Source organism: Ammodytes marinus (assembly GCF_949987685.1).
Source record: "Ammodytes marinus genome assembly, chromosome: 14".
Classification (NCBI taxonomy): domain Eukaryota; kingdom Metazoa; phylum Chordata; class Actinopteri; order Uranoscopiformes; family Ammodytidae; genus Ammodytes; species Ammodytes marinus.
Genome location: NC_137218.1, coordinates 25,444,308 through 25,505,255, shown reverse-complemented (window position 1 = coordinate 25,505,255; position 60,948 = coordinate 25,444,308). Strand labels below are relative to the sequence as shown.

At 41.5% G+C, this 60,948-nt stretch overlaps 3 protein-coding genes across 3 annotated transcripts; all 3 read right to left on the bottom strand.

Moving 5' to 3' along the window:
- Nucleotides 1–22,160: 22,160 nt before the first annotated feature.
- Nucleotides 22,161–35,093, bottom strand: exoc3l2a (exocyst complex component 3-like 2a). Its single transcript, XM_080041172.1, has 13 exons — nucleotides 35,009–35,093; nucleotides 31,600–32,161; nucleotides 30,679–30,896; nucleotides 29,395–30,148; nucleotides 29,173–29,287; nucleotides 28,978–29,088; nucleotides 28,780–28,880; nucleotides 27,541–27,651; nucleotides 27,297–27,432; nucleotides 26,925–27,047; nucleotides 26,659–26,814; nucleotides 24,862–24,983; nucleotides 22,161–22,916 (listed from the first exon to the last, which is right to left on the bottom strand). The coding sequence occupies exons 2-13, from the start codon at nucleotides 32,136–32,138 to the stop codon at nucleotides 22,595–22,597; spliced, it is 2,808 nt and encodes a 935-aa protein (XP_079897298.1). The 5' UTR covers nucleotides 32,139–32,161; nucleotides 35,009–35,093; the 3' UTR covers nucleotides 22,161–22,594.
- A 5,264-nt stretch (nucleotides 35,094–40,357) lies between these two features.
- Nucleotides 40,358–47,295, bottom strand: ppp1r14aa (protein phosphatase 1, regulatory (inhibitor) subunit 14Aa; the record flags this gene model as incomplete). Its single annotated transcript, XM_080041495.1, has 4 exons — nucleotides 40,358–41,823; nucleotides 43,531–43,563; nucleotides 43,790–43,864; nucleotides 47,083–47,295. The coding sequence occupies 4 exons, from the start codon at nucleotides 47,293–47,295 to the stop codon at nucleotides 41,641–41,643; spliced, it is 504 nt and encodes a 167-aa protein (XP_079897621.1). The 3' UTR covers nucleotides 40,358–41,640.
- A 2,551-nt stretch (nucleotides 47,296–49,846) lies between these two features.
- On the bottom strand, nucleotides 49,847–54,510 carry dlb (deltaB; the record flags this gene model as incomplete). The annotated part of the gene is made up of 7 exons (XM_080040423.1): nucleotides 49,847–50,568; nucleotides 51,284–51,500; nucleotides 51,830–52,191; nucleotides 53,235–53,492; nucleotides 53,641–53,698; nucleotides 54,129–54,368; nucleotides 54,460–54,510. 7 exons carry the CDS (start codon nucleotides 54,508–54,510, stop codon nucleotides 49,847–49,849), a joined length of 1,908 nt encoding a protein of 635 aa, XP_079896549.1.
- Between the last annotated feature and the right edge of the window lie 6,438 nt (nucleotides 54,511–60,948).

Here is a 60,948-nt window from a genome sequence, read left to right as displayed (position 1 = left end):
TTCTGACCCCCAGACTGTGTTTTAATCTAACTGGTTCTATCTGTCATTTGAATGATAATTATTGAATATGAATTATATGTTGTATTTGATCAGAGTTACTTTCAAGTGTTTAAAAAAAAATCTTAATTGACCAAACCCCATGATTCTGTTACTCGTCCGACATTACTTTTGGAATATTTGGTTTTCAAACTAGCTGTCAGGATTGGAACTGTTACAACATTTGTTGTTATGGTAGTTTCAGAGTGGAAAAAGTAAGTGGATCAGTTTACCCCCTTGATTTCTCTGGTCTGTCTCAGTTTACCCCACAGCTGGGGTAAAGTGAGACACAAGACAACTTTTTTTAAAACAATAATATTTTCACTGCCCTTTGTCATGAATAAATTCTGCTTATGCCCTTTTCTAGGAAACATCCTGAATTAATGGGAAATGTGTAAATTTGACTGATGAATCATTTTAGCTCCCTTAGAGGGAAGCAAATGTAAAAAGTGTCTCACATTACCCCGGCCCGTTCTCCCCTATTTGGAATACATTACTACAGAAATAGGGATGCAATAACAGGAAACACACACACATACATACACACACACGCACACACACACACACACACACACACACACACACACACACACACACACACACACACACACACACACACACACTGTCCTGCAATGGGTTGCATTTTGCTCAACACAGTTGCCTATAGAGTGAGATTTGAACAGTTTGCAATCACACCCGAGGAGGTGGTCTGTACATCAACCCTGTAAGCCTTTAGCCCATGAGTAAACCAAAATGTGTGGATTGGTAGCCACAGGCTAGTTATGGGGCATTTGTTTGGACCTCATTGGACTTAATTTTAATAATTTGCATGGGAACCTATAGCTATTATATTACTACTTTGGGGAAGGTGTATTATCCAAATACCTTTTCTTTTGTGCAATTGGGTCCACTTTTATAGGCTCTATGTTAAAGGTAGAAAATATGAATTGGGTCGTTTATCGCTTTACATGCAATTCTATATCACTTACCTGATATAGGGTATATTGTGACCTACATCAAGACAATTTGAAAAACTTAAAATGAAATGGAAATGTCTGTTTTTGGCCGCTCCATTTGTTTCAATGTTACAGTAATATTCACCACTAAATGTAATGTCACACAGACACCACCAGATGGTGACGATGTGTAAGAGTTGTCACTAACCATTGTTGTCTCTTTGGTGAAGGTGGTAAAAAAGGGGCAATGCGCATGTGCACACACACACAGGCCTGCCCAGACAAATGACTGGGCCCCTGAAAAGGTCCAGTCATTGGGCCCCCTTTACTCATACTGAACTTGTATCAATGTGCATGATGCGCTTATTCCTAAATAAACACATACCTGTACACAGGGCCGGTTCTAGCCAGTTAGGTTAGGGTGGGCTACTGAAATAATAGTGGGCAGAGATACCGACGATGCGAGAGCGCGTGCAGCGCGCGAGCGGAATTTTTTTTGCCCTTGCAAGATCTCTGTACCTGCTTTTTGGCACATTTACCTTAACATTTACTGTAATGTAAGCTTTTAGACACACCAATGCTGTAGGGGGGTTTACCATGATAGCACTGCTACCAGAAGCTTTCCGCATCAGTATAACAACCATCTGCCACCTTCGTTTAAAGGCAAAATATGTAATTTTCTAATTTTCTTAGAAAATAATAGATGAAATATACAGAATAATTTGCAGAACACCCTCACAAAGACACCTCAAAACTTGATGAAATATCACAGTATCTCCGAATTGAAGATCCACTTCTGCTGGCAGAAATACTGATATATTAAGGAATTTTCCGGGGGTCTAAAGCCCTTGAAAGTTCCCTCTTTTTGTTCCTTTCTTTTCTGGTACCCTGATTTGTGTCCAGGTCCTGGCATCACTGAGCTTGCTAGGTTAGCTTGCTCATCATCAATACATAGCTAACGCTTGTTTGGTTGACCTGCTGCATGTAACAGTTTTGAGGGGGCAAAAACGACCCATGATATTTTTAGTTTTTCAATATAAAATTTTATATATTTTACCTAAGTAACAATGAATAAAATGTTTTCTTTTATTATAGAAAGTTCTCTTGCGAATATAGCGTTCATAATAAAGGTTGGCTAAGTTAGTTCATCTGCAAAACATTTTTTTATTTTATTTATTTTTTTCTCTCTGGGCCCCCCTGGTGGCTGGGCCCTAGAAAGCTTTCCCACTTTCTACCCCTTATGGGCGGCCCTGCACACACACACACACACACACACACACACACACACACACACACACACACACACACACACACACACACACACACACACACGCACAGACACACACACACACACACACACACACACACACACACACACACACACACACACACACACACACGCACACAAACCATTGTTCCTTATAAATAACAACATAAATAAACTTCATATATGTTGCATTCATCAAGATGGATACATAAGTGTATAGGTTCACTTGGTAAAAGAATATTTGAAAGCATGATATCTTAAAAGTTATTTTTAACTACTGTTATGTGCCATGTGCATACTGTGCATACACACATTGTTGGGGAAGCTACTTTGAAAGAATAGCTTTGCACACTACAAATTACTTCACAGTGAACTAGAAAAGCTTCATAGGGAGAAATCTAGTTTGGTTAACTAAAGCTACATAGAAGAAGCAGTTTAAACTGTTTTGTAAAAATTTATCAAATTGACAATGTACATGTGATAAGAAATTATAACAAATAAATATAATAGTCACCAGAAAAAATGCCACTGAGTTTATTACAGAAACTAAAAAGTGACAATTTATTCCTCACAGGTTATTATAATTAATTATACACCAAAAAATAACATTTAAATTACATTTGTTAACAAAAGAAAGTTGTAAAACATTAAAGACAACAACTAATTATTTTCACAGGTGAGCTGACAATTCAGCTTCCTGTGCCTGTAGTCAGGATGAAAGGAAGGGGTCAATGGGGGTTCAGTTTGAGACGCAATGGTACAATTTAAATTAAAATGTATTCCTTTTCTTTCATGGTCCAAATGCTTTTTGTAGTTCCAGTATTTAACAAAAACTGGCACACACAAAAAGTAGTTTAAGTTTTTGAAGCTATGCAAATATGAATATATTTGAAATACCAGTAAGCTACTGCAAAATGTAGTTGAGCTCCTAGTTTAATTACATGGAGTTCACTACTCCCCAACACTGTATACCACAATATATACAGTCAATATACAGTAGTTGTGTCGTGATCACAGCTGGCTGCTGTGCGCTCCTCCTCCTTCTGCCACTCCCACTCCCCCTGTCTGTCTCCACACCTGGTTCTCATCACTAATCAACTCACCTACTTAACCTCTGGCTTCCCTGCTGTCGTCGCCAGATCGTTACCATTCACCACAGTGGTAACTATTCACGCCTGGCTCCAGTTGTTATTATTACCTTGCTGTATTTTCTCACCCCTAGTAGCTTTTTGTGACTTTATCTTACGCTGTTTTTCCTCTGCCTGCAGTTACCCGGATCACCACCTCCAGTCTACCTACCTGCTGCACTACCCCTGGCTTCCCCATTCACCACCTGCTCCCCACCTCGTTAAATAAACCTTTTTATGTAAATCCTACTTCGCCTCTGTCTGCTCTTGGGTCCTGCATCGTCTAACCATAACAGAACGATCTGGCCAAGATGGACCCAGCGGACATGGACAGCATCCGCGGCGCTCTCGCCGCCCAAGGCACTCAGGTGGCTGAGCTCAGCCAAGCCCTCCGGGACACTAGGGAGGCCTTTATGAATCTCGCTACCCGAGTCTCACAGATGGATGTGCACTTGGACTTACTGGCCTCCCACATCACGGCACCTCCGCCTGCTCCCACTCTCCCGTCACACCTGCCACGAGCTCGTGAGCCTTTCATTCCTGCGCCGGAGCGCTACGCTGGGGACATGGGTACGTGCAGAGCTTTTTTGATCCAGTGTTCCCTAGTTTTCAGTCAGCAGCCTCTCACCTACCCCACTGAAAAGGCGAAGATCGCTTACATTATGGGGTCACTTAAGGGTAATGCACTAGCGTGGGCTTCAGCATTATGGGACAGTGATTCCCCAGTTAATGACAATTTTGACCTTTTTTTAGCTGAAATGAGGAAGGTTTTTGATCACCCAGTAGAGGGGGGGGACGCCGCCAAGCGGCTTATTTCATTACGTCAGGGCTCCCGCAGTGTAGCTGAGTTCTCCGTCGAGTTCAGGACCTATGCAGCCAGGTCGGGCTGGAACGACAAGTCACTACGTGGGCTTTTTCTTTCCGGTCTCAGGGAGACAATCAAGGATGAGCTGGCTACTAGGGAGGAAGCGGACACTCTCGATGAAATGATTTCCCTCTCTATCCGGCTGGATAATCGCCTACGCGAGCGGCGTAGGGAGAAGACAGTCAGCTCCGTGCCCCCGGCATCCGCTGCTTCCCACTCTCCACACTTCCCTGAAACTGCCCTCTCTGCTCCCGTGACGCATGCTGTCACTGAAGAGGAACCCATGCAGCTGGGACGCACACGTCTCACCCAGGCAGAGCGGCTTCATCGGATTAAGACCGGAGTGTGTCTGTACTGTGCGCTGCCCGGGCATCTCATCTCCACCTGTCCGTCACTGCCCGAGGGACAGGGCTCTGCCGTGAGACTCGGGGCCCTGCTGTGCCACGCCTCCTCCGTTCCCGTTCCTCACTGTTCTCGCTCACTGCTGGATGCCACTCTCCTGTCCCTCGGTCATCCCTTTCCTGTGTCGGCCCTGGTGGATTCTGGAGCGGAGGAGAACTTCATTGACGCCGGTTTCGCGTCTCAGGTTGGCATGAGTTTGGAACAATTACCCTCTCCCTTTACTGTTAACGCCTTAGATGGCCGCCACCTGGCCCTTATTACTCACCGTACCAAGCCCCTTGAGTTAATTGTTTCTGGTAATCACCACGAGACGCTTCAGTTTCTTGTCATCCTGTCTCCCCTCACTCCCCTGGTGCTGGGTCACCCCTGGCTCATGCGGCACAATCCCCAATTTGACTGGTCTTCTGGCAAGGTGGTGAGTTGGAGCACTTTTTGCCATTCCACCTGCTTACAATCTGCTCTGTCTCCAGCAGAGGGAGGTGTTCCGTTGCCACAGGAACCCCCCGATCTCTCCGTGGTTCCCTCACATTATCATGACCGGGGAGAGGTGTTTAGTAAGTGTTGTGCGCTCACCTTGCCTCCTCATCGCTCCTATGACTGTGCCACTGATCTCCTCCCCGGCGCCCCTTTGCCCAGTAGTCACCTGTTTAACTTGTCCCGTCCTGAGAGGGAGGACATGGAGAAGGTCAGGGCAGTGACAGACTGGCCCATCCCTGATTCCCGCAAGAAGCTGCAGCAGTTTCTGGGATTTGCCAATTTTTTCCGGAGGTTCATCTGTGACTACAGCTGGGTTGCTGCCCCTCTCACCCGTCTCACCTCTCCTGCCCTCCCATTTGCCTGGACGCCTGAGGCGGAGGCTGCCTTCTCTGGGCTTAAAAGGCTTTTCTCGTCTGCTCCCATCCTTATCCAACCGGACCCCTCCAGGCAGTTCATCGTGGAGGTTGATGCATCTGACTCTGGAGTGGGGGCGGTCCTGTCCCAGCGCTCAGCTTCTGATGGGAAGATTCACCCCTGCGCTTTTTTCTCTCGCCGGCTGGTTCCTGCTGAGCGTAACTACGAGGTGGGTGACAGAGAACTGCTGGCTGTTAAACTGGCGTTGGAGGAATGGCAGTACTGGCTTGTGGGGGCAGAACAGCCGTTCGTGGTTTGGACCGACCACAAGAATTTGTCTTACATCCAGTCAGCTAAGCGCTTACGTTCCCGCCAAGCCCGGTGGTCCCTGTTTTTTAGGCGGTTCAATTTCACCCTCATCTACCGGCCCGGGTCCCGCAACGTCAAGCCTGACGCCCTCTCTCGTCAATTCACCGCTGGGAACACACCGGTCCTCCCTGACACTATCCTCTCTCCTTCCTGCCTCAAGCTGGCCTGCACGGTTGATGCTCGGGCCTCTAATGGCCACACAGTTCGTCCCCACGTGCCTTTCAAGCACCCTGTACTTCATCCCCAGTATTCCTTCCAGGAGCCTTTACCTGATCTCCATGTGCCCGTCCAGCGCCCTGTGCCTTATCCGCAGTATCCCGTCCAGCGCCCTGTGCCTTATCCGCAGTATCCCGTCCAGAAGCCGACGCCTCATCCCCTCTTGGAGCATAAACCATATTCTCCGATTCCCCTCTGGGGCACAGAGCCTCATCCCCAGGTGTCCGACGATTCCCCTGTGCCCGTGGGGCCCCCTGTGTATTCCCAGTTTCCCCTCTATGAGCCAGAGCCTCATCCCCAGGTGGTCAAGGACTCGGAGCCTCGTCCCCAAGTGGTCAAGGATCCCGAACCTCATCCCCAAGTGGTCAAGGACCAAGAGCCTCGTCTCCAGTTTCCTGTCTGGGATTCCGAGCCCTCGTTTCCAGTGACGGACCCTGAGCCTGTACCTCTTCCCCAGGTGGTCAAGGAGACCGGGCCCATCCAGATTGGCCTAGGCCGCCAAGAGGCGTCCATTGAGGAGGGGGTACTGTCGTGATCACAGCTGGCTGCTGTGCGCTCCTCCTCCTTCTGCCACTCCCACTCCCCCTGTCTGTCTCCACACCTGGTTCTCATCACTAATCAACTCACCTACTTAACCTCTGGCTTCCCTGCTGTCGTCGCCAGATCGTTACCATTCACCACAGCGGTAACTATTCACGCCTGGCTCCAGTTGTTATTATTACCTTGCTGTATTTTCTCACCCCTAGTAGCTTTTTGTGACTTTATCTTACGCTGTTTTTCCTCTGCCTGCAGTTACCCGGATCACCACCTCCAGTCTACCTACCTGCTGCACTACCCCTGGCTTCCCCATTCACCACCTGCTCCCCACCTCGTTAAATAAACCTTTTTATGTAAATCCTACTTCGCCTCTGTCTGCTCTTGGGTCCTGCATCGTCTAACCATAACAAGTTGTTGCTGCCTTTTTATGCTATACCTCCTTTGTCCTGTAGGTCACACCACTGAGCTTCCATTTAACACTGATTGAAGGTTTCATGATCCATACCAGTCAATGCTTACAGGCCCCTTGTATAACACATAGAGACAGGGAGAGAGTGTCATGTTCTCATGCACACCATGCACTGATGGATGTGAAAAAGCCAAGTCAGTTCATGTGTCAAGGGTCAAAAACAGACCAATTGTTAAGTGCGATAGTTCAAGTTTTGGCAGCGCACCGTCAGCAGGAGGGCTGTGAGAGGATGTTAGAGCCATTAGGTTCAAATCTGAAACTCTCTGCTGATGAAAGATGGATGGGGGTTCAAGGAAGGGCGAGAGAAGCTGCTGGGGCCAAGGGGTTGTCGTCACAAAAGCATCTTGGTCTGTGGGGATGTTTTTAGAGCATTTAAATCATTTGGACTTATCCGCACTGCAAGAAAGGATGTTGAAGTTTAAATGAACTGGTGAAAATGATTCCTTTTGTACCTTCTCTCAGGCTTCTGAAGAAAAAAAAACCTGTCTGTATCATACTAGGTATATTTTTCCCCTACATTGAAATTACTGTCATAAAAAGTTGCATTACATAGAGAAAGTGTAACATTAATGCATGTGTCTAGGCAAATCAAAGTTTTTTTGTGAAGGTCTGACTGAAAGACTGTTCTTGAACGTTTACGCATCGACAGCCAAAATAAATATTCCCATTGTGTTGATTACTTTTCCAACATGTGTTTATGAAATTGGATATTTGAGAAATACGTCTTGGAACCCAAGAAGTGGCTGAGGATCTGGTCCCAGATTTCTTAGAATGATCTCAGAATTAAACTTAATAGAGCTAATTAAGGAGTAACAAAAATATTTAAAAAAAGAATTGTCAAGTGACTTATTATGGAGAGCAGCTCCCAAGTGGTCACATGATTGATTGAACATGTATGTTAAGAACAGAAACAGACACAAAGATAAAACGTATCTACATCTCCCCGTTGCTCATACTTAAAAATAGATTTCTGAAAAAATATTAGATTTCTTTGAACTCTTTGGCATGTGTGTGGTAACGATTACTGACAATTATGAAATTCCTAAGAATTTTTCATATATTTGGAATACATTACTACAGAAATAGGGATGCAATAACAGGAAACAGAGATGTAAACAACATGAGAGAGAGAGGGAGAGAGAGAGAGAGACACACACACACACACACAACGTGGAGCAGGGAGGAGGGAAGGTTGCTGCAGGTAGACGTTAACATGAATCAGATGTTCTTTCATATTGTTTTTTATTGTAGGAGCATGTGATGCAATTGTGGGGCATTTAGCTGTTGTGGAGGCTTTACTTTCTTTCTTTGAAAACTCAATTTGTCCCTGCACCAGCAACAACATGGATGGGCATAAAATCGTCTTTAAAAGAAAAATCATTGCCAATGAATCCTTTTGTTTCTAGAATTGAAGAAATGTAAGGACACAACCCTGCAGCTCTCTTACATTTAGGATGAATCTCTGTTGGAAACCTTGCGAAAAACATTTATAATTTTGACATGTTTTTATGTTAGTACTTCCATGTTCTGCTATACTCTACACTTTACTCTAGAGTTCAGATTGCCAATTGTTCTTTTAGCCTGTAGTTATTTTATCATTATTCACCTATTAACACTGGTTTCCCCGCGGCCCTTTAACAAATGAGCATAAAGCGGCTTAATGATGATGGAATTCAACACAACAGGAAGGTTACGGCGTAGGTCAGCGTAACCTCCGAGCAAATGTGGAAACAACACGCCTCCAATCAAAATGCAGAGGAGTGGATCTCTGGCTCCCTGTGGTTTCTCTGGCGACCGGGGTCACGCTCGTGCTTAGCCTTTCTTTCACCTCTTCTCCTGAGAGACCAAATTTGCTCTGTTTCAGGAGCTCTGATGCAGTCAGTTTACTCTAAATCCTCAGCTCATATTTGGCTTTTCCTGCAACTCCTCTTCCTGACTGGGGGGTACAGAACACACAACCCTTGCTTACGTAAATAAGCCGGGGGAGAAGGCACAAGGAGCCAAAGGTGAGACCCTGTTGCCATATTTCACAAGAGGAACCATTGTTTGAGCTCCAGACCTTACTCCTTGCCATGCAAAGTAGTTTCCTCTCTCGCAAACGGACTGAGCCAATAAATTTGTTGTTAACAGTAGGAGCAGACAACTGAACGGTAGAGAGACTGTGACAAACACAGCACGGGGGAGGCTTCTCCTTCACGTGCGCCGGAGCCTGCTTGTTCCCCCTGGCAGACACAAACACGTTTGTCATCAGGAAAGAGGAAAGGAAAAGGCCTGTGTAGGTTGGTATATTGATAAATGGATTCATTCATTCATTTTGAAACGTTTCCTGTAATGGAGTGACTTGTGATTATAGTACAGGACAGCACAACGAGGCAGACTTTACATTCCATTTTTTTTTAACTAAGAGGCTGCTATGACCAAGTTTGTGTCTTGAGTAAACAAAATAGCTGAACTGTCTCCCCACCACCACCACCACCCCAAGAGTAAAGGTGAGGCTTCTCTAGGACATGCCATGCACTTCCCTCACAAATACGCAGCCCTTAAGGATGTCCGTTTGTCCACCCATGTTTTCCGTGAAAAGATCTGACAGTGCTATGGTCACTCACTGTCATGCCCACTCTCTCCTCTTTGGTTTGCCTCTGGTCTATTTTTAACCTCTTGTTTTTGTGGAGTTATTGTGGGAGCTGAGGAGAATGCTGCAGTCCTCTGTCACCAACCAGAAGAACATGCAAAGCCATTGTAATCATGCTGTCACTCAGTGAGGCGGACAGTTATTTTGCTGTTGCATGTCTCATCAGTTCATTCAAGTTCACTGCAATGAAAAAAAAACGATCAAGCTACAATATAATTTTCCTGATGACTACTTCAGTATTTTTCCACGGTATATAATGACACTGCCAAAGGATTGATTACTGTATTAAGTACAAGTTTCTTTCCAATATGTATTTGTGAATGTTTGACATGCAAATTGGGTTTTGGCTAAATCCATTTTAATGTATGGGGCAACCACTTAGATGTGCAGATTTGAGGAACAAAGGCGGTTGGGAGGTTAGATCACCTATGAAGATAAAGACTGACTGCTAACATGAAATCATGGAGGGTACTGCACCTCCATGTGCTGTCTAGAGTGCATGTTACGGTTAAATCTCAGATAAACTCAGACTTTATCCTTCGTGTAAAAAAGACTCTACTCTTCATGGGGGGGGGTCATCCCAATGTTCCTTCAGCCCTATGCCCTCTCATCATCAGGGCTTTCCCTTCCATAATGCACATCATGTGTTTCGTTTTCTTGTAAGATAATTTCTTAGCTAATTTATTTTTGCAAAATTATTTCTTTTATTAATCTGAGGGAACACAGTGGTGCTTTTCAGCTACATGGTACCGGCTTTACTCTATTCTTTTCTACTCGCTTTTAAGATCAGATTCTTTTCTGGAGTTTGTTTTCCATTACAAGATAGTATTTATGATAAAACCGCCTCTGATGCTCTGACCAATTAGTGGTCTATAGTGGGGACCAAATAGGTACCAGGAACCAGGGACTTTTACATAGTGGGAAACCAAAACATGTGAGTAGAGTAGAGAGTGGAGGTACTCTGGTACCATGTAGTGTAGAAGTGCCAATAGACATGCTCACCTCTCATACCAGCAGCTCTAAGAGGCTGTTCATAGGCACAGCCGTGTTTGAGCTACAGTCAATGATCACTAACATGCTCTCGAAGGCATTTGGAATATAATGATGGTTTTAGATGTCACAAAGTTTTATGGTAGTCCATTCACTATCCACGGACCGAAAGACAGACACACCAGCACTGCCTTCCATGTACCCATGCCATCCGTGTGGCTACAAAAGTAAAGTGGAGGTGACCTGGAGGTCTGGAGGTCTGGAGGTCTGGAGGTCTGTGCTTTTCCGCCTCCTTATTTATGGCTGTATCATCGGTTGATTGACGTTGATTGCTGAGCATCCTGCTGTAATGAGGCCAGGTCTGTGAGGCCAGGGGATGTGCTCGTATAAATACAGACATTCGGGACCAACAAAGCCTCCCCCCGCTTTTTTTCTCACTATTATATAGACGTCAAAATAGTTTAAACAAAGGAAAACAAATAACTCCACAGGTTGGGATGTTTACAGTTGGAGTGGCATCGGGCCAGCAAAGACCTGAGCAAAATATTTACAGTATATTCATGAATCCACCCAGGATAACTTTTAGCACAAATCAAATGCGTCAACATTTAAAGAAATACGGGCTTTCAAGTCTTTCTGATACATTTTTAACAAAGACACATGATTTAAGATTTTTCCCAAAGTTTATTTAAGATTGTAGTCCCTGTTTTTGAACAAAGGTGAACTTCCTGCGCTCAGTCTGGAACAACCATTTAATGTGACGGCTGATAACGAAACAAAAATGTTGGCGTGTCTGTTCTTCAGTCCGTTCTGGAGTGGAGTGGGCACCGGGCAGGCAGGGCCATGCACCTTCTCATTGCTAAATAAAGATCCACTTGATGGATATACACTCTGATAACATAAATCAGGATATCCCACCAGGAGTGACTAAGTGCACCATTGTTTTGGTTCAAGTGGGCAGTCATCCTGACAGACAGTGTATTCTGGATATGGGAGAGGACATGAGGTTCTCTCTATTGAATCTTGCCCTGATGGGTCATGTCAGAACAGGTCGTTTATATGTAGTGATGGTGACCGCACCTCAACCTAAAGCTCTTAGGCAAAGTGAATAATGAAGATGTTAGATGTTAACTTTAAATAAATAAAATGTTATTATTTTACAACAAGAAAATGAAAATAAACCTATTACATACTACCTCTTAAATTGAGAGGATATGCTAGCCAACCATCTTCTGGAAAGGATTATTGTATTTTGTAAATGCAAGTATAAGGTCCAAACTTATTTCCTACCTGTGTAGTTTTCCATTGAATTTATTTCAGTAAGAAATCAATTGTTTGTGCTTCCAACATGCATAGAAAATAGATGATTTCACTTGATTCACTTAATATAAGACCTACAATATTGTCATGAGTCATTCGTATTGGGAACATAGGCATTTTGATAACTCCTGGCAGGGCTGCCGCTCCCTATACGCAGGGCACGCAGAGCGCGTAGGGCACCAAGTACCTGGGGGGCCCCAGGTAGTTTTTTTTTATATAACAAAGGAAAAAGAGATTTTTTGATTAAATTTATTTCAGACATATCAAACATACAAAACAAAATGAAAAGCATGGAAATACAATAAACAAAAATTATGTTTTCACAAAAAAATTAAAAATAAAAGAAAACAAATTATCTGTATTGCTGAGATATGCCTGAAAAGGAGCAGGAAGAAGTATACACTTATTAAATCCTACCCCTTTTCCATAGTAAAAAAAATAAATAAATATATATTTATTAAAAAAAAAAAAAAAAAAAATATATATATATATATAGGGGAAGGTGGGGTGATTTGTGCATTTTGGAAGTTGCAAAACCCATTGTTTCTAGAAAACCGTGGAAGAAATTGGAAATGTGACCACATATTTAAGAAGAGCCATCCATTTGACTCATCCTGTAAAGAAGGGAGACACAAGGAATAAGATATAAGCACATTTAAGCTCAAAAAACTGTGTTTTGCCTTTCAAAGTAAAATTTCCATGATCAAGGTTTTTTGATTATTGTGTCTGAACAATTATAGACACGTTTGAAAACATTTGACACATGTTTTAGTGCTTTGGTATGCTACACTTTGAGTCTATATAATTAGCACAATGTCAACCCTAAATTGCTGCATCATGCCTATTATCCAAAATTCTGGGGATGGGGTGATTTGTGCGCAAGGGCCTGGGTGAGTTATAAGTAAGTAAGTAAGTAAAATGTATTTATAAAAGCACATTTATGACAGTTTGCACTGTCCAAAGTGCTGTACATAGTGCATTCAGTAGGTAAACAATGAAGGTAAAATAACAATAACCAAAATAAAAGACGTAAAGCCCATACATCCACATAAACACAGATAGTAGTGCAGAGGTTAATGGGGAGGAAACACCAGGGTGTACATATGGGTTTTGAGCCTTGATTTAAAGGCAGAAATGTAGGGGGAATCACATTTGTCAGGTGGCAGTTGGTTCCACAAGCACGGAGCAACTAGTGCAAAGTACATTTCTGAGAGTTGTGCCAGTGGCATGGCTGTATACGCTGGTCACCAAAAGAAAGTGATTGTCTACAGTAGCTCAGAAGAGAGTGACATCTCAATTCCACTTAACGACACCACTGATGAGAGTTCAGATGGCCAGAAAGATGATGATGGTGACTTTGTCATTGTGACACAATGACGCACAAATCACCCCACTACGTGGGGTGATTTGTGCGACAAGACAACTTTTTTTCCGAAAGCTATATTTCTTAAACAGTTTATTCCAGATCCAAAGTTTTTATTGCCAGGGATGCACAACATCCTGAAATATATGTACATATTTGAGTTGGAGACATAACTGTCAAGGCCTCACTTTAAAATCACTTTGAGTAAAAAGTTGCACAAATCACCCCACCTTCCCCTATATTTATTATATTCGCTTCTCTTAATCCATATATTCTCTGTGCAATTGGCGATACTATATTTGCCATTTATGAACTATACATACATACATACATACAACTTAATATACTATAAAAAAAATATATATTTTATATATTTATACAATGCATATATCTATATTTATATTTATAAACAATCAATATATTCATATCTACATACAATCTATACAATCAGTATATATATCCATATAATTATAATTTCCTTCTTACTTCACACCCTCATCCCTGTACCTTTTGAAAATCATTGCTTTGAACCTTTTTTTAAACTGGATCATGTTTGGACATTGCTTTAGCTCCATGCTCATCCCATTCCACAGTTGCACACCCCCAATTGAGATGCAATGACATTTTAAAGTCATGCGTACAGCCAGTGTCTTAAAGTTTAACTGTTGCCTCAAATTGTAACCCCCCTCTCGGTCAAAAAAAAGTTTTTGAATGTTACCTGGTAGCAGTTTATTTCTAGCTTTGAACATGATTTGTGCAACTTAATATTCAACCAGGTCATTGAACTTTATGATACGGGAATGTAAAAAGAGGAGGTTGGTGTGATCATAATATCCAGCTTTATTGATTATTCTTATGGCTCGTTTTTGTATTGTGACTAATGGTAGCAGTGAGCTTTTGTAAGTGGTCCCCAGACCTCCACACAGTAATTTAAATAAGGTAAGATCATTGAGCAGTAAAGAATATGCAATGATTTTTGATCCAATAAATGCTTTGCTTTACACAGGACTAAGATGCTTCGTGACAGTTTAGATTTAACATGTTTTATGTGAGGTTTCCAGCTGAGCTTATGGTCTATTGTCACACCAAGGAATTTATTTACATACACTCTTTCAATATTAACACCGTCAATCTTAACATTTACGTCATTATTTAAATTACAATTTCCAAACAACATGATTTTTGTTTTACTTAGATTCAATGACAATTTATTATTGTCAAACCACTTTTTTAATTTGCTCATTTCAGTTGTAATTAACTCCAGAAGCTGCTGCAAGTCCTCTCCCGTACAAAAAATATTAGTGTCGTCTGCAAATAACACGAATTGTAAAATCTTTGATGTTTTGCATATCATTAATGTAGAGAATAAAAATAATTGGCCCTAATACTGACCCCTGGGGGACCCCACAGGCAATGTCCAAACAAGATGACATATGTTCACCCATCTTCACAAACTGTTGCCTGTTCTGTAAATAGCTCCTCAGCCAGTTTAATACAACCCCCCTGATACCATACCGTTCTAATTTATTGATTATTCTGTCATGATTTATGGTATCAAATGCTTTTTTGAGATCAATAAAAACACCAGCTGCATAATTCTTTTGGTCCAGGGAATTTGATATCTTTTCAATTAGCTCAATGACTGCTAATGAAGTGGATCGGTTGGGTCTAAAGCCGTATTGGCTGTCAGTTAGTAAATTGTGTTTATTGATGAAATTGTTAAATCTGGCAGCAAAGAGTTTTTCTAAAATTTTTGAAAATTGAGGAAGCAGTGAAACAGGCCTGTAGTTTGTGAAGTGGTGTTTGTCTCCAGTTTTGTACAGCGGTAAGACTTTTGCAATTTTCATTTTTTTGGGGAATTTACCAGTTTGAAATGATAAGTTACAGATGTGCGTAAGTGGTTTTGCAATTCCTTCAATGACATGTTTAACTATTCTCATGTCAATGTCATTATAGTCGGTAGAAGTCTTGTTTTTACAATTATGAACAATCTCTATAATTTCACTCTCTTCCACTGCTTTTAGAAACATTGATTTTGGATTAATGTCTATTAAATCATAATTATTGTCTTCAGATCTCACAGATCCTGGTTCATTAATTTTTTCTGCCAAATTTGGTCCCACATTTACGAAGAATTTGTTAAAACCATCAACCACATCATCCATATTATCTATTGTATTTTCTTTCTCCATAAAATACTCAGGGTAACCTGTATTTTTTGATCCATTTCTAATAATACTATTTAGCACATTCCATAAACCTTTCATGTTGTTTTTGTTATTCTCTAGTATTTTATTATAGTATTCTTTCTTACATATCCTCATTATATTGGTTAATTTATTTCTATACTTTTTATACTTATTTTCTGCTTCTGCAGTTGGATTTTTCATACATTTTCTATACATTGTATTTTTCTTTTTGCAGGCATTTTTCAAACCCTTATTGATCCACGGACTAGTTGTCTGTTTATGTCCATCACTGTATTGTTTCACAGGACAGTGTTTGTCATAAAGTGATTTAAAAACGTTAAGAAATCCATTATATGCTTCGTCAGTATCTTCTACCTCATATATTACACTCCAATTCTGTTTCAGTAAGTCATTCCTTAATGCATTTATATATATTTATATATGCAATTGCTCTGTATATGCAAAGGTTTCTAGTTCTGTTAAAGAAACAGGTTTGCTGTCAGGAATTGTCATGGTGAATTGTGAATTCCATTACCTTGATTTGGTGTATCTTATTGGTATGTATCCAGTTCATCCAGGTCCCTGATGAGTAGTACTTTGGCTTGTTCTGGTGTTCCGTTGAGCTTGATGAATATTTTACAGTTGGTCGTCCACGTTGATTGAATTTTCTTCTGCTTTCTCAGGAATCTGGCCTTTCTGGCGATGTCAGCATTTTTCTTTGTCAGGTGTTCATTCAGATACACATCCGAGCCTTTCAGTCGTCTTCCCTGTTTCAGCAGATCAGTTTTGTGTTTCCTGTTGGCAAACCGAATTATTATGGCTGGTTTATCCGTCTTGATTCTCCGTGGGAGCGGGTGACAGGCCTCGATGTTGCTACTGTCCAACTCAATCCCCTTTGAGTGGAGGAACGCCATCACCTGTTGCTCCACCGATGTGGCGTCCTGCTCGCTCGTCTCCCCTCCGTTCCGCGGTGATAATGCCCACGCATAAGAGCGGGGTTTGGTCTCCAGCCCAGTGACAATGATGTCGTTCATTCTGGTGTACTGTTCCAAATCACCCACCCTGTTCTCCAGCGATATAATCCGCTTGTCCTTCTCAGAGTTTTGTAGCTTCAGTTCCTTAACTTCTTCAACTAATCGCATGATGCAGTTCTGCTGTTTTCGAAACTGCAGAAACCTCTGAAGATGATCCAGGGGCCCCCCAAAATTGAGGTTTCTTAAAAAATGTCATGACAATCATTACATTACAAAAAATATATAAATTAGTTATGAACAGGCCCATCGTTGTTTTTTCTTAATTGTATAACCTATCACTCAATTCGGGCAAATTAGATGTTTCCCCCAATCATAGCCTACCTGGCTTTATCAAGCTGTTTTTGAATGGCGATTCATAATGGCAAGCGGGGCTGGCGGCAGCCAAGGGGCAAGGGTGGGCCAACCCACCCAATCAAACGTGAAGAAAATACATTTTGGTATTTTTTCAGCCAATTTAAATATGTCTATTTACTATACCAGGATCATTCCTAGCTTCTGATTAGGTGGGCACGGCGACAGCCTGCCTCCAAATTCACCCATCATCTGCTTTTCTGTGGTCACAGGTCAATCACGTCCACAGAGCGCAGTCTCTCCTTTGCAAAGGCAGTTAGTAGGCTACTCAGCAACTTTTTTCAAACGTTAAGCTGTTCTTTCTGTTAGTAAATGCTGATCGCAAAAACTCATCACTACAGCAAATGTGCCAAAAAGCAGTCGCAGAGATATTGCAAGGGCAAAGAATTTCCGCTCGCGCCCTACGCGTGCGAGCATCTTGGGGTTTTTTGGGAGGGGGGGCCTCACTGACAATTTAAGCTTAGGGCACCCAAAAGCTTAGCAGCGGCCCTGACTCCTGGTGGTGCATTTGAAGATGATTTGAAATCCATTTTTTGGAGGTTTTCTGCTTTAAAAGCATTGCCTGTAGTATCCTGACCTTTCCTGAGATATTTTTTATACACTTAACCAGGTCTTGTTGCATTTTACAGATTGACTGCTCCAACCTTCATATTGGAGGTGGGCAGCGCTTACTGCCTGCATTTTGATTTGCAATGGTAAGTATCAGCCCACTATTTCAATGGGCTGACATATGAAAACCCATAGCAGTCATGAGCATTGATGTATTGAGTGAGTCAAGAGTGGGGAAAAAAACTGTGGACGGGGCCTTGTCTAGACTAAACAATCTCTGACTGTTGCTCAGAGCTGACCTGAACCAGTGCCCCTATTAGCCACAACACTCACACTCTTAATTGAGCCCTTTTAGATATGTGGAGCACTGCATGAGAAGCAAACAAACAGACAAGAGTGGAACCATGAAAATGCATCTCAATGTGAACAAAGACAGGGCTCGGCTTGCTTCCGAAAACAAACAACAGCGAATGCAGCCAGATGGATTTTCCATCGCAGAGCTGTGTTAATGAGAGGAAGCAGGGGAGTGCTTCCCAGGGATTGCATTGTGATAACCACGGACCGTTCTACCAGCAGTTTGATCCAGGGAAACCTCCAAGAGTTTGGCCCTGGTTCCTACCTGCCCTCCTCAGACACAACCATTGGTAATCCCCGCGTGGGATACCTGGAAAACAGCACTGCAGCATCCGCCTCCCTTCAGCCTGCAATATGAAAGGATGTCTGATTATGCTCTCACATATACACATGACTCAGACGGCCATTGCCAAACTTAACATTCAGTGGATGCCAACTTCACTTCATGTTCTTCCTGTCCTGTCCCACTAATTCGTGGAACATATTAAAAATAAAAAAGCGCACTGCAAGGTCAGAGGTATCTGAGATCTATTGTGAGTAACAGGTAAACAGCTCGGAGAAAAATCGAAGAATGTTTGAAACAGTTTTTTCTGAGACATACTTTATATGAGTGTTATGGTGCATTATATTTACTCATAAATCAAACCATATGTCAATTACGCTGGGGAAGCAGGGGCATGTTAGCCTGGAAATCCAGACCCTGATATCTTGAATGATAGAGGGTCTGGCCACGATCAATAGTAATTTCCAACTCAAGGGGCGGCTCCTACTCGTGCATTTCAAATGCCACTGCACGCAGTTGGATAGCACTACAACCAATCAGAGCGATGCACAAGGTGACGTATTAAGCTTCGTTCGTTTAGCGAACAGCTGTTAAACTGTTAAATTAAACGTTTGCCATGGTCGGTCGGCAAAACAGAACATTCCACTTACTTGCTAATGAAAGATTTGAGTGTCGTCTTCCAAATCGTAAAGGGTCGAGGCCAAAGCAGTCTCAAACTCACACAACATATCCGCAGCCATCTTTGATGTTTACTATCACGGCTTCGACGTCGCATGCACGTCACTGTCGTCATCCGGTTACGTCTGCCCCAGAGCACCATACAAAGGGCTCTGGCCCGCCCATATTAGATAGAACCAATTGAAACGTGAGTCTGGATTTCTGGACTTTCTGAAAAAGCTTCAATGGAGAGTGTCCAGACCAACAGGCGCAGCAAATTTTATTTGCCAGCGCCTAGTGGCAGGTCTGGGAATGCCAGGCTAGGGGCATGTCTCACTTTTTTGAAATCGCCAATTTTGTCCCCATTAATAAATTATAATTAGTTAAAAAAAAAAAAAAAAAGCAATGCACGAATAATTGTAGGCGATAATAGTAGGTTACATTACATAACAATGCCATAAAGTATACTTATTTTTTGTTAATTTTGTTGTTTTAAAGTTGACAAAATCTGGTAAACATCGTTTTTGAAGCTCAAAGAAAAACCTCAAGGTTGGAAAATATCTGTACAGATGTTGATATTGTCTTGGAGGTTGATAAGGCTGCAGCCAGACATTGTAAATCAAGTGTCTTAATTTGTTGCTACAAAATAGTAGGACCAATTTACTACTAGTTGTTTTTTTAATCTGAAAAAAGTGTCCCTGTTAACAATTTTTTTAAACAAAGTGACCCTAGAATCAAAAAGAGACCAATAAGAGAAATTGCGGAACCTGTTGCGTTTAAGTCAGGAGAGTCTGAAACATTTCACCTGTGAGCACAACGAAGCAGTGAGCAGCATTGTTCTTACAGTCACAATCAATCACACAAGTAATGCGTCTCTGAGCACCTGGCTGTCATGACTTTCAATATGAATGTCTGGAGCCAAACAGATAAACATGGGAGTCCACTTATACACATCTGCAATGGAATCTGTTATGTAAAGATACATCCTGTCAACAGTAACAATGACTTCAAGTTTAGTCATCATGGCAAACCTGGTATTTTTCCAATACAAATCAAATTTAAATATATTCTATTCTGCTGTACTCTTGTGAATTTCCATGCATTTGGAAAATATTAAAATTGCACAGCAATGAAGCCAAACATCGGTGAAGAACGGACGTATCCAAAATCTCTTCTTTAAAAACTTTGGACTCTAATATGTTGATACGGATTTTAACTCAGGCTTCATCCAACGTCAAGATTTTTCGTTTTTACAGACATGCAAATGTAGGCATAGTTAGTACGATATTGAAAATGAGCACATTTACTCAAACATTTGTGAAGAAAATTGTTATACAATTAATTTTTTTTTCATATAGGTAATCAAATGACAACGTTCCTTGATAATATATATAAGTACAAAAATGTACCCTATTCACCTGCAGTGTCTTGCCTTGAGACCAGGTTGATTATAAAGACAGGCAAACGCAAAACTGTGTAGGCAGTCAAAACAGGCAAACCTATCCAAAGGGGAGATAATTATAAGTCCTGGATGGGGAAGAAGGTCATCCAGGCAAAGTCGGCAGGCTAACAAAGGCTGGAAAGCTAGGGCGGATGCAATCCAGACAATCTGGCACTGGCTGGGGAAAAGAGACTGGTATAAGTACTGACATGGGGATAGGAGAATGATACACAGGTGAGTAGGTGGCAGGGGAGATCAGTGGATGGGAATGATGGGAGAGGGGGAACAGTAGGGCGGGGATGAGTGGCTTAGTGTGAGTCAGTATCCTCTATTGGACAGGTAGAGAATGGCAATGTAGCCTGTAGAAGTGGGAATGTGGTTGAGAAATGGGACAGAGGTAGAATAAGCAAAACAAACAAAACCAAAGCAGATATTGTGACGAGTGTGTAAACTTTAAACATTCAGAGCGCAAACACTGGATATTTCAATGAGAGTAAAGAAAGAGATGTAAGAATGTCCAGTTACTAGTCTTTGAGCTAAGCTAACTAGCGGTTAGCAACCAATGCCCATTCCTTCTTAAAAAATGCATGCACAGTTAAAGATTAGATTTTTGTCACCTTGTTTTGAACCTGAGTGAGGCAACAAGCTAAATATAAAAATTGTTGAACTATTCCTTTAAGCATGTTTAATTTCTATGTGTTGCTTACTACTTAATAACTAGGTGGTACACTTATTGGATCAACGTAAAAAGTCTGGATTTAACTATTTTCTTTTAGTGATCCGGTTACGTCTGCACTTTCTGTGTAATAACATTTAAAATTAATCAATTAAAATGATGTTTAAACTTCAGGTTAACAAGCTGTTGGTGCAACTCATCAGCTATATCTTATATAATATATCAAATCCAATATGTAATCTGCATCACCAAGATCAGTTTAGGCACATTATGTCCCCTGGGGGACCTCAATGCATGTCATTGTTGCGCCAATTAGAAACCAAACACCTGAGCAGATTTGTATTTCCATGATATTCTGCGTGTCAGTGGTCCAACCACCATTTGTACAATTTCAACAACTTGATAAAGGACCTTAGGAGTTATTTCTACATTTCCACCAGCCCGCTTGTCATTCAAATTGGGATGTGGAGCCAACAACTTGCAGAGGTCAGTGTGCAGAATGACCCCTGCTGTGGCTGCTGGACTTTGTTTTGAGAAGCCCACAAGCAGCTCAGAGATGAAAAAGTTCAGATGCTGCTGCACCTCCACTCTGAACGGCAGAGGGGAAGTTCCCTCCTAGTGCATAACGTAAACTTGGCTCCAATAAAAGCATCCGTTGGCACCTTGGTGGACAACAGGAAATCTTTGTTTATCGAAAAACATCCCGTTGTTGGCCTCGGGGTGTATGACCCTTCTTGTTGTATGACGGCAGAGCGTCATATAGTAGCCGTGGCGGAGCCCCATATTTCAAGCTCTCAGTTTACTGAACAAAGCTGCCATATCCTTAAGATAAACAACCAAGGCATAATGTAAGTGTGTATATGTACTTGCAGCATTGGTTCTGCGTCAGACCCTCAGGCCTTTTGGGTATGTATTGTTTAACATAGCTCCAGACTGAGTGTCTGACACTCCCATGTACAGGAGGATACATCTAAAGTTAGATATAGGCAGAATAAGACCATTGTACAACAACATATCCATTCTGCGAGTTGGCACAACTAGGACAGTATGTAGACAAAAACTTACAGAATATTAAATACATACTCAAAATGACAGAGCTGCTGTATCTGTTCAGTCTACCCAGTCAATGGGTTTTTATTATGTTTCCAGCAACAGATCCATTTCATTCACAGTGAGAGCTCAACACATTTACATCTCCATACACTACATCCTAGCATACACATTGAGTATATACCAGAAAATGGGTATATACTGTATATGGTTGGTTAAATACATGTTAAAACAGCAAGACAGTCCCAATCATATTGCATTGTATCTGTTAGCTGTTGTTTCTGCAATGGTGAGGTTAAATAAAAAGGCTAAACAAGACAGAAGTTACATTTTGAGGATATTTGATACCACTTGTTTACTTCTGTTGATCAACGCAAAATACTACAAACTATGAGTGAGCTATTAAGATACAAAGTCTGTTTCACATTTCCATTCATAATGCACATCTGGAGATGGAGAACTGTCAGCGAGTGTGTACAGTACAAGCGGTACCTGAGGTCAAGTTTTCTCTTTTAAGTGGCTGGTAACAATATTTGGTACAATCAGTTCTGGTTCAAGGTGCATGTACATCTCATCAGTATCTTCACAGTAGTGTGTCTGTGACTGCCCTTCTAACACAAACGCCAACAGCTAGTCTTCCCTGTTAAGTTTATTAATTTCTTCCATATTGTGGCTCTCGTCGGGCTGAGGTTTGGGGTGTCTGGCGCTGGCCCTGCGGTTTCGCCTGGGACGGTGCTCTGAGAACCAGTTGGAGACAGCCATGGCAAGGCGGAGGAAACCAAGGCTGATGCAGTGCACCTCGGAGGTGATGGGGATGTCGGAGAAGAGAGCGTGGTCCCGGCACATCAGGGCGTTGCTGCATTCAAAGTCTTTGACGATGTTGAGGATCTCCTGGCGCTCTGCCTGCCGCATCATCCCACGTATGTTGAGCAGGGTGGAGACGTGCTTCTTCCTGTGGGGAGGAAGGACATAGGGAGGAAGAGGGGTAGACAGGGCTGTTAATACAAATTGGTTTTGCTATGGTGTCCTGAAAAGCTGTCATGACTATGAGTAGCAGTCACATCTCTGTGAGTCATGGCATCTTTTTCTGGAAAGTACAGAATGTTTGGTGCCACTCTCTAAAATTGCCCAATTCACGAAGGTCCTTTATCTGTAACTAGCCTGAATCATTGGTAAATAAATCATTACTAGTGTTTTATATAGGGGTGAACCCGAATAGTTGACGATTCAATTGAAAATAACTCTTGAGCTTTTAAATCAATTTCCTTAGTGTGTGTGAATGGTAGACTTATGCTGGGCTTACACTAGAGGACTTTTAAAAGACTTTGAAAAGACTGAAGACTGAAACCCTCTTACATCTGAAGACAATCAACTCACACCTGAAGACAACTAGTCATTAGTTTTCAGTCACAGAATGAGATTTTGAAAAGACAGGGGGTCTCATATTGCAAGACTACAACTAGATTCCTATTGAGATTAATATTATTTCCGCAAACGCGATAGTGATTATTTAATAAAAAAAAAGTTAATTCAATATTCCGAGCGGGGGACTTCCTTTAGTTATTATAATTTTAACGTCTAACCCTGTATTTGACGGTAAAGTGTTAAGGTTGCGCGGCTGTCAGCCTGGTTCTCCCGCCGAGGCTTCAAGGAAAAAGTGTCCAAAATAAGTGCCTTACAGGCGGACACAGGTCGCGACTAATGCCGCTCCTCCTCCTCGTGCTTGGTGCATGCGAGAGTGTGGCAGTGTTTACGTCATTTTGCTTGAGCCAACCCCTTAAGACTAACGATAATATCAAACATGTTTGATAATGTCGGAACGTCAAGACGGGAAGAAGACTGGCTGAAATTGGGTCGGAAGACCACCATACACCAAACGACTGAGATTACAGGGGCGCGCCACAACTCCAGCACGACTTCTGTGATTTCAGTCCGGCATTGGAAGATTGTCTGCGACTGTCAAATCGCGTGAAAAGTCGTGTAGTGTAAGCCCAGCATAAGTCGAAATAAAATGGTTTATTGTGCCAAGTCAAGAAGATAAACTCATATCGGTTGTTTCAGCCTCTTTGTCTGTTGTGGAAAAAATGGATGCCAATGTCACACATGAGAACGAGCGCGAAAAAAAACATGATTAGACTATTAAAAGACTATAGGCAAGATTCAACCAATCAGATTCAACTACGTAAACTCTTAGTTGGGGACAGTCCTAATGTCCCATGTGTAGGCACAGACACGTGTGCATGAATGGACTTAAGCACCCAGAAAACTCAAGGAAGGCCGCCAGCCTTTGTTCTCCCAAAATACCAGCAGGGGATACCATACAGTAAATAAATGGGTTGAGTCAAACAGTGAGTTAGCATGTCTCCAGGCCTGAACAACTATGTTTTGCTCTCCTCTTCCACACCTCTCCCTCTTTCATTCCAAGTGTGGCACCAGTCTGTCTCCTGCAGGGTGGCAGCAACAGGAAGTACTCGGCAGCAGCTTCCTGTCTGCTCCACGGAGGGTTATGCGTCATAAGCGGCCGTTGCCAACCGTCACCTGAGTCTCAATCTGTGCACAAACAGCCTCTGTGGCTGGGGCTCCCCCCCTGAGGCCTCTCAGCCTCATCCATTCTCAAAACAGACCCGCGCTCCCCTCCAAAAATAGCAAAGTTAATGTAGATATGTTTCCTCTTTTCCTTGTTTTGATCCATTGTGACTACACAAAAAAAAAACATACATAGTCTTACATTTTCCTTGCTCTGGCTCAGTGCCAAAAACATCACTGTAAATGTGTTACAGTAAGCATAAAATAATATAGGACCTTCGGGGGTACAATTGTAAAAATATCTGTTTTTATAGACGCTTCCTGGTTGCAATAGAAATGTTCCAACAGTGTTAATTTGTTAAAAACCTTACCGTATGTCTGGAAACTCTTTCACCAGGACAGCAACCTCCATCTGGATGGATGGAGTGTCCTCCAGGAGAATGATGTCTGCTAGGTGGCTAATAATGCTGTCCAACCAGGATGAAGTTGATTCCTGAGTCAGAGAGATAAAACAAAAAACTTAAGCAACAACTTAATTACTGTGCATCAACAAGTATCCATTACTATGACAAACCATCAAATCAAAGATTTAATTCAGCTTTATTTGGAAATTTGATCAACGAAATGTAAAGTTCATTGCACATCTTATCACTGTTCATTCAAACAGGTTATTCCTTTGATGAAACGTGTATTTTTAAGATAATACATCACAATTAGAAGAAAATAAGTAGTCCAGAGGTCAAACATTTAAGTGATTTGTTAAGTGAAAAACAAAACTCCACCACTGTTTTTCTAAGTCCGGATTTTCCTTCAGAAAAGAAAACAGCAGAATTCTTTGGCTTGGCATTCACTAAAAATAACGGTGTCCTTTTTAGACAGCCATTAACCCCCACCTCCTGCCCCCGCCCATCCATGGTTCCCAGTTTCCACGGACACTTCATCCCGCTCCTTGGCGAAAAAAGGCCATCAAGGCCATCCCAGAGGCACATCAAAGCCAGCCAGCTGACAGGAACAGGACGTTCCTTCTGAACACAGCGGCTTCCTGTTGTCAGCCGAGGTGACGGACACTTGTTTGAACTAGCGCACAGAAAGGGGCCAAAATGCCACACTTGTCAGGCCTAGTTTGTTTTACACCCTCTTCCCTCCCTCTGGCAAGTGCTAACGTAAGCCCGGTCCATCCATCTCCATCTCACTGACGGCAGCCATTTTTCAGAGCTCACTCCTGTATCAACACTGTCTGAGTTATTCCTGACCTAGGAAGTTCCAGGGTCAGGCTACACTCCAGACACTGCATTCCATGTGCCAGCTTTTAGGAATCAGCATTTTGAAATTATTAATAACACTAAGGGACTCCTAAAAAGCAATTATTAGTTCTGTTTTGTATGCTTTGGATTTTATTCTCCTTCTCAGGATACAGGCAGTACTGTTACACTAAGAAGTCTGTGTTCCATTATCTATTTTCTATTACATGGTACTTGTCTCTACTCTACTCTACTCTACTCTACTCTACTCTACTCTACTCTACTCTACTCTACTCACCTTTGATATTGGGTCCTTTTCTAGTGTCCGATTTCCACTCAGTCTTCATCAGTGTGATTATTTGCACAGGTTGTTTTTGTATGAAGTGACGCTCTGTCCTTTACCACTCCGTGTCATAGCAGGCTTTCATTGTTTTACTCTTTTTTTTAACTTGTATTTGTATCCATCATGCACATGTGCACTGTTAAGAGAGTTGCTGGTAGAATCTCATTTTGGGTGGCCCCTTCCAGCTCCCACTGGATTTTCACTTCTGCAACTAATGTGAGAACGTCTGTAACTTGTCGAGCGATCAGGGTATGGTTGTCCGGAATGGCAATTTTGGAAATAAAAAAGACTTGAGACAGCAAGCTCAAACTCTGCAACAGCAAACGTAGCTTGACTGTTTGTTGTGAAGGATAGAGTGCTGCACACTGATGACATCCTGACCAATCACAGTTTTGTTCCTGGTAACAACTTTTTTGGTACCTCGACGGAGTAGTACTGAAAAAGTAGGTATGAGGTACCTATACATAGTGTAAAACCAAAAAAGGCTAGTAGAGTAGAGTAGAATAGAGCCAGCACCATGCAATGAAAAATAACCACAGATGTGTCCTCAATAGGTGCATTGCTTGATCGAAGTGCAGACTTACCAGATCCTTAAAGAGTCCTTTCAGCTGCTTGGCCTCATCTTGGAGGCGGATAGCCATCCTCTTCCTCATCTTGGAAGATGTGCAGATGACCCGTCCCCGCATGATGGCTCGGACATACTCCACCAGGACCCGTCGGTGCACCTCACCCACCAGCGTCTATCAGTCATAACATGATTCACAGACTGGTTACACATTACCTTCAGGCTAATTCTGGATTGTATTTCAACATGTAAAACACCACCTCTGTTTGACCCAACAAGTGTTACCTGATAAGGTGGAGGGTCCATCCTTCTGAACTTCTTGAAGTGTTGTTTAATGTTGGCTTCAATAGCCTCAAAAGCTTCTGTGTTGTTCAGCCATTTTCTTTTTATCAGTTTGTCAAAGAAGGGCTGGAACAATAAAAGACAGAGTTCTGATTAACTATTTCAATTAACTCAAGCACTATACAAAGGCTCAATCTTTAGGTCCTTTCATTAGGAATATCAATTTTCTTTTGCTTATTCTTCTTAGTGAAGTATCAGAATAATTATTTAATCGCCAAAATATAATTGAATCACATTTCCTGCACATGGTTTGAGTGTAAGCAAGGCCAGACAAGTTTTGAGGACTGAAGTGAGACTCGCTCATGGCTTACTTACCCTGATGTGTTCAAACAGTCTGTCAGTCAGCACTCTGACTGACTGGTTGATGATCCTGTCCAGGGAGGAGTTTGCTCTCTGCACCCAATCCTCGCTGCCCTGTGGGTCGCACTGCCTGCAGCGCTCCACTAAGGATCTACATAGTAAACAGGAGGTACGAATCTTAACTGACAGCAAATTACAGAAATCCTTTTTAAAGACATTTTTAACATAAAAATGAATGAATGATTAAACTTCTGTGTACCTGAGAGGAGGGCAGCAGTTGACCAGAGCTATAGTCCTGGAAACATATCCATCCCCTCGGTCTCCAAATTCTGCCTGAGTCTCATGAAACATCTCAACCTTCCTCTGGAAACTGGACACATATGGTTTTATGAGAACTAATACAGTCTATAAATGATCAATCCTGTCTTGTCCAGGCATGTATATATATATAGGACCAAATGGGTGCTTGAGCCCCTGCCCTTGTGCCCCGAATGTCCAAAGGTCAATAAAAATAGATATATAAAGACTATATATTTCAATTATGAAACCAGTAAATTCACTTCTAAAGCATATAGTTCTATTTGCATATTTTTTTATATTTTCAAATATGGCACAGAAACCCATCCGGTGGTCAAATAGAGGAATGGCACACATGGTAACCTTTGTAACATGACATATATACAGTATACACACCATACCCACCAGCCACTTTATTAGGTACACCAGTTCAATTTCTTGTTAACACATATAACTAATCAGCCAATCACATCTCAGCAACTCAATGCATTTACGCATGTAGACCTGGACAGGACAACTTGTTGAATTTCAAACCGAGCAACAGAATGGGGAAGTAAGGGGGTTTAAGTGACTTTGAACGTGGCATGTTTCATGGTGCCAGACGGGCTGGTCTGAGTATTTCAGAAACTGCTGATCTACTGGGATTTTCACGCACAACCATCTCTAGGGTTTACAGAGAATGGTCCGAAAAAGGAAAAATATCCAGTGAGCAGCAGTTGTGTGGATGAAAATGCTTTGTTGATGTCAGAGGTCAGAGGAGAAAGAGCAGACAGGTCAATTGTTTTACAAGCAATTGAACAGGAGTACCTAATAAAGTGGCCGGTGAGTGTCTATATGCATGAACAAAGTGATTTTGGATGGCAGAGGTGTGATGGTGGGAATACTTTGTGTTGGTTGGGTCTAGTGCCCTTTTTTGTGCTTAAGCCCCTACTCCCAAACATGTCTTTGCCCTGATCCTGTCACTGCTCTGAATTCAAGACATCCATCAATCCAGTAACAGCATATCCCATATAATAGAACCAATGTTCTAACATCAGTACTTGTGTACTTACACTTACTAACATGTATTTTGTTTTCACTTTCTGAAAATCCAACAACTTGTTTTCTAATTTATAATCCTCTGTACTTTTTTTTATACAAAGTTTGTTTAGCAAAATGCTAACTTTCAATGCTTCTCTCTGATACTACAGTATATACTCACTTGTAGAGAAAGTCAGACAGTCCAATGAGACAACAGCGAGCCACTCTTGCCCCTAGAAACTGGTTAACAGATGTAGATCTGTCCAAGTCCACCTTCAACCTCTGGAATTGTGAAAGAAATTGGCGGTAAGACAGTTATATTTTAGGCTTAAAAGATGTACTAAGATAATAAAAAGTCAATTTCCAAGAGTTTTCTCACCTGGATGACAGAGCGTGCCAGATGGGACTGATACTCCTCTATGTGCAGAGTCTGGGCCCATCGCCTCTCCTCGTCATCCAACACCTGAATGAGCTCTGTTGTCACCTTCTCCTGAAAATCAACACACTAAATAATAAATGTTTCTTCAATCCAGACCTTCTAAGGAACAGCAGTGCAAAAATGATGATTTCTTACCCTAACAATACTGATGCAGTCTTGTTCCAGCCTGTCCACAGTGGCTTGGGGCAGAATGGGTTCCAGTTGAGCATAGTTGATTTGTGTGCTTGTGCCAATGGTTCCAAGGACATCCCTGATAAAAAAAATGACAAATAATTCATAGAAATGTTCAGTTTTCAGGTTTGAAATATCATAATGCATGTGAGTATCTAAGTTTCACGGTCAAACAAGGTACTCTACCTGTTGTAGATGTTGTAGAACCAGTCCAACAGTGAGTAGACATCCGTGACCTGCAGCGGGCCGTTAGTAATGGTTTGAAGACGTTTGGCCACAGCTCGATGGTAACTTTCCACATACACCTGGAAGGCAGCAAACTCCTCCGGGTAAATGGATACAGCGTTCCTCCTAGCAGCATCCAGGTCATCCACCATGCGACTCCTCAGGCGCTCCAGGTATGAGGCCAACTGACCTGCCTGGGTATCTACTTGATTTGGAAGGCTCCAATCTGCGGCCTCCGCCACAGCCTGTCTCCACTTCATCTTCAGTCTCCTGGGACGATGGCTGGGCTGAATGTAGGGTCCCTCTCGTTCTGGTTTGGTCTCCACTTTCAGGGCCCCGGCCACATCAGCGTGCTCCTCCTGTTGGATCACCAGGACCACCAACCCAAGATTGGGACCAGCGCTGGGCTGGCGGAGGGACTCTCGCACTACATCCCACATCTCCCTCTGCAGGGCCTCGTACAGGAGCTCCACGTCCTTAGCCTTCCGCACACCCGAGTCCAGTTTTGCATTGGAACAGCTGAGTGACTCGTATAAAGATGAGGATGATAGCGGGATCATGTCGGTAGGGGTGCTGGGACAAGGGCTAGGAGAAAGGTTTGGAGGAGTTGTCGACGGCAGGAGAGCCAGCAGCTCACACTCTCGCTCCAGCTCCTGAATGTGTGTGTCGGCCAAGAGAAGGTCCCTGTGGTTGACCAGCTGTAGTATCTCCAGGACTAGAGGGAGAATAAGAAGAGAGATGAGAGGCTAAGTTTATTTGCAATAGTCACAAAATGGAGGACCAACAAAGAAGGAAAGGGTGTTTATGTTGTTATTGCTATTGAGTTGTGTATGGCTAATGTCTTGCTGACAAACTGGCTAATATGTTGCTGACAAACTGGCTAATATCTTGCTGATTCCTCACACTTTTCTATCCCAAGCCAGGTTCCCTGTGGAGTCTATGAACAGTAGCTTGGTTGAACTTCTATCTAGAGGATCCATGTTGTTGGAGGAAGCGTGGTCATTTCCTGCTTTAACAGCCTGGTGGTGATTGAACCCAGTGACTCAGGGATCTGGGGACCTCTCGGCCTCACCAGAGAGTTGTCTAGGATTGGAAGGAAGTAACTGCTGAAGCTCTAAGGTAAGGGAAACTCCTTGCAAAAAGAGAAAATGTTCTAAGTCTGTTGATTGTATATTATTTATTTTTTTAAATAGATGTTTGATCAGGGCCTGGATTTTTAGCACATGATGTTTCCTCAATTGTTACCTGAGAGGGGCTCCCTGGTTTTGACCACCGGCTCATCCTCGTCCGTTTCCTCCTCAGTCTCGTGAGACGCCTTGTCTGACATGGATTCCCTCTTCAGCTTGCCCAGACTGACCATCTTGAGGAAGGACGGCCGCCTGGAAGCCTCCGCCTCACTGTCTGTGCATAGGTTTCCGCAGGGCAGGCTTTCTCTGCGCTCCTGTTTACGCCGACCTGTAAAGCTGCACCATATCCAAAATGAACATGAATGAGTCTCTCCGAAGAGATCTAATAAGATATAATATCAGACTGCATGATTTGCATATACAGGAATGTATGAATAAAGTACATTCATGAGACTTAAGGATTGCATTGTACTGCTATGTTTGGAATGCTGCACATTCTGTTAAGCTGCGCTGCATGTAAGCATGACTGCTTTGACTGAGTTAAAATTAGTCCTATTCAGTGGGCGCACTAAGTACACAATATGTCATTGAAAAACAAAAGAGGTTCCGTAGATCAACAAGTTGCAAAAGCATATTATATAACTCCTCAGGAAATAAGCACGCTATAGGCTCAACTAATAGTGACGTTATCTCGTCTGGGATCTGTCACGCTGTTAACACACAGCTGTTCAACAGTTTTTCTTTGATTGTTACACCTTGTTTTGTTTTGCATTTCTGGGGGGTGAGGGGGGGGGTGTCGATTTGATTTCAATAAAAAAATTAACTTTTAATCTTAAAAAAAAAATTGGTTCTCTGAGTTTGTTGAGTATATACTGTAGCTACTGTAACTATAGACATCATCAAAAATGTCATACACTTAAAAGAGTTTCTGAGCACTCCACAAGAATGCCAATCACAAGCGCACACAGTAATTCAAATTTCTTTACCATTCAATGACACACAACATATAAAACCTAAGATGTGAATTCTTCTTCCTCACCGGAGCAGGGTCATAATTCCTTCCGAGCCCCTGCGCAGTCCTTTCTTTTTCTCCCTCTCTGGTGGCGGGAGAGTGTTTGAGTCTCCTGGGCTGTAGTGGGGAGAGTTGTTCCCCCAAACATTACGTCCGGATTTGCGGAGCCCCTTCCCCAGCTTTCCAAGGGTTTTGAGGGGCGACACGCCACAGATTCGCTCCAGGGTCCCTCTGAGGGGCTTTCCTTTAGGGTTCCCTGCTCCGTGCCTCTCTGCGTTCACCTCATTCTCTTCCTCTTCACCATCACGGGAGGACCTGAGATGGAAGTTCCCTCTGACCTCCCCCATGATGAGGCCCATTTCACCTCCGTTCATGTCCTCCTCGTCCAGGTCCACATCCTCAAAGGGGTTCAGGTTCTTGTTCAGGTCTTTCAGATCGTTCAGCTCCTTCAGATCATTCAAGTGACTGAGGTCCAAGTCCAGCCGGGGCAGGATCAGTTCACCGTTGACTCTGGGGAACTCCTGGCAGCTCTTGGACCTTCCCGGGAGCTTCTTCAGAATGGGCATGGTTGCACTTGAGATTTAATCAACTGCAATGCAAGGAAAATGTCATATGCAAAGTTTTCTACCAGAGACCAGTTATTAAATGGTAAAATATGAAAGCATCTGATTATGTCATTGGATTTTTTTTTTTCTTTTTTTACTGAAACAATATCTGGTACTTACAGGTGGACTCAAAATGTCAAAATCAGTTATAGGTAAAAATCTGTGAATATCACCTCATCGCCCACTACCTATACCATGCAAGAAAAAAAACAGTGTTAGTACACTTCCAAGGCTCTGTTAACTGGTAGGTTAACAAATGGGGCCCACCATTGCTAGCAACATGCCAGTCTACAGAGCCTAGGCTGTGTATTAACACTGGATTCGTTTTCAGTGTACACACATTACGGAAAGGTAGCGGATCGTGAGGAGATATTCACTCATTTTGACAAAAGTGATTATCACTACAAGCATTGTCCAGAATTGCGTGTTCCACCATTAACGGTTATCTAAATTTGGGGTAAACACAATCCATTGGAATCTTGTATGGCATTTACACGATAGAGAATTTATAACCTAGATTTTCTGCAGAATACCTGATAAATCCCTATACATGGACCTACAACATGACTATCCTTTGATATCCTTTGAGCATAGATCAGCAATTTCTGACTGAAAACTGAACTTATGTAATGCGGGAAAGTGTTTTTTTGGTGATACATCAGCCAACAGACAGTTCCACCAAAAACATCCTTTCACATGCTGGTTATGCAATGTACTTCCCCGAGTAAATAGGAAATATGAATTCATAACATTGCTGCATTTAGCACATGCTGATTAGCAGCCTTATATAAATATTATACCATTTAGAAACATACAATTATGTTATCTGAGTGGGGAAAGGTTGACCTTCAGCTTGTTGAGTATACCAAGTCATTAGCAGGAGAATTGTATGAAGCAAAGATTTCACTGTGAAGGGACTCTTTTGGAACTTTTTTCAATAGAATAAGTAATTTATTTGACAGCATGATATGGACATTTTACTGTAACATTGAGGCAAAATTATTTGGTTCCTCGATTGAAATGCACAGATTCTCCAATCCATTTATTTAGAAAACTATTTTTTTTTATTCTATCCTTAGAAGTTGTTTTTTATTAGAATGTTAAACTAATCTCTGTTGCTTAGTCAAAAAGCTGTAACCCAGACAAGATATATTTTGTCAAATATAATGCTGAAGACTTGGCCAGACTTGGGTTTGGTCTTTTTTTTTAAAGACTAACAGATTAGATAACAAAAAGTTATTTTGCAATCACTGAGGAGACAAAAATGTAATTGTTGGAAAGTTGATTTATGATCTCAGTGACACCTACCACTCCAATCTGTTGTTTTCAATATAATGTGATTATTCTATATTATAGAAAAATATGGAACACTAAAAACTCTAACTAGCTTAAGTTTAAGAACTGTAACATAACTATATCAGCTGATTCATATTTTCTTCTACAAATCAGAAATTAGGCCTCTGTTTTTGAGTTGAGTCTATAATGCAACTTACAATACTCACATGCCCATACGCACTTTTACTTAACAATTTTTGGCTCAAGCACTGACAGAGTGAGTTTGCCAAGTGTAATGGTCTTTCACTATAACTTTGGATAACAGCCAACTGTTACCGTTGACGTTTCACTAACATCAGCTCCATATATCACTTAAAATGCATTTTTTTGCATTATCACTGCATAAGAAAGGGATCTCTTCACAGATTATATGGGCAGGAGGAAATATTGCAGCCACCAATAACTGTTCCAATGTATGTTTTGTTTTAAGACAGACTTTAAAAATGTGAACCTTTTTTATGGTTTTGGACATGTATCTATCTCTTTAAACAAAAAACAATATATAAAATATAGTTTAGTCTCTATACATTTGTATTGAAATTATTTGATCCAAGATCGAAATTTTAAAAATTGTACATTGTGGTAATGTAATTGTCCCCTAAATTTACACATTTGAATTTGAATAACTTCCCTGCTTAAAGGTAAAGCAATGGACCATTGAAAGGGAAACATGTAAATTGTATCTTTTGTAAAACAAATACTCTGAATTAATAGTCACCTTCCTTATATTGAATTCATACAAACCATATCCATTTCCTTTGTCTATGACAGGGGTGTGCTCTTTTATCAACATTCTAGTTATATTTGTTCACCTGGAGGCTTCCTTGTACCTGAGGGTTTTTTAGTGGGACATTGGATTCTAAGGACTCTACTTTTTCTCAGCTTTTACGCAGTTTCCCCTTGCAGCATGCATGTGAAATATTCCTAATATTTATATGTTTGAACGTGATCTCCATAACGTTGCATTATAGAACTGAAACTACTTGAAAACTCATCTATTATCTGTTTGTCAGATACATCAGAAGAGTGGAGCAAAGGAGCATTTTCTGGATTGGTCTGGATGGTCTTAATACAATAATTCAAACAATTCAGTCCTCATTCATCTAAAATATAATCATGTGAACTCAAGCCAGACCAGGACAGTGAGAATCTCCCACAAATGTGACTTTTCTCATCATAAAATAACAAAAACAATAAAGAAGTGAGATCTCCTCAATAACAAGATCACTGAACCATCAGTGAGAAAAGACCATTTAAATGCATCACAACTGGAAAGGAACCAATTGATGTTTGGGAAAAATATGCAACTGGAAAATATCTAAATACAATTATATCTACAGAGAACGTGATCATTTGATGTAATAACATTGATGTTAATCACTAAAGTAACAGCAGGCATTGATGAACAAAACTTTTCTGCAATGATCCAAATGAAAAACGGAGCATCATAATCCAAACTCAAAACATTTTCTGTGAATGCAGAGAATCAGACTTACCTGAGGAGATTTGCCTTGCAGTGTTTTAGCACAATGTCATCCTGGAGTGTGCTGGCTGTGCGGGTTGCCAGGTTGTAAAGTGTGTGCATGTGTGTGTGTGACTGATGAGTGTGAGAGCGTGTCCGAAAGTACTCGGTGACTCAAGAGAGCAATGTGGCTGCCTGCGGTTTCCTGACGGCCTCTATTGTGGTGGAAGGTGATATGTTTTCCTGAGGAAAGGCCCGTCCCGTTCTTTCTCCCCCTCCTACGCCACAGAGACCCCTACCCTCCCAACCGCCCCCCACACACCGAAACCCTGGGGACCCTTATAATTACACTAATTGCATTAACTGTACAGTGAAGGAGGACAGTTTAGGACAGAGCATTCCACTGCAGTATTTAAAGGTTTTATTAGCTTCAGACATCCTGATCCTGTGTCTTTGCATTCATGTGTCTGCGTGCGTATGCATCGTAGCCTGGCTATGAAGATGATTCATGGCCTTCAGAACAAATTCCATTCACACACCATCAGCAGTGCATATTTCCTCAGTGGAGGATTTTAAGTGAACTGACCTGTGCTTAAAAGACAATTAAAAACGTGTGCTGCTGCTATGCTGTCTTTGCTTTACAGCAGAGTTCAAGGTCACTGTAGCCGTGGCAAGGCTATAATGTCCCACAAAGAACAGAACGGTAAGATAAAACAACTGAAGGATATATGAGGTGTGTGTGTGTGTGTGTGTGTGTGTGTGTGTGTGTGTGTGTGTGTGTGTGTGTGTGTGTGTGTGTGTGTGTGTGTGTGTGTGTGTGTGTGTGTTTTTTTTTAAGTGAATGTATTCCTCTCATGGATATGTAGATATTACCTAAGTCCCCTCTTGGCAACTTCTTCAACCAAATTAAAAAGGCCCATTTAAAGTAACATGATGACAGAACACCTTAAAAGTACATTTAAAAAAAAAAAGTTTTATATGCCCAGAAATAGGAACCAAACTTGGTCAATGTCCACCGATAGTCCGATGTTGGCTATGTAGGAATGTATGTGTGTGTGTGTGTGTGTGTGTGTGTGTGTGTGTGTGTGTGTGTGTGTGTGTGTGTGTGTGTGTGTGTGTGTGTGTGTGTGTGTGTGTGTGTGTGTGTGTGTGTGTGTGTGTGTGTGTGTGTGTGTGGATGCATGCAATTGGCCCAGAGTGGTATTGTGCTTTTTTTTAAATAACCAGACAAATCAACATGTCAGCATGGTTAGAACCCCGGTTAAGCATTTCCCAAACATTCCTGTTTCCACTGTGTCTCTCCGCTGCCACCTGGTGTACAGTCTTGTTTAAGACAAGAGGTCTCACTGACTGTTCAGACATGACCATTAAGTCAGAAGTATAGTAAACTCATTTAAGACCTTACCAGTCTGTCTCATTCATCATTACGTTTCTGTGTTCCTCCTTCCAGGAATGGAATAAACTCCTGTATCCAAGGTCGATGGATGTGTGAATACTCCTGTTAAAAAGATTTATCAAATGAAAAAGGCTGTATCCAAAATCTGTTCTGTAAAAACTCTGAACTCTACTATGTTGTAAAAATCTTTTAATTCTTTATCCAAGTCTTTATCCAACACCTAGATTGATTTTAGAGATGAAAATGTACGCATAATGGTTTAGCTATTGCCATACTTGCATATACTGTATATTCAAACATTTATGGAAAATTGTAATACAACATTGTTTTGTTTAATGTAAGTAATCCACTGGCAAAGTTTCATAATGGTATCTATTAGTTAAAAATGTACACTAATTAACCTGCAGTGTCTCGCCTTCATATTACATACCTCTGCATTGTGAAATTAGCTTGTTTACTTTTTCCCTGTCTGAATAAAGGTTTGTAATCTATCTATCTTCCACAGCTCAAATCCATCACGTCATGCAGTCAAACCTGTTGTTCAACGTGGCCTTTATTAGAATGTTCGGCTGCATTTCCATATACTTCTTAATACTTTTTCTGCACTTATGATGCAGAGAGGAAATGAGAGCAGAGATAGGTAACATGCAAAAAAGGTCCCCATCACCTTGACCATTCTCCTACCAGGATGCCGTGTAGTCCATAACATGACAAGGTGCAAGGAACTGTGATTCAATGATTACACTTCTTCTTTAGAGGTCTGCTATTGGCTGATTAAGTGCTTCAGAAAGGACAATGCATGCAGGTAGACATGATTGCAGTCTTCTTTTTTCATCACTCAGGAGTCACTGCTGTCAGCATTGAAAAATTCTTATTACGTAGTTTTCCTATTATTTTTCTATATAGAACACTCGTTCTATATAAATTTGATCATGAAATATGGTCAGACTAGGTTAAGTGGGATACAGGACACATTATTAAAGCAATAGAATTCTTAAATGGGTTTAAACTCACCTTTAGTAACAAGAAACAAGTTTTTTTTTAACTTTGCTAATTCCTTCACTTGCAATTGTTGGGAAGTCACATCCTGTCACAGTCACATGACTGACCACCACACCAGGATGTTGAGTATGTCCGTAATTTTAAAGGTTTTAATGAGCAAGCCTTTTTAAGTGATCTCCATCATAGTGACATTCAACTGACTACGCAAATTTCGGATGTTGAGTTAGCCTTAGACCATTTCATCAATACTTTCACCTCAATTATAAACAAGCATGCGCCCCTAAAAAAACATAGAGTAAAAAATAGATCAAACCCCTGGTTTACAAGTGAACTGTCTGATTTATTTTCCGAGAGAAATAAAGCATGGTCTGTAGCTAGACGCTCTGGAGATAATACCAATTGGACAATTTTTAGACACCTTAGGAATAAATGCACAGCCATGGTCAGGAAAGCCAAATCTGAATACTACCTTGAATTAATCTCAAACTGCTACTCTAACCCTGCACTATTTTGGAAAGCTGTGAACTATAATAAAAACAATTCTAGCACAGTTCCCACTCAGATCAAATTAAATGGTCACACTCTCAATGATCAAAAAGAGATTGGCTTAGCTTTTAATAAACATTTTGTAGCTGCTGGTCAACTCTTTCAGAATGGAGGATATACGCCTTCTACCACCAGTAGTAACGTACCGCCTGTCTCTCAAACTCCTATTTTCAGCCTTGATCTTCTTCCCACAAGTGTTGTTGTAGATGCGCTCCTCGCCATCAACCCCAAGAAGTACATGGGAGAGGACAATTTGGATCCGTTTTCAATCAAGCTTTCGACACATATAATATCAAAACAAATTACCCATATTTTTAATCTTTCCATCTCCTCTGGAATAGTTCCTAAAATTTGGAAAATAGCTCATGTAATTCCTTTACATAAAGGTGGTGACAAAAATAATCTTAATAACTACAGACCAATTTCCAAACTCCCATGCCTGGCAAAAATTCTAGAATCACTTATTAATAATCAGTTAAAAACATTTCTAACTAGTGCTTCCATTTTGAGCCCATTCCAATCTGGTTTTAGGGCAGGCCACAGTACTGTCTCTGCTGTGACTTTGGTTGTAGACAACATTGTTGCAGCATTAGACAAGAAAAAGCACTGTGCAGCACTTTTTATTGATCTTTCAAAGGCCTTTGATACTGTTGACCACCATTTGCTTTTACAGAGGCTTTATGACATTGGCTTTGATCATTCTGCATGTAGCTGGTTTAGGGATTATCTCTCTGATAGACAGCAGTCAGTTAAACTGGGAAGATACCAATCTGAATTCTTAACTGTTACAAATGGTGTCCCACAGGGCTCAATTTTAGGTCCAGTTCTTTTCACAATTTATATAAATAACATTGTTTCATCGCTAAAAAACTGTCACGCCCATCTATACGCTGACGACACAGTACTGTATTGCATTTCCGATTCGGTGCACCAATCTATTCAGAACCTACAAAGGTCTTTTAATACTCTGCAGGACTGTCTAGTAGACCTTAGGCTTGTTCTTAATACAGACAAAACCAAATATATGTGTTTCTCCAGAGCAAGAACTACAAATTTGAATGATTTTAATGTTTTTACAAAGAATGGATTTTTAATTGAAAGAGTCACAGAGTACAAATATCTCGGCATCTGGTTAGATGATAAACTCACTTTTAATTTCCATATAAAAAATCTTGTTTGTCGACTACGACAAAAAATTGGCTATTTTTATAGGAACAAAACCACCTTCCCTTTATTTAGTAGGAAAAGGATTATTGAGGCAGTTTTTATGTCTGTCCTTGATTACGGTGATGTGGTTTACCGGCATGCATCTCATTCATGTCTTAAACTCCTAGACTCTGTTTTTCACTCTGCTTTAAGGTTCATCACAGGAGATGCTTATGACACACACCATTGTCTTTTATATGAAAAGGTTGGGTGGTACTCCCTTAGAGAGAGACGTGATGCACATTGGCATATTTTTATTTACAAAGCCTTGACCGGGAAGCTTCCTCGTTATTTAACAGAAATGTTGCAAATTTCAGATGGGCTTTATCAGACCCGCTCCACTGACATGCTCATGCTTTATGTCCCACAAGCCCGGTCTGAGCTGGGAAAGACAGCTTTTAGCTTCAGTGCCCCCGACTCCTGGAACAACTTACAGCAACAAATTAAACTAAATACCTTCCTTTAATCAATTTAAACAAACTATCTTAAATCTGCCAAACTCTACCTGTAACTGTTTTAATTAGGCTATATTGTACTTTCACCCATTTAATTTCATTTTAATTGCTGCCACTCTTCACCACTATGTAAATGTTTCAATTGTTTTTTTTTTGTTTTTGTTTTTTTCTTCTCTTCACCTGTTGTGTATTTGATGTATTTGCATTGAATATTGTGTATGCATTGTTGTTTTTCCTTGGAATTTGTTTGAACTCGACACCATTGAAAATGAGGGTCACCCCTCAATTGGTCTCTCGAGGATAAATAAAAGTTAAATGAAATGAAATGAAATGTCCATGAGTATATGTCACTTTACAAGGGACTTTATGAGTAAAAGTCAAAATTAAAGCTGTATAAGGAAGATTGTATGACATTCAAAGTGTGTGTTAAGTGGATGTCACCATGGATCCAGAAGATACAAATCAATATTGATAGAAATATGACACAGTTGATAAAAACTGACTAAAAGCAGCCTAGACTGCTATTTCAGTGACCCTTTCAAACTGCTCAGATAATAAACACAGTGTAAATTCCTCCTGAACTGGAAAACACATCACATGCCAAAGTAAAATAAAGGACATGAAACAATCATCCAAGGTGAAAGAAATAGTTTTATTAGCAAGTTCTGCAAAGGACTGGTGCCCCTCGGCATAATCAAAATTCTGTGAACGCATACCGACTGTTTTAACGGAAAATGTATTAACATTACATGTCAACAACAGAAATGTTAAAGCAGATTGTGAGCAATGCAACAGGGTTAATCCAGTGTTACATCATACTGCTTTGTTGGATCTACCTCCATCTCCTACAAGTAATCATGACAATAAATAACATTCATGGCCTTCATCATTCAACAGATGTTAATCGAGTGCTGTGAGTGCACAGCTGTCAATGTTAAATCCACCCCTTGGATTACCAGTGTGTACTGATGAATGCATAGCAGCATGCTATTATAAATGCTATGTTTTCTTCATCCCATTTTCCTTCCTACTTGTATCAGATACTTCATCAATTAGTGCAAGAATCTGTTGCATCCACATATGTGTAGTATGTGTATCAAGTGAGCAACAATAGGGAGAGAACTGACACATTTTTCCAGTTGAGTAAATGTGTTGACTTAATATTACATTACATTTAGGGAAACTGTGAGTGGTACGATCTATGATGTGTTTCTTCAATAAGATAACAGACTAGTGGTGCTCCGTGGTATCTCAGGAGTGAAGGCCTTGCTCTTTAGAGTTAAACATATTATAACTCTATACGCTTATACATTTTCTATTTCGTGTCTTATACCTGGTCAATTATCCACCCATGATATATTTCACAAAAAGCATCACCAAGAAGTCAACCATTTGGGAAATATGCTTATCTGCTGTGTGAAATCAAATGAAGAGATTGATACCACTCTTGTGTCTGTTAAATACTGTATAAGGCACCAGCAGTCAGTTCAGTTATCTTAGCTCTTAGGGAAACAGCCAGCCTGAATCTGGTCGAAAGGTAAACATGTTTGTCTTGTTTGTTTAATCTTTACACAAACTAAAGTTTAAAATACCATGTTGTGGATTTATGGCCATGGCTATGTGCTGGGCTATTTCTTGGCCAGGAGTAGTGACTTACTGGAATACACTTGTCTACACTGAGGAGTTTCAGGGCAGCCAGAAGAGATTTATTTTCTAAGGTGGGTAAATATGAGCTTTGCAGGTGCTGGCAGATGGAGTTTTGTCTGTTTTCCAATGTGTCCAGTCTTAATGGCTTATCTAGACAAATTGCCCTTTGGCTGTATATTCCACAGTATTATAGAGGTATTGAACTACTCATCTTTCTCTCTGCGAAATACTGTAGAAAATAAGCATAGGCCTATACTCCCCCAAAATTCCTGTTAACGTTGTAGGGCAGATTTCTCCATTCTTTGATCATTGCCTTCCATAGTCAAACAGAACTACAATTTCTGTGTTCCTGTCATGACATTGTACAGTATGTGTGTGAGTGTTTGTGTGTCTATTTGGGGTTGGGGGGGTCGGTCAGAGGGTCTCGTTTCTGCCTCGGCCTTGGTGAAGGTGTTGTGGCTGGGTTGGGTTGTTGAAGTGGTAGGGCTCATGTCGGTAGTGGCTGTGGCAGACCACTGGATGCTCAATGCCTTCGCTCTGCAGCTCCTCCTGCTTATGAACCCCGTCCAGCTTCTCCACCAGCTGACAGATGAAGCTCTGAATAAGAGGAGCACAGCACCCAGAGATTACACATTTCATTTTACAAGGGAGTGTTCCAATCCAGTCTTTTTTTTTACATTTGTCAGGCCCACCATAATCTGTGTATTTTTCTCTCACCCATGTCTTTATTTTCAAAGTGATTCAAGATTTCTCAAAAGCTTGGGGAAGTCTGGCGACATTCTTTATCTTTTTCATCCTCTGCAAATCCAGTCAAAAGACCAAAACCAACAATGAAGTGATCCTAGTGATAACAAGCATAGTTTACATTTTGATACATCTCATTCCTCACTGCCATAGAGCGCCATTGTTACACTAGAAAGGCATTCTACCATTCCATTCAGAGGTTTATAGGTCAAATCAATCTCCATCAGACCATAAACAAACAGTAATTAAGTGAAGTAGTGTTTTGAGTGTTCCCATGTCCATAGATGGAGAAAGACTTCAGAGAACAGCTGGGAGGGGGTTACCATTCTGTCTACAGATCTGTGTTGTGCTGTAAACAAGTCACAACACGGTCAAAAAGTAACTTTGTATAATGAATCATCATTACAAAGCATCACATGTGGTCATCACATATTGTTTGTTATGTCAACAGAACAAGAAGAGGTGGGCAAAACAACCAGTCCCTCTATTTATAGCTGTGGCAGTTAATTGTGAGGCTCTTTTACAATGAATCAAGATCTCTGGGTCAGTGTTATATACAGTGCCAGGCAGCTCCCTGGCCTGTTTTGTTTCAGTCTGTTGATGTCTTCAGGTACAAAGTCAGGGCAGCATGATGGGGAAGGCTTCAGTTCTTAGAAACATACAGTATGTACTTAGTTGCAAGCAGGATAGCTTCACAATATTTTCTAAATCATTTTTAAAACAATTTAAACACTTACATGTGTATGTGCATGTGAAACTGTTTGCTTGCTTCTGTAGTAAGTCCTGCACTACATACGGATAAGGAAACTGTTCTAAAACGATTTTTTTTTAAAGATCAAAAAGATTGCCACTTAATTGAATTCATTCAGAATGCTTAAGCCTCAGATTAACTTTACTCAATTGACTCTATTTTATAATACAATTTTGCACAGAATAGAATTGTGCATTTTGTAAGCTTTAACATTAAAAGCATGTTAGAATGGGATCCTTTAATGTATTCGCAAACAGAAAAAAATATTACAGCAAGCAAACACACTTTTTGACTAGATAAACAATGAACGTATACTCTCCACATCACAGTCTAATAAAGTAAGCAGCAGGGAAACTGAACCCCCTGCTCTATTGCCTGTGTTTGCATCTCTGACCCGGCCAAGGCGAGTCCAACGTCCAACCAGGCCAAAGTCCAGAAAGACTCATTGTTTCAGGCTTAGAATGGAAAGAAAAAGTGCAACAGAGTACAGAAGGCTGTTGTTGTGGCATGGGGAGTGACTATGGGAGCTTCAGTTTAGCTGCATGTGACCAATGTTGTGTGTGTGTGTGTGTGTGTGTGTGTGTGTGTGTGTGTGTGTGTGTGTGTGTGTGTGTGTGTGTGTGTGTGTGTATGCTGGTATATGGAACACTTTGCATTTGTATTTTCATTCAACCTTTATTTATACTCATATCTTTGAGGGGTGACCCTCATTTATAATGACATAGAGTCAATGTACAGTACAAGTGTGTATGTGTGCATCATCATAATACTATCCTTAATTTGAAAATGTATTATAAGTTAAAACATACCTGTGTGTTGTTCCTGCACTTTCTAAGAAGCTCCTGTAAAAAAATGTATATATATATATTATGTTGTAAAGAAACAGCCACATAATCATATTTTGATTCTCAACATATATTTTAATATTTCAACATTTCTGCTTGACATATAGACATCACTTTTAACAATGCTGTTGAATTCAGATAAACCTTTGTGTTGGATCTCTCTTCCTACAGTATGTGGCTACCAGCAGTTATCAGATAGAAGTGCTCACGCGGGTCATGTCACCTGTAACTTTGTGACTCGCTCCCCATCATTAGGCAGGTCAATCAGGTCATCAATGTTCACCTCCTCTGGCATATCACCTTCCTGGATTACACACACACACACACACACACACACACACACACACACACACACACACACACACACACACACAATGTTTATAAATCCTCACAAGTAATCTGAATACACATTGATAACCTCTTGCACTTTGCTCTTCATCCTAAATCCTCCCTTCAGCCTTTGAATATTTCACATACAGTTTCCCCATAGAGTCCCGTTTATTTCAAAGGTTCATTGAGTAGAATATATCACAATAAGATGATAAACGGACATATCTTGTATCGTTTGAAACCATTGGATCTCAACCTGGAACTAAAAACAAAATTCGGCATATTGAAAATGAGTTCAAACTAGGGCTGCAACTAACGATTATTTTGATCATCGATAAATCTGTAGATTATTTTCTCAATTAATCGATCGATTAGTGTTTTGGTCCGTAAAATTTCAGAAAATGGAGAAAAATGTTGATACATTTTCCAAAGCCCATGTTGACGTCCTCAAATGTATTTCAGTTTACTGCAATAATAGGATTAAAGAAACCAGAAAATATTCACATTTGAGAAGCTGAAATCAGATAATTTGGAAAAAAAATATTTAAAAAAATTATCAAAATAGTTGGCAATTATTTTAATAATCGATTAATAATCGATTCGTCAATTAATCGTTGCAACTCTAAAACGCTATAATATGTGTGTGTGTGTGTGTGTGTGTGTGTGTGTGTGTGTGTATGCTGGTATATGGAACACTTTGCATTTGTATTTTCATTCAACCTTTATTTATTCAACTCTAAAACGCTATTCATTGTATCACAACACTTAGATCCACGGTTAACATAAAGACAAGTCAACAGTCATGCTGGAGGCTCTGTGAGGCTGTATACTGGAGCTACACAGGCAGGCTCACAATGCTGACATGTTGATGTTTAGAAGATACAATGTTCACTATCTTACTAAAGCATGCTAGCACTAGCCCTGCTAATATTTTTCAAATAGCACTAGACACAAAGGACCAATGGGAATGTGTTGGTCATTAGTTTTACAGCGCCAGATGATAGGTTTGGGCATACAGTTCATGTCATCACGGTTCACTGGGGGACCATGAATGGGTGTACAACATTTTACAACTTTCCATCAGATAATTCTCGAGATACTTCAATAGATCACACAATGTCAAACTAGTGGTGACACACCAAAACCAGTAGTAAACATCATCAGAGGACCATCCATGTTTGGAAACAATGTCATAGAAATCCATCTGCGACCCCAATCTGGACCCACGCAGACTTAAGTATTATTTATTCCACATACGGTATTTGTGAAGATTAAAAATCCAAAAGGTGTTGTGGGTAAAACAAGAAGACATTCTGCATGTGTAGTAACATGCATTTTAATGACAAGCCATCGGAACCAAATAAGAGGAGATAAAGTACTACCAATCCTTCCATCAACCCAATACCTCCAAAATAATAGTTCCTCATTAAGGAGCAACCTTAAACTTTTGATTCAGCCTGTACACGTTTGGACGTCTATCATTTGCATGTCTATGTTCTGGGGTTAAGGGTGACAATGTTCACGTAACACTGTAACAGTGGCTTGTTCTGTTTGAACAAACAGCCATTGTACGGACTGAGTGAAGGCAGCGTCCCAACCGCCCATCCACACCACTGCACTGCACTGATTGTGTGATTAGGACGCCACCAGCTTCATCTATTCACACTCAAACGCATACATGCTGAAAAATAATAAATGAGTTAAAGCTGGGGTATACGATTTCTGATTGGTCAAAGTTAACATGAGCTGACACTTTGACCAATCAGAGCGAGGCTCCGATTCTCTGTTCTTATTGGCTGTTGGGACTGTCCATTCACTTTAGCACGACTTTGTTGGTGTAGACTCTAGAGCGTGTCAGGGAGGTACCAAAGAGAAAAAGTGGAGTGGTTGAGGTATTTGGATTCAAATCTCTATCCCAACTGCCATTCTCTCCCCAAATCCTTCACCCCACAATTCAGTGAATATCTCCTCAAGATCTGCTTCTGTGTTTGCACTGAACGATCCAGTTTTAAAGTTGGAGTCAGCGATTCTGGGGACTGACTGTCAGCACACACACACACACACACACACACACACACAGTACGTACAGGTAGCAGATTGTTAGGAGATATTCACTGTTCTTTGATTTTGACAACAAGCATTCTCCAGAATTGCTGACTGATGTAATACACAGCCCAGGCTCTTAGTGGATCGTGAGGAGATATTCACTGATTTTGACAAAAAAAAGTATTTTGACATCAAGCATTCTCCAGAATGGCTGACTCCACCTTTAACTTTCCATAACATAGTGCATGTGTGAAGAGCACGTGTCCTAGTGAGAGTCCCTAAGCTCCTGTCAGCAGCTATACACAGTGTTTATCTCCTCCGGATGCTAGCACAGCGCCTTTCCTCCCCCTTAACCGTCCCCATTCTCATTATTCACCCTCTCCTTAGTTCCTCACTGTCCATATAAGGCAGCAAGCCCCATGACAGATACACATCTGTGATATGGGGACAGCAGTGGACCTAACAGGATATACAGGATGCTTGGCCTTGTAAGGAGAACCAGGCTGCCCCACCCTTTCTCTGCACAGCTCACTCACTCTCTTGTCGTTCAAATAGAACCACTTAAATTGGATATTTAAAGCTTTTTTGCCCCATGTTCCTTGTTTTGCATCATGCAACTACATCTCCATAGGGTGCACATCATCTTTTCTTTTTAGACAGGCGATTGCATAATCATACAATAAGTTGTCTATATTAAAGGGGCACTACGCAGTTTGAGGGAAGGGGGATTTGTTTACATTCATAGAGCCTGCAGTTAGTTCACAACACATATTTTCTCTACGAGTAATTCTTAGTATTGAATAATTGTATCATCATCACACATCAAAACTAAAATGTTTCGAGAACCCTGGAACCAAACGTAAGACTAGAAAATGTCTGTAAACAAACGAGTTAGACCTGCTGCTGTAAACAATTACAGTGAAACAGTAACTTTTCAGGAAGCTCTCTAACTTCAAATAGTGTTTCAGGGATCACATTTTTCCTGTGAGGAAAGTTTGTTTATTCAGTTATGAGAATATACCTTAGAAAATGTTCACTTCTCTGACACACCCAAAGTGACATAGTGCACCTTTAAATAAAATACACAGTTTTCTCTCAGTGATGCATGCTGCTGCTCGCTCTTGGGACACATCCACTGACCTGACCCGAGTACAGCTGGTCCAGGCTCTCGTCGATCCACTTCTCCACGTCCAGTCGCCTCTGCAGCTCCTTGCGGTTGTACTTGACGGTAACCCGGGCATGTCTCTTGGGGATACCGAAGCCCTGATCCCGGTCCTCAGACAGCGAGCCCGAATCTGATGAATGATCCTCGGCATGCTGCTCGTGCGTCGTCCCGGTCCAGTCGTCTGCCATCTCTGCTCTCTGGACTAGTCTGACTGGTTTGTCAGGAGGAGAGAGGAGAGGGGGGGGGGGAGGCGACGACTTCTGCTGCTGCCTGAAGTATTTCTCTTTTTTCTCCGCCCGGGGATGTTTATACAAAGGTGAATCTAGATACAAACACTGCTGAACTGTGTCTTAAATCACACCATCGGGTTACAGAGATAGCCCTGAACAAGCAGCAGATAATCAACTTGGAAAGTGTAGGCTCTGACACGATTTGTTACCACTGTCATATTTAAAGCGGCACGTGCAAAACTGGAAACGTCATGTTTGGGTTATAGGCCTAGGCTACTATGCTTTTGCATCCAATATATATATATATATATTTTTTTTTTACTTTTTATTTAGTGAGAAGAGACATACCAGTGTAAACAGGAGAAACACACTAGACAGAGGACAATACTTTGGGTTGACTGACAGTATAGGGAATGGAATGGCAGCATCAGCAGTGAGCGATAAAAAGGAACAGATTTTTTTTTTTATGTGTGTGCATGTGTGTGTGAGTGACATGTAGAGTCATTATGAAGAAGAAATTAAGGGGAAGAAATTACCAGGGGTATAGTTAAGCGAGAAGATCATTTGAATATGACGATATAACTGATTAGAAAGATATAATTAAATTCAAGCCAGGGGATGGGGGCAAAAGACTACATCCAATATCTGATTGTTTAGTATTAAAAACGTCTTACTTGACACTTTTAGTTTATTAATAAAAAAAATAATTAGACATACATGAGAAATGCAGCTCAGTGCTGTACATTACCTTTAGAAATGACATGCACAGTGCTCTACAGTAAAGCTATAGTTCGTAACTTCTGTCGCCTCCATGAGGAATTCTGAGGAATTACAACAACACTGTTGGTGTATCGACGAGGTAAGCCTTCGGTGATGGTGCATGGATTTTTGTACCTTCTGCTGTACATAGGCCTACAGGTTTTTTTCTTAGCAGTAGAATCAACAACTGAAATATTTCTTGGGCTCTTCTTTGATTTTTTCTGAGCTCCTGCGCCATTGTCCGGGGGCGAAACCAGTTGGTAAACGCTGCCAAAATGCTGAAAAATACAGAGATTTCTTTTTTTTTTTAGCTGATAGGTTTGATCAACTTTGTGTCAACTCATTTGGCAATGGCTTGAATGTAACCGTCATTCATTAATATGAAAAAGTTGTGCACTATAGCTTTAAACTAGAAATGGAATGAGTATCATTAGGGTAAATATAACATAAAAACGGGGATAGAGTGACGTAATGAGGAAATAAGATAAGGAAAATAAAATACAACTTTTCTTTTCAGTACAACTGTCAGGATTGTGTCACTCAGGATATGGACACAGGAAACCCCAGCTAATTAAACAGGCGTGTAAACTGACCGCTCAGTTTCCATCAGTTAGGCTGAAGACATCACAGGCCTAAACTGTTGATAGAACATCAACAACACGTGTCAACAAGCAGTGCTCTGCACAGCATGTAAACAACTTCACTTCCTCAGAAGCTTCAGACGAGTCTGCTTATTGTTTGTAATAAAAACGTTTTTTTTCAATCTCAGCTGATAATCAAAATGTTTTTATGTAATCTGTACTCCCACAAACCACAGTGTGCTGCCTTTGAATAAAGTGAGACTTGAATCAAAGCAAATATTTTATTCCACAACCACGACATGATGAACTTAAATAATATGGATGAAAATCATGTAACATAACACAAACTTTGGCATGAACACAAAATGGCACATGAAAGGGCAACGTGATCAGTAGTATTTAAACTACATATAAATTACATTAATGGCTGGCCTTTGTGCGACATATAGCTTTAGCACATTTTCCTTACATATCCCTGCACTGAATATCTTTGGGATACCTCACACAGCCCTCACAGCCCACATAAACATCCAGGTACAACATCAAGCGTCGGTCTCCATTCAGCATCATATAAATATAATATAATCTGTGACAATCAGACTGAAGCCATAAACATAGTTTTTTTTTCAAATAAATAAATAATATAAAGGATAAAAAATGATGGTATACGCACAATAAGGAAATAATGTTCAAAGGAAGATTGAAAAAGCAAGACAAAAGGTCTGCGTTTAAAAAAAGAAATGAGAAAACGTTGAACAAGGTGAACATATCAAAAAAACAAAAACCCAATCAAAACATCTTTTTTTGGGCAGGTTTTCCAAAGGTGGTCAGAGTGTAGTGACTTCCTGTATTTGGTTTGTGTTGTAGGTCCCATGAGAAGTGGATCGTATTATTTTTTCTTTGGGTCTTAAACATGGAAGCTTTGACCCTTATACTCGTTTTCAATAATCTTTGCAGATCCTCTCCATCACAATAGTTCATTTGTCAATATGTTTTTTTTCTTATAGTACTTTCATTGTAATGCTATATTCTCTTCAGCATGAAGATGAAGGGTTTTTTCCGACTCGTGGATTTGCTCCTCTCTTCACTGTGCGTGAAGTGAGTGAAGCAACAAGTGCTTAATATTCTTTCTAACCCTACTACATGAACGAACATGTTTTATCTCTGGTTCATCTCAGGCCTGCCAAGGAGCCTGGGCCGGCCTCGTCGCGCCACATAAAGTCCTGGCGCTCTCCTCTGACCAGGCTGCTCTCCACGGGCGTGTGCCTGTAGCCGGAGGATCTATCGTCAGGGCAGAGGGAAAGGCTGAGGCGGGCCGTGCTGTTACTGATCTTAAACAGGCCATTTGGACTTAGGAAGGACTCTCTTTCGTTCCCTCCCAAGTTGTTGACCGTGTCCAAATCGTTGTAGACCGCACTGTCATTCAGCTGCTTCCTGCCCCCTTGCATTCTCCTTCTCCTCCTCAAGAAGACAATACCGGCCACCAGAACTAGCACCAAGATGGCCAGGAGGCAGGAGATGGTGAGCGTTGCCGAGGAGGGCGCGGCGGTTTGGCGCAGGGCGGGCTTGAAACTGGGCTGCAGTGTGAACTCGCAGCTGGGACCCATGAACCCTTTAGGACACTGGCACACCGGCCCGGTAAAGTGGGTAAAGCAAGTGCCTCCGTTCTCACAGGGCCGGGCTCCACAGGCGTCGGAGCGCACGCTGCAGTTCTTGCCGGTGTAGCCCAGCGTGCAGGAGCAGCTGTAGTCGTTGACGGCGTCCTGGCAGGTCCCTGCGTTCTGACACGGGCTGGAGGCACAGTCGTCCACGTTGAGCTGGCAGTTGGCTCCAGTGAAGCCGGCCATGCAGCGGCACAACACACTCTGGCCCAGGTCCAGACACTCACCACCTGATGAGGGGAGAAACAAGTGTGTTCAGCATCCAAGAGAACAGCGGGGGAGCGTCCGTTTAAAGAAAGAGTGTTGATAGGATTGTGTTTAACACCGTCTCACTGGTAAAAAAGTATTTTTCATGGATAAGTGTTGACAGCAATACCTATTCCCTTAAAGGCATACTAGGCAGAGAATTCTGTAAAAAAATAAGTATAGACTATTCACTTTTACTCTGTCTGTGTGTTGAATGTTCATGGGAGATACGTGTGGGTGCCTTTGTATGTAAGATGTATATGGTTTTGTCTGTCTGTTTCAGACAAATCATGACAATGAGATGGTTTATCTCAAGGGGCTATCCATTCATAATCTTTCAAATATAGAGTCAGCCAAACATAATTCCTCTCAATTATCACTTATGCCCCCACTAGAATGTGTGGTAGTAGCAGGGAGGAACTGTGGCTGAAGTCTGAATCTTCTGTTTACAAAACACAACCAACAGATGTTACCTATAGGCAAAATACAGCCGGCCATATCTGCAGATAAGCACACCACCATACATTATCGTGGGCCATAGGTGATGGTCGATAGGGATTATTGTTGTTTGTCTCTACTATACTTATTTTTTTAGGGAATATGCTGCCTATAGTTTGCCTCTAAAAAAAAGTTCAGCCAAGAAACTGCTGATCTGATCTTCGGCCACAAGATGTCGCCAGAGAGGACTGCTCCACTCACCGTTCAGACAGGGCCTGTTGCTGCAGCGGTCCAGCTTCTTCTCACAGTTGGAGCCGGTGTAGCTGGGCGGGCAGCGGCAGGTGTAGCCCCCGGTTGAGGCCTCCACACAGGTGCCCCCGTTGAAGCAGGGTCCGTCAGCGCACGTCATGGCAATGATCTCACAGTTCTTACCGTAGAAACCCTGAGGGCAGCTGCACGAGTAGTCGTTCTCCAGGTCCTGCACAAAAAGGAAGAAAATATCTTCATGTTAAAGTGGTTGCGAGGAGCTTTCAGTTTTTGTCTATTCGTGCTGTCCTAGAGATCTTTGCTAGCAGGTTGACGGCAGCACAATGAGAAACATTTAAACTGTTTCATGAACATTTGAGAGTTCCTATAAGTATCAATTAGAAATATAGGCTACATATATATAATCACAGTCTTTGTGGCTGGATCACTCATGTTTCTTTTATGTCATCTGTCAATGACTTGTTAATTTTTATCCCAACTATTTTAATCCACCTCTAGGCTAAACACATCCTTAATGATCGCATTGTATTGTATACTCACATTGCAGCTGCCGCCGTTCTTGCAGGGGTTGCTGTCACATTCGTTGGTCTCCAGCTCACAGTTGGTGCCTCCATATCCCGGCCGGCAGGTGCAGGTGTAGCTGCCCTGGCCCGTGTTGGTGCAGGTGGCCCCGTTGGCACAGGGCTTGTGGTTGGTGCAGTAGTTGAGGTCCTGGTCGCAGAAGAGGCCTCCCCAGCCCTCCTGACAGCTACACTGCCACGGCTGGCTGCAGGTCCCGTGGAGGCAGCCTGGGTACTGGACACACTCCACGCAGGAGGCGCCCTGCCAGCCCATACGACACGTACAGCCCCCAGGGGCCTCGCAGTAGCCATGCTTCTCACTGCAGTCCGCCGAGCAGATGGCTGAGGAGGAGAGAGGGGGAGGGAGGAGGAGGGTGTGTGATTACAATGGGCAAGGCACGCCTTCTCACAATCACTCAACCACACACACACACACACACACACACACACACACACACACACACACGTTTACAGGGCCCCTTGTCTGACCCCAGCCACCGCTCCAGACTCCACTGTTGGTTAAGTATTAAGCCAAGCAGCTGGTAGGCACACTGCCGGAGAAAATAAATGCTTTCTCCCCCCCTCATACATAAACACACACACACACACACACACACACACACACACACACACCCATATCACCTTGAAAGATGAGTGTGTGCGTAATGGGGGCCACTGCTCTTTCTCTCATTGTAACAGAGAACAAAAGGCAGATGGAACACAACAGACCGTCTTGCAGAAGAGTAGAACACAACACCACAGGACTTCATTCTGATAAAAGAAAATACTCTTTGTGCTATGAAATGATTCCTGTTCATAGGGTCTTTGTGGGACACCAAAACACTTTTCATCCACACCTTGACAAAACACATTTCTGATTGTTTTATCCAGAAAATGTTTGAGTTTTCATGTCTTGCTCATTTAGAATTTCTTAGGGAAACTGTTTTGTGATTCCACTTCAAGTACAAATGTCTTTGGCTGTCTGCACTCTCCAAATGCTCTCCATTCAGATGTACAGTAGGCTATATTTACATGTTTCTTTGTAAAATTGTGTCTTTATACTGTTTTGTAAAGGGAATGAGATTCAAGGTTTAGAACTCTCCGCCCCCATTTTGAAACACTAGTTTTAGAAGAATTCAATTGATGTCATGTGCTTCACTTGTTTGTTTTACTTTTTATCCTGGTTATTTTATCATTACTTCTGTATTGCTGATGTTTTTTAATATTATTTAACTTTGATTTGAAATGGGCAATACAAATAAAGTTTATTTTATTAGACTGTTGTTATGGGTAGATGAACTGAAACTACTTATTCATGATGGGCTGAATGTGATTTTTGTTTCAGTGATATCATATCTTTGACAACAGGATTAATAGACACTTACGTTCAGAGCAGTAGTTTCCCTTCCAGCCGCCCAGGCAGATGCGGTTGCCCTCCTCGTCGCAGGTGTAGTGGCCCAGCGTGTCGTCTCGCGGCCTGCAGTATTCAGCGCAACCGTCTCCTAAGTAGAACTCGTCGCAGTAGACGTGGTAGGAGTAGCGCAGCTCGCTCTGCTCGCCAAAGTGCACGTCCTGGGACCAGTCCTCGCCGATAGCAAGTCTCCTCTTGGTCGCCAGACGGCTCACCAGGTTGTTTTGGTTGTCTGCGGAGAGAATGGAACGTTTCTAAACACATTTCATCTCGCAAGTAAGCTGCGTGCGTCAGAGGAAAGTCTGCAATAGCACGTTTGATAAATCATGGCTGAACATGTTATCAATAAAAGCGAGTCAAAGTGGCAAGAAACAACCTACCTGTGTATTCAGTCGGAGATTCAGCGTTCCAGGCCTCAATAATCAACGAAAAAGTTCCCTAAAACAGAAAGAAATAATGCGTTTAGTGCTTGTCACGTGCAGTAACGCACACATTGTACGCGCGTATGTGACATTGAAAGACCTGATATTAAATTGTAGATAAACTATAATGAAAATATTAGAATGAGTAAATCTATAAAATCTATCTATCTATCTATCTATCTATCTATCTATCTATCTATCTATCTATCTATCTATCTATCTATCTATCTATCTATCTATCTATCTATCTATCTATCTATCTATCTATCTATCTATCTATCTATCTATCTATCTATCTATCTATCTATCTATCTATCTATCTATCTATCTATCTATCTATCTATCTATCTATCTATCTATCTATCTATCTATCTATCTATCTATCTATCTACCTTATTATTAACCTAACAACAATATACTGAGTGTAACTATGATTGTCTATTTACCGGCCACTTGAAGTGGAAAGGCACCCTAATGGGTGCGCTGCTGGAGATGGAGGTGTGATCGGCTCTGATGACGTTGGTGACGCCGGTGCCAAAGGTGCATGGTGGCTCCGCGGAGATAACATCCTCTGGGTGTTTCAGGCAAATTCTGAAAAATATGTGACAATCCCTGTGTCTTCTGCACATGCGTTGTGCCGTGTGGAATGAATGGATCTTCAGCTCAAACACACCGGAGGACAAAACCTGCAATGACAGAAAAACAACTATCAGACGCGCTGTGCGTAAAGACATGTTGACATTGTTATTTTAGCACAAGAAGAAGAAGCCGACTTACTGTGTTTACTAAGGCCAACGCCAAGAGGTATCTCAGTTGTAGATGTGCCATTTCTTCTTCAATAGTTTACTTTCCAGTTAAAAGTGAATGTCTGCATCCGTCGTGCGCAATAATATTCCCAAAAAGATGCTGAGGAAAACTCAAAAAAGTCTCATCACTTGGAGCTCTGCGGTCCTGTTGATGTCGCCTAAATCCTTTTCTTCTGTTGATGATCTTCTTGTCCTATTGTTGGACATGCGCCTACCTTCTATTCTGCGCTTGTTTTGCTTCTGGTGCGTAAAGACGCTGAGTGGACTTTATACCCCATGATGCTGTGCGTCACAGGCAAAGAGGTGGAGCCGGAGCAGACCTCAGGGGAGCAGCCTGACACAAGGGGGCTGCCTGGGGATTTAGACTACCCACATTACACCTGGTCAAGGGTTTTTCCTTTTGCATATCCCATTTCAAGGGATATGCTAAAAGAGCTCCCTGCAGGCACCAAATGTTTAGCATTATTGAATGAACTAATGTGGATGACAGAATAAACCAAACATCTTCAAATTTTGGTCAGACCAATCTGCAAATTACTGAAACATTTCATCAACAATAATAATTGTGCCTCTATCACTGGATTTCAGGTGGTTGTCTTTGTTGCCAGTCGGATCTTCCTTGCACAGTAATAGTGTATAGCATTGGCTGCTATAATTGAAATTGTTACAGCCAGCATTTTATCAGATCTGTGAAACGGATAGAAACAGGCCAATCTGACAACTTTCACGTTTAATTGATTCTACGGTGAAAAACTGTTTCATATATTTTTTAGGGAGTAATTTGTTTGGGTAGTTGGAAGACTGACCACTATAATATCAAAACATTTCATACATATAATTGTTTAGGTATTGGAATTTGAGGAAATTTGGAGGAATCAATAAGTGTGCCAGGGCATTTTGTGTTTGGCCTCATGCATTCTATCAAACACGAACTTCAACACTTCACTTCAAAACACTTTGGGCCTATAGATCATTGTTTGGAAAGTTTTCTATTATTTTTGGAGCTTGTCTGCACACTAAACAAAGATCAGTAGGAAGCGGGGAAGAAAGGCGTACGGCCTCTCGTTCTTTACATCCAACTTTATAATTGCTCAGACGCGTGTGGGGTGACAAAGAGTGGGCAGGTCCCGGATAAGACTTTATTGTGCTTCTAGCGGCTATTCAGGCTCCTCTGCTGTGCCTGAAGAAAGGGGGGGCGTGTGTGTGTGTGTGTGTGTGTGTGTGTGTGTGTGTGTGTGTGTGTGTGTGTGTGTGTGTGTGTGTGTGTGTGTGTGTGTGCGATCGCGCGCGTCTTGCACAGAGTTGGGACTATCATGTTGCCTTTGTCTGGACTTCATGCGAACAGCTGTATGGTAATTTATGGCACATGGTCGCCCGTTCGGGGCTCCAAACCCGGCTATTGTCTCCCCAAAGCGTCCACTCCCAGTGCGCACACACACACGCACACAAACCGCTAACCCCTTGTTATTGATTTAGGGAGGCTGTCGGTTCCAACACCTGTCGCATGGCAGGGGAAGAGGTGCAGGGTAAACACACCTACAGTTTTATTTACACACTCGCTGACCCGGCCTTTAACACTGACATTATCCTGCATGACCTGATTATTGTTATTGTATAAATATTTTTATTATTGGTATTATTATAAGCTCATTTGAACAACAAACAGACAGAAATTATTGTCACAGGAGAGGTTGTAGGTTCCTGAAAAATAAATGAAAGCACAATATTGATTTGTGTTTGGTTATTTTCATTAGGTTGATCGTCGAATGGAGTTTTGAGTTTGTAGCCCCACATTTTGTCATTTACATCGATGTGCCAAATCAACACTTAAATGCTGACTAACGCGAGTTAGTCATTAGGAATCCAGTAGACAGAACATTTGGACAATCTAAACGCTTTGTTTTGCACAGGAGGCAGCCGTGGTTAATAATCTAACAGTGCGCAAACACGTCGGGTTATCTATATGTGCATGGTGATGGTAGGTTGGTGGGGGCGGCGGTCCTATTGATATTATAATGAGGAGAGGACGCGTGCCTGAAGTGGCCCCCTGTATATCCTGGCACGCTTCCCTGCAAGACCAACAAAGACAAAAAGAAAGAGGAAATAGGCTACACAGTTGTATAAGCAGGCTACAGATGCAGACTTCAAAAAGAGATGTTGTGCATATCCATGCTGTTGTTGCTGGTGCTGACATAAAATGCAGAGGCAGACATTGTGCAAAAGGTATAGGCAAGATACCAAGGGCCCCATAAAATGCCTGATATACTTGTGGATAAAATAATTATAGGCTAATATATTTATTTTTCGATAATTTTATTGTGTGACAACCCATTCTATGCTTAAATTCCATCAGGATGGTCAATTCACGAGTGTCTCAGCCTCAGCCCGTCCCAGTCCTCACTACATTGGACTTTTCCAGGAGTATCAGACAGTGAAACAACAAAATGGATTAGTGTACACTACAGAAAGATGCAGGTACACTTCTCAGTGCTGAAAAGAGGAGCAAGCACAAGAAGAAAAAAACTATGCATCATGTTTCTTATACAAATAACTAAGACAGATAAATAAGGATCGTAAAAGGGAAGGAACAAGGGATGAGAAGGGCCCATGTGTTTGCCTTATGCCCAAAAATAACTCAAACTGCCCTAAACTTATGGTCAGCTCCAAAACCTCATATCAAACCTTGCGTCCACAACAGTCATTCCAAAAGTAAGGCAAAGGACTGCCAATTCCAAAGGGGTTCCTTTCCAACGCAAATACAAATTAAATTACACTTCGAATAACAAAATAGACTACTAACAATTCTTCATATTCCAAACGTTCTCTCAGTGTGGCTGGCAATATTGATCATGTGGAGTAAAGGAGCAGTTCACATTAATGAGGATGTGGTCATCTTTTGAATCATCTGAGAGTATTTCCAAGGCCAACATGTTACAATGTGCCCTACTGACGGCAACAAGAGTTGGGTGTATCAGCATGCTTTGTGCTTCATATCATTTGAGGATGAAATGTGTTCCTTTAATTAAAGTGTGTTTAAACATCTACATACTGTCCCTTTAATATCTTATAGTTGTGTAGGTCGTGGCAATAAGGAAAAAGCTAAAGTAAAAGTGGATAATCTATGTACAATATATCTATGTGTATTTCGGCACAGATGGCCTGAAGACAAGGAGTCAATTGTCCAAAGATGGTTAAAGACCTGTGACCAGGCTGGGACAGTGAGGACAAGTTATAGGATACTGTAAAGTATTTCTGTCTGTGTCATTGTTTGCCAGTAATTTGCCTAATAATGCACATCCAGACACCACACGCCCCTTTTGACTGGACCCATACATTTTGCTCAATGGGGATGTGTGATTTTTATGGAACCCGGAGGTATTTCAACATCCAGCATATTAATGAGATCAACCAATCAGCCCAATGACATGCATGCATACATTTGAGGCTGGATGTACACACACACACACACACACACACACACACACACACACACACACACACACACACACACACACACACACACACACACACACACACACACACACACACACACACACACATACACATTCAGAACATCACGGCCCACCAGACACCCATTCCACACCTCCTATTGTGTCCCACAGACAGCAGGCTGGAGCTGCAGCAGTTTGGCCACAACAGACCGACTTCTCCCCCGAGGGGCCCTGTGTGTTGGATCAGATATATTTGCAGCATGCTACCCCTCTCTCTTTCTCCAGGCGTTCCTTGGGGAGAAGGACACTCCAAGCTGCTGCTGTGTGCTTGTGGAAGAGGCAGATGCTGGCCTTATCCCACTAATGGGAGGTCCAGCGTGGGGGTTGACATGACTCCTCTCTGGTTCCCATGCCCCTGGCACGCTCGTGTCACACTCCTCTGCAAGTAATGTACAGATGACAGCGGTGGAGAGGTGGGTGCACACTGTCCATCTGCTCTCCTCACACAAAGACACACACACACACACACACACATCCTCTTCCAAGGAGAGATAAGACAGGTACTACGGTCGATGGACGCAGATGATGTATGGGCTGTGTGTGTGTGTGTGTGTGTGTGTGTGTGTGTGTGTGTGTGTGTGTGTGTGTGTGTGTGTGTGTGTGTGTGTGTGTGTGTGTGTGTGTGTGTGTGTGTGTGTGTGTGTGTGTGTGACAAGTGGCATGAGGCTAGAGGGATGTAAGAGATATGATATGATGTACAGGAACATGTGCAACACACGAGTACAAACACACACATAACAATTCATAGTTACAAGTGTCGAAATGGTGTAAGCAATATACATCATAAGCAATAAAAAACAAAAGAATGATGGTGTAATGCTGACGGGAGGGTTATCAGATTTTTGGGAGAACAGGAAAACGCTTTTATCTTTATCTTTTTTTTAAAGATTATCTTTTGCGTTTTTCACTTTATTAGAAGGATTTGTAGAGGCAGAGTTGAAGTGGGGCAGAGAGGAGAGGACATGCGGAGGACCGACCACGGGCCGGATTCCAACCAAAGGTCTGCTGCGATGAGGACTGAGCCTCTATAGGGGGATGCTCTTATCACTACACCACGAGGTCACGAAAGCTTTTTATCTTTTTTTCACAGTCCAGCAACTTATTTATTATTTATTATATTCTTGGCTTGTTAAAGAGACTGCAAATAACTTTTAAAGGCTTACGAAACAGTGTCATTTTCCTCTTTATCATAAATGAACTGTAGCAAGATCCATCAGATAAAACAACAATATTTCTATAGTTATTATTTATGCCTTTGCTCAGGTAAGATTCCCAGCAAACTCAGATGAATTGATTTAAAACGTATATAAAACAGAATGTGATAATGTGTTAATCCTTTTTAACATACAATCAAGTTGAAAACAATACAAAGGCATTCAAAGATTGGGAAAGCTGTAGAATGTTAAAAAATACCTTTTTGGAACATTCCTCAAATAAACATGTAAACTGGTAGGTGGTATTATCATGAATGGATATAAAGGGACATCCCACAGTCAACAGTTTAAAAACAACATTCCTGCAAAGAATTTAAGGATTTCACCATCTACCCCCATAATATAATTAAAATGTTTAGAGATGTCTGCAAGTAAGGGGCAAGGTCCAAAATTAAAACGTAAAGCTCATGTGGCACTGTATTAAAAAAATGACATGATTTTATAAAGGATATCACTTCAATGGCCATAGAACACTTTAGAAAACCATTGTCGGTAAACACAGTTCGTCGATACATCCACAAATGCAAGATAAGACTCAACCATGCAAAGTGAAAGCCATACATCAACAACATCCACAAATGCTGCAGACTTCTCTGGGCCTGGGCTCATCTGAGATGGACTGACGCAAAGTGGAACAGTGTGCTGTGGTCTGACGAGTCCACATTTCAAATAGTTTTTGTAAATCATTGACGTTGTGTCCTCCGGGCTCCAGAGGAAAAGCACCATCCAGATTGTTACCGAAACAAAGTTGAAAAGCCAGCATTTGTGATGGTATGGGGGTGGGTTAGTGCCCATGGCATGGGTAACTTGCACATCTATGAAGGCACCATTAATGCTGAAGAGTATGTACAGATTTTGGAGCAACATGCTGCCATCCAGACAACGTGTATTTCAGGGACGTCCCTTCTTATTCAAGCAGGACAATACCGAGCCACATTCTGCACGTCTTAATACAGCTTGGCTTCGTAGGAACAGAGTGCGGGTATTAGACTGGCCTGTCTGCAGTCCATATCTTTCTCCCATTGAAAAAAAATTGGTGCATTATGAAGCACAAAATATCACAATAGAGACCCTGGAATGTTAAGCATCTGAAGTTCTATTTCAAGAAAGAATGGGAAATAATTTAGCTTTCAAAATTTCAACAATTAATTTTCTCAGTTCCCAAACGCTTACTCAGTGTTGTAAAAAGAAAAGGTAAAGAGACAATGGTAAACATGCCCCATTGCCCCTTTCCCAACTTTTTTGAAACGTGTTGCAAGCACAACATTTAAAATGTGTGTATATGTATATGTACAATACAGTTAAGACAGTTTAAACAAATACATAGGATGTGTTTGTACTCTTTCTTATTGAAAACACGTTGAGAGGGATAAGGAAATGATCACATTCTGTTATATTCACATTTTACATAACATCCCAACTTTTTCGGAATTAGAAAAAACTAAAACGCAATTGATTGTGGTGACCCGGTAAAATAAATCAAGAGTCTTTTATAAACACTGACAAGTGCACCACATCCTCATTGTCATCATGAAACTCAAGGGGCAGTTGGAAAACATCGGGTCTTATCAATAAATACAAATCAACCAATGTTCAGCTGTTACCATCATTACCGTTTTTCCATACAGTACATCAGAAGAATATCATTCAGTTACCATTAATGACTTTAATATAGTGCTATTTCCTGTCTGCTTTGCTAGTGCAGTGATTCACTTACATTATCCTTAATTACAT

Bases quoted from the DNA above. Each gene is read 5' to 3' on its own strand.
- exoc3l2a (XM_080041172.1), bottom strand. From the start codon at position 32,138: ATGCCCATTCTGAAGAAGCTCCCGGGAAGGTCCAAGAGCTGCCAGGAG. The intron at 27,652-28,779 runs GTGAGTATATAC...ATATGTGTCCAG, and splicing joins CTGTCTGACTTTCTCTACAA to TTTCCAGAGGAAGGTTGAGA. The intron at 24,984-26,658 runs GTAAGTCTGCAC...TCTCTGACTCAG, and splicing joins AAGGACTCTTTAAGGATCTG to GAATCAACTTCATCCTGGTT.